This window comes from Onychomys torridus, chromosome 4 (assembly GCF_903995425.1).
Source record: "Onychomys torridus chromosome 4, mOncTor1.1, whole genome shotgun sequence".
NCBI classification, from domain to species: domain Eukaryota; kingdom Metazoa; phylum Chordata; class Mammalia; order Rodentia; family Cricetidae; genus Onychomys; species Onychomys torridus.
Window position 1 is genome coordinate 13,601,035 of NC_050446.1, and position 70,336 is coordinate 13,671,370.

General features: G+C 50.6%; 1 protein-coding gene across 2 annotated transcripts; it reads left to right on the forward strand.

Annotated features, from left to right (window-relative positions):
- The first annotated feature begins 24,786 nt into the window (after positions 1-24,786).
- Nacc2 (NACC family member 2) lies at positions 24,787-57,019 on the forward strand. 2 transcript variants are annotated; one of them, XM_036185673.1, is made up of 6 exons: positions 24,787-25,076; positions 26,344-27,283; positions 52,370-52,534; positions 54,148-54,253; positions 54,780-54,877; positions 55,948-57,019. In XM_036185673.1, the coding sequence occupies exons 2-6, from the start codon at positions 26,404-26,406 to the stop codon at positions 56,457-56,459; spliced, it is 1,761 nt and encodes a 586-aa protein (XP_036041566.1). In that variant the 5' UTR covers positions 24,787-25,076; positions 26,344-26,403; the 3' UTR covers positions 56,460-57,019. The 2 variants fall into 2 exon arrangements, with proteins under 2 accessions (XP_036041566.1, XP_036041567.1); XM_036185674.1 differs by lacking the exon at positions 24,787-25,076 and adding an exon at positions 25,536-25,603.
- The last annotated feature ends 13,317 nt before the right edge of the window (positions 57,020-70,336 follow it).

The window sequence follows — 70,336 nt, forward strand, 5'->3', positions numbered from 1 at the left end:
CTTGCAGGGAGGACACAGGTAAACCCAAGCCTCCTGAGACCAAGCCACTGGCTCAAGGGAACCAAGCAGATGGGTAGAGATACCACTTGGGCTTGGGGGCCCAGGGTCTTCCACCCTGTTTGTACCAGGACAGAGAGACTGACTTGAGTCCTATTCACATACTGTGGGGAGTTCTGCGTCATTGTTTGGTTCTGCTTTAGGGATGAGGTGCTTGGTACTTTAGGATGGGGTATCTTTGGGGAGGAGCTGCTATCCCTGTTCCCATCTTGTAGAAGAGAACATAAGAGGTGGAGTGACCTGTGGTCAGACAGCAGAGCTGCCACAGAGAGCTTGGTCTAGTAATGGCTGTGCCCTGGCATTTTCTTAGGATTCTGCAGATGTCTTGGAGTCTAGTTGCTGTGGACCCCTAGCTGGATCAGGTGGTATAAAGACAACAGGAGCCCAGGATCATCAGTGTGGCTGCTGACCACCTCTGAGTCCTCCTGCCCTTCCGTTCTCTGTCAATGCTCATTACCTGAGTCAGGTACCTTTTGGGTAGATGGAGCTTAGTTTCCTCTTCTATACTGGGTCAGGTGATCCAAGAAGGGTAAATATGGCAGAGCAGGGGTCTGTGTCCTGGCTTGAGGAGTGGGCCGCAGCCCTCATCCTTCTGTGGGTCCAAGGTTTCCTTAAGTCTTCAGGTGCCCCTCACTTGTGGTCCTGACTGAGGCCGAGTGGTACTGATTGTTCTCAGCCCCCAGATGTGCAGAAGAACAGAAACACAGCCTGTGGCCTGTCCCTGGGTCTGCCTTAGCTCTACTTGGGGAGTGGTGTGTATAAATTGGTCCATTAACTCTGCCACTATGTTCCAGCAAGGCCCTCACAGGGGTGGAGGTTTGCAGGCTCTAACCTTTTGTGACTGGCTCTCTTCTCAGCATGCAGTCCTCAGAGTCAGTCCCTGTGGTGGCCAGTGGCAGCTCCAGGCTGAGGCTGCTGTGTTGTGTGGAGGGACCCCTTGGCAGCTACACGCTGCCTCTCAGTACTGCTGTTTCCATTGTTGGTTGGTATGCCCATATGTACACCAGTGTGTAAGTGATCTCACTGATGCCTGCTTTCATTTGTTTATTTTAAATAGTCTTATCTAGTTATTTATATTTATGGTGCTGGAGGTAGACTCCAGGGCCTTACACATGGTAGGTAAGCTCTCTACCACTGCTTACTCAGAGGAAGGGCTGCTGGGTTACAGGGTCATCCTCTGTGCAGAGATGGGGAGAGTCCGCCAGGGAACTTCCTTTTCTTTTCTTTGTTTGGTTTTTCAAGACAGGGTTTCTCTGGGCTAATACCCCTGGCTGTCCTGGAACTCACTCTGTAGACTAGGTTGGCCTTGAATTTACAGAGATTCAACTGTCTCTGCCTCCTGGGATTAAAGGTGTGCACCACCACCGCCCAGCTTTTCTTTTCATTTTTACTTTATGTGTACAAGTGATTCCCCAGCGTGTATGTGTGTGCACTGTGTGCACACAGTGCTCACAGAGGCCAGAAGAGAGCATTAGAGCCGCAGTTGGCATTAAGGATGGTTGTGAGCCACCACGTGGGTGCTGGGAACTAAATCCAAGTCTTTCTCAAGAACAGCAATTGTTCCTTTTTGTTTTGTTTTGTTTTGTTTTTTGAGATGGGGTTTCTCTGTGTACCTTTGCGCCTTTCCTGGAACTCACTTTATAGATCAGGCTGGCCTCGAACTCGCAGAGATCCACCTGGCTCTGCCTCCCGAGTGCTGGGATTAAAGGCGTGCGCCACCACTGCCCAGCTACAGCAATTGTTCTTAACCATGGAGCCATCTCTCCAGCCAGCCCTGCCCAGCAGCCCCAACACCATTGCCTCCCAGCCCTAGAGAGCCAGTGGTTGCTTGAGTTTCCAACAGCCTGAGGGGTGGAGAGTCCTGACTGGCCTCAAGGGCCCCATTTGGCTTGGGATCTCTCCTCTAGATTGTTTCCTGTGTCTTCTTTGGTTCTGGGATATAGGAACACCCTGTTTCTTTTCCCCAGGGCTGTTTACCTCCTTGGTCTCAAGCCCAGGTGTTCATGGGAAAGTTCCCTGTGCCCTTGTGTTAGAGGGTACAGGAGGGGCTGCTGTCCTGGATGTGTCCCAGGGCTGTGCCCTATAACCTCCTGCACACCAGTGGTTTTGCCAGGTCCAGCTGGCCAGCTCTGAGGTGGTTCTGTTTCTTCCCTCTGCCCCTCTGGTGTCTCTGTTGAGTCTCAGGTCCCTTCCTGGCCCACATGACACTACTCCCAAATCAGAGAACTCCACAATTGTATTCTGGGCGAAATTCTTCTGTCTGAAGAGCTGGGCATTAGTGCTCTGGGATGCAGATGAATTCTTAGGACCCTACTTGGCAGTACACTTCCTTTTGTGTTTCTTAGAACCTAGATTGCATTCTGGATGCCTCTAGAGGAGGACACCCCAGGCGAGGGAGCGAGAGGGCCCAGGCTCAAAGAACAGTGGGTGTAGAGAGGCTGCATTGGGCAGGGGAAAATGGGCTCATGGTCCAGTTATTGGGTCTCAACAGAATACAGAGGACCTTCCAGGGTGGTATGTGGTGCTATGCCAGGGTGGGTGTGGCTGATCTTGACAGCCTGTCTTATGGGATCAGCTCAGACTCAGAGGGTTTTCCCAGCTTGGGAGCCCTCATAGCAAGGAATGGTTGTTTGCAGCTGTCTACCAGGGCTCCATCTCCACAGCCGACCACAGTAAGTAGCTTGCAGGTCATTCCCAGAACAATGGGGGCACATGGGGCTGGCTTCTCAATCCACAGTGGGAATATTAGGGATTTCGCTGAGTTTTAGAGACTTCCCTGGATTTTTATCTAGATTGTAGAAACGTCCTGTTCTTGAGCACAGACTAGGCAGTTGGGGGAGGCCTCACTCCCCTCTGCTGGTGCAGCCATTTTCAGGTTTTAATGAACACGTCAATATCTAGCTTGGGCTGGGTTTGGGGCTCCTGAGACCAGTGGAAGGAGATAGAGGGTACCCAGCTCCAGGTGCCTTCAGGCCTGGCCCCACCTTCCTACCCTGAGGGCTAGGTGGCTTTTCTACTCCCTTTTGAGTGGATCTGCACCTCCATGTCCTTCCTACTGGGCCATGGGATTCCCTCAGCTGGAAGTCAGGAGGGCTGGCTGTGAGTCCTGCCTTTAGACTGTACTGTGATAACATCCCTGTCGTCCAGTTGAAAGCTAGGTAGCTGACTGTCCTTCAGTCCCTGCAGAGGACTTCCAGGAACCCTGGATTATTAACTTGGCCTGGATGGCTTCCAGAACTGGCACAGTAGGTTCAGTGGTTGAAGCCTTGTGCTTGAGAAAGTATCCCTTGCTTAGAATCCAAAGGATGGCACTCACTGCTTTCACCAGCACGAGTGGTTGTGTGCCAGCCAGACTAAGAACGAATTCTGCCTTATCCTGGCATACCATGGCACTCTGGGTAGGCACCCTGCTTCTCCCTGGTCTCCTTATTGCCCACTCTAGGGGAACACCCTGCCTTCTGGGCCCTGAGACAGGACCACAAGCTTCCACTCGCCAAGTACGTGCAGTGCACACACACGTCTGAGTGCTTTTTAGGATCCGTGCCTTAAACTAATATAGTGTGTGCTTTTTTCCTAAGTCATGATTGAAGTCAAATTAACATATTTACCTTCAGTGCTCCCGTGGGAACCGTTAGAGAACCTGAGAGGTGCGGCGGCGGTGGCGGCGGCTGCATCGCACTTGTGACAGTGACATGGATGTCAGCTCTCAGGGGACAGGTGCCTGGGCCTCTCCATGGCTTCCTGGCTGCTTGTAGGGTTTCCTGGATGAGGTGAGAGACTGGTCTTTTGTGTACACATGGTCCTGGCTGGGGCTATGAGGTGACTGCTGAGACTGCTTCCCGCTACCCACCGGCCCACTGTGCTAGTGCCTCCTAGGGTCACTTGGCTTGGCCTGCTCAGCCTTGGTTTTGCCTTGTATGTCTGCCCACTAGGGCCCGATTCTGTGTGGTGGTATGAATGAGAATGGCCCCCATGGGCTCATGTTTGTGAATGGTTGGTCCCCAGTTGGTGGAGCTGTTGAGGAGGAATTAGGAGGAGGTGTGGCCTTCTTGGAAGAGGTGTGTCACTGAGGGTGGGCTTTGAGGTTTCAAAAAGTCTATGCCAGGGGTTGGGGATTTAGCTCAGTGGTAGATCGCTTAAGCGCAAGGCCCTGGGTTCAGTCCTCAACTCTCTATGCCTTCCCCACTTAGCCCTCTGCTTCCTACTTATGGAGCATGTAAGCTCTCAAGTACTGCTCCAGTGCCATGCCGGCCTGACAGCTAACATGCTTCCTTCCATGATGGTAATGGACTCACCCTCCAAAACCGTCAGCCTCCAAATTAAACACTTAGTTTTATAAGTTGTCTTGGTCATGGTGTCTTAGTATAGCAATTAAAAAGTAACCAAGTTCCCACCTCCCCACCCTTCCCATGAGTCTTGCATGTCTTGTGCTCTGGCAACTTCAGCCCACTCTAGTCCAAAAGCTCTTTACCCTGGGGTCCTATCTGGGGCCGAGAGCATGGCCCAGCTTCAATTTCCCCTCAAAGAGATAGGGCTACTGCATCTCTCTAGTGCATTTCTAAGTTGTTAAGGCGCTTTGGCCTTTACATCACCTGGATGGACTAGCGTCACTCAGGCTTTGTCTATGTGTGCTGTCCCCTTCACGGGCTCTGAATACCGGGTGTGGGGAGCCTGGCATTTGGAATTCTGGAGTCTCAGGAATGTAGGGTGACAGGTCTGGGTGCAGGACATATTGCAAGATATGGGGCTGCTCCTGGGCCACGCGGGCAAGTGTCTCAGTGGGTGCCTGGTGCCCATCATCACTGTTTTTTTGTGTTGCCAAGGATGGGAGCCAGCATGGGATTCTGGGTTCAACCCCAATGTTAGATTGAGAAGGTGTGAGGCCAGGTATGGTGGTGGTGCAAGTCTATAATCCCAGCACTCAAGAGGAAGACAGATTTCTCTAAGTTTGGGGCCACACTGGTCTATAGCAAGTACCAGGTTACATGGTAAGACCCTGTCTCAAGAAAACAATTTCAAAAGTGTGTATGTGTGTGAGAGAGGGTATTGTTTGTGTGTGAGTGTGCAAATGTTACTGACTTCTGTTTGTTAATATTTGTGAAAGGCTTTTTTGGTGTCTGTATTCAGGAGGAACTCTACTTTCCACTATTTAAAAATTTAAAATTTTATTTATAATCTAAAAATATTTCTCATTGTGTGTTTGGGGGTGGTGCACAGGATGTGGAAGTCGGATGGCTTTGTATAGTCAGTTCTCACCTTCTGCCTTCACATGGGTTCCGGGGACTGAACTCAGTTTACCCACTAAGCCATCTTGCTAGAACTAATTTTCATTTTAATACCAATTTTCATCAGGATAATATTAATTTTATAAAATAATTGGGGGCCAATGTGTAGCTCAGTGGTAGAGTACATGCCTGGAGTGACCCAGTCCCTGGGTTACATCCCCAATACCATGAAAAAATACCTAGTAAACTGGGAAACACCCTGTGTTCTTCGAGGGATCATGTGCAGACTTGTCTGTCAGCACTTAAGTGGTTCATAGGGTTCTCCAGGGAAGCATTTCCTTTGAACTTGAGATTTCTTTCTGAGAATTTCCAAGTTAAAAATTTCAGTTTTCTTATTTTTGTTTGAACATGCTTTTTCACTTTGCGTGGATCATACATAGTAGGGTGTTTTTTGTTGAAGGACTGGTTCATTTAACATGGGTTGTCAAATGTGGGTGGTGTTCTGTGTGTTACCTTCACATTAGGCTCTGGTTTCGAAGGTCTGTGGTAACATCCTTTGTTTTGTTTTTGAGACTGGTAGTCAGTTTTTTGTTTGTTTGTTTGTTTGTTTTTTGAGACAGGGTTTCTCTGTGTAACAGTCCTGGCTGTCCTGGAACCCATTCTGTAGACCAGGCTGGCCTTGAACTCACAGAGATCCACCTGCCTCTGCCTCCCAAGGGCTGGGATTAAAGGCGTGCGCCACCACTGCTCGGCTGTGGCTGGTAGTCAATTTACGCATTCTTCTGAAAATGTCTCTTATTTTTTCTTTGTTTACCCTACTAGAGGGCGTTCGGTTTTACTGATTTAAAACAACAAAACCAAAATAACAACAACAGAAAGAGTGTTTTATTTCACTGACCCCACCCCCGCTCTTTTTCTCTACAGTGTCTTGGAGGCCTGCCGGCTTCTTCATGGCTCTCCTGGCCTTGAATAGACTTACTTTTTGTAGGATCGTGGGCCAGGAGCTTAGGTTTCAGATTTCAGACTTTTGCCCAGTGTGGGTCTTAAGGCTGCTGTGCATCTTCCACTCCATTAAGTGGTGCCCCACACCTTTTGTGTGTTGTCAATTTCTCAGAAGTCTGCTGCTTAGTTCCAAGTGTTGGGAGAATTCTTTGTTGGGTTCCAACTTGATTCCTTGGTGGTTATGGTCAGAAAGTATTACTATAATTCCTCTTCTTCCCTTTCCTTCTGCTACTCCTGTGCTAAGGATGGATCTCAGGGTGTTTATCTGTTCATTCATTCGAGATATGACCTTACTCTGTGGCCTAGACTGAGCATAGAACTCAGTGTCGTCTGGGCTGGCATCAAACTCCTGATTCCATCCTCTGCTTCAGCCTCCTGACTGTTGGGATTATAAGTGTGACCCACCACGCCCGTTGCATTGATGTTTTTTGTTTATCAGTAGTCTATTACTTATTTACTTGTGTGTGTGTGTGTGTGTGTGTGTGTGTGTGTGTGAGAGAGAGAGAGAGAGAGAGAGAGAGAGAGAGAGAGAGAGAGAGAGAGAGAGGAGGAGGTTTCTCTGTGTAACGATCCTGGCTGTCCTGGGATTTGATTCATAGACCAGGGTGGCCTCGAACTCACAGAGATCTGCCTGCTTCTGCTTCTTGAGTGCTGAGATTAAAGGAGTGCCCCACCACTGCCCAGCTTTTACCACTACTGTTAGGGTCTGTGAATGAATCACCCCACAAAAGACCACCACTCACGTATGCAAAAGCAAGAGCATTCATTTCCAAGAGAAAATTCTTGCATGAAGGGGTCAGCCACTCAACAAAATGCCGATGACCTTGAGAAAAACTCTCAGGCTCCTTTTAAGCCCAGCTAGGGGAATTCCAGGGACAGTTAGGTCTTCTCCAGCAAACATGATTGGCTAAGCAAGCAACAGTTACATCAGTTTAAGCTTGATTTGGCTGTGGCATCTTTGGAGGTGTCAGGGTGCACCCAGAGATGTATCAAACAAGAAGAGAAGTGGGTGGGTGTTGCAGGATCTGCCCTTTTCTGATTGGCTGCCTCTAGGGGGGCCGGCTGCCGTCCTGGTCTCACTAGTGAATGCCAAGTGCGGACCTGGGGGCTGTGCCAAAGACTGAGGCCAAGGCAAGTGGGAACAGCCAGCCGGGGTAGGGACCCCAGCTCCGTGCCTGCAGTCACCCCGGGTACCTGCCTCACACGGCTTGGCCCAGCCCTATGTAGCTTCCTGGCTGTTGTTTCTCACTGTCATGGGTCACCGTCTCATGCCCTCCTTGAATACTGGGTCATCTGAAATACTGGAGACGATTCTTCCAGGTCTATGGGCCTATATTGCTGGCTGAGAACCAACAATTGAACGATGGAGATCCTCTCTTTGACAAACCTGACTAATGCATTAACTATGCAAGCCCCACAAGTTAAGGCCAACAATAGGAATACTAAAGGGCCAGCCAGAGCAGACAAGAGTGGTCAACTGGGAGACCAGTTAAACAGCGACTCATACCATCCCTCATTTTGTTGCCTCTTGAGTTTCCTGTCATGCAACCTCTTTCTGAGCAGGGTCCTGAAATCTCAGTGGTTGCCATAAAAACGACACTGTTCCCCTAAGGCCAAGCATAGACCTCCTTGTTGAAAGAATAGTAAGTCCAGCCCTCTTTTATTCTGGAGGACTGCTCAGCTAAGGAGGAGAGGGATTCTTCTAAATGGATGATAGGTTTTTCTAGGGTGGCTATGGCTGCATCTGTGGCCATGCTCAGAGTCCTATCATTCTGGTCTTGGAGAATGAGGGCCGAAGTCTTGGTACCTATGTCCCTGGCTAAACCTAGGCCTAGAAGGGAGGACACTTAAGATGGCTGTAAAAACTTTCCGTTTGGCTCGCCATAGTGGTTCCAGCCGGTGGAGAATTTCTTTTTTGGGGTAATAGGCTATTTTAGGTACCAGTTGTACTAAAACACAGAAACCCTGAGTGTTAATTAAAACTTGAGCATGTACGCAGGGCGTTAAACCTGTAGTCTAAGCCCACCAGGCGTTATCTGGGGCTATTAAGTGTCATGGTGGACTCTGAGTCTCACTGCAGAGACTGACATAATTTGGTGAGGGCTGGCCGATGCAGAGGCCCTTCCCTGTCGCAGACTGTAAGGTGAGCGTCCCTCTACCTGACTGTTGCCATATGTGTGACTGGGTGTTGGAGGAGTTGGCTCAGTTTCCCATTATTGAAAGTCTCTTCAGAATAGGGGGGTTTGCATCTGGGCAAAGCCAGAAAGTTTTAGTGAGACTAGGCTTTGAGGCATTTAAAACCAAATAGATAGGTTTTAAAAGGTTTAAAAGTCCTAGATTGGGGAGTAGGTCCATGGAGGCAGTTTTATGTGTCAAAATGTTTTAGTTTCCCTGGGCTTCTAGGTGGAGGCAGGCATGGGTCTGGTTGGACCCATTACCTTATTGGGGCCCAGGGACTTCCATGGTTGTAGGGGTTGAAAGTCTAATTGTAGGGTAAATAATGCTTGCAGATCAAGGGGTACCATTCTGTCCTTGCCTTAAACCCCAGGTTTTTCCTGACATCCAACTAGAGGCCTTTTTGCCGGCATCAGTGAATCAAATCAATGCTGGGTTGCATGCCCCCTTCCCACCATACTCAGGGCAACAGGCTGGTTCCTATGCCCTTTTTACTCTGAAGTCCCCGGTCTTTGGGGTTTTGGAGACACAATTCTATGAGGCCCAGAAATAGTCACTTGTTCCCCGATAGGTCTTTTTCTGGGCCTTAGTTCTACTATGTCCGGGGCAAACATAAAAATGGATGTAATGTTCTTGAATAAAAGAATCAGTATATAGACATGCCTGGTAAGCCGTTTCGGTGAAAAGTGCCCCCAAGTCAAAGTACAGGTCAGGAAACCAGGTCCCTAATGGGCAGAATGGGAGGTCTGGTTTAGGATCTCCCCCGAGTCTGTGTTGATGACCTTCCAAGCGAGTTAAAGGGCTGATGGGGGTTTTGGCGCCCTGTGGGGGCCTGGTGGGAAAACCCCAGCAGACATGAATAAGGAAACTGAGGATGCACAGGAGCGAGCCCATCACTGAGCTGGGCCAGTGGCCTTCTGGACTCTCAATTTGAGAGGGTCTTGTGGGTGTGCAGCGGCCCTCCAAAGTCCAGGGTTGACTTCCTCTGCAGTGTGGTCCTCAGGGTCAGCACGAGGGTCCACAGGCTTTATGGAGTGGTGTATCCAGCTGGGGAGCCTGTCAACTTTGATGGTTGTGGGTGTCATCAGGATGACAGTGTAGGGTCTCTTCCAACCAGGTTCCAAGGTTTCTTTTTGGTGTCTTTTGGTGATCACCAAGTCCCCTGGCCAGAATCTGTGAGGTATGGGAGGTGGCGCCTCTTCATAGACCACACGCATCTGAGGCCAAAGCTGTTTCTGCACCTGGAACAAGACTTGCAAAGAGGAGAGGAACCTTGGTTCACCAAATTCAGCAGTTCTGCCCTAAGGTGGGGTAGTAAGGGTGGGGAACTGGCTTACATAATCTCAAACGGGGTTAAGCCCAGTGTGTAAGGAGAATCGCCAACCTGAAAAAAGAGTCACCGCCAGTCTCGGGTTGATTTAGTTAAGGTCTCCTTTAGGGTCAGATTCATTCTTTCTGTCTGGCCTGAACTTTGGGGATGATATGTACAGTGAGGTTTCCAATTAGTCCCCATAGCCTTAATTAGTTTCTGTGTTACCTGAGAGATGAACACAGGCCTGTTATCTGAGCCTAAGAACACAGGGAGGCCATACCTTGGGATGATTTCTTCTAGTAGTTTCTTGACCATTATCACAGCCGTTTGTGTTTGGTTGGGAAGCTTTAGCCCATTCTGAAAAGTGTTTATAAAGACTAACATATTTATAGCCATACAGGCCTGGTTTTACCTCTGTAAAGTCAATTTCCCAGTTGGCTCCAGGCTGTGTTCCTCTTTCTCTGCTCCTCATTGATGGTCCTGTGCCCAATTTGGCATTCACCAGGCAGCATGTTGGGCAGTGGGCTACGGCTTCCTCCATGTTTGGTTTCAGGTTGAACACTCTGAGGTGTGCTCCTGGTAAGCCTTGTACTTTTCTTAACCCCAATGGGTACTTTGACGTATCTGCCAGACTACTTGGCTGGCAAAGTCTGAAGGGAGGATAATCTGCTCATCAGGAGTCCTCTTTGTGGGCATTGGTGCAAGTTCAAATCCTCCAAATTTATTCCTTCTTGGAATAGGGGTTTGGCAAGGTTGGGGCTGTTAGTCTAGGCAGGTTGACGGTCAGGGTGGCTGCCACCTGGAGGGCCACTTCTTGAGCAACTGCAGCTGCCCTTTGTTTCCCTTCGAGACAGGGTCCTCTCCTTTCTGATGTCCCAGGCAGCGTGTAATAGCCACTTTTCAGGCAGCTGTATGGCTTGCAGGAGATTCAGGATCTACTGCTTGTTCTTAATAGTCCTTCCTTCTGCCATCAGGAGGCCCCTCCATTTGTTCAGTCCATTCTAGGGAAGTGTCATCCCCAGGGGTCCAGAGCCTTCAGAACCCAGCAGACCCCAAGAACTCTCTTACCTCCCAGAGACTGCTGGGCCTGGGCCGGGGGACCCTTAGAATAATAGTCTTCTTTCCTTGCCTCTGACAGCCATCTTCTTCCCCCCTTGAGTATATACCCCAATAGGTTACCTTGGTTTGGCAGAGACTTCTTTGCAGACACACGGTACCCTAAGTTCCCCAAAGTTCAAAGCAAATCCTTGGTAGCCATCCTGTATACCTCCAGAGTGCTGGCCACAATCAGGAGGAGGTCATCTACATACTCTAACAGACTGGCGTTTGGGTGGGTTTGTCTATACTCACCCAGATCTTCATGGAAGGCTTCATCAAAGATGATGGGGGAGTTCTTGAATCCCTGGGGTAGCTGTGTCCAGTTTAGTTGTCCTTTGAATCCTTTGCTTAGCTTCTCTGGGCATTGGGTACTGTCTGATGCGGTTGGTGTAGTAGCATTGGCATTCAGTTGTACCACCACAGAGGGCCAGTGTTTGGCTAGTGTCGGCCCTCCAATCTTTCCCCAGACTTGGGGAATTTACTGGAGCCATTGTAGCAGGCTCCCCACCTCCCACTTGGGGAGATCTGTGAACAGCTTGTATTCATGTAAGAGGGCCATAGTGAGGACATGTAGGGATTCCTTTTTTTTTTGGTCAGTCACTATGATCCCAGCCTGGTCAGAGTGAATGTGGGCCCCTATTTTGGTCAGCAGACCCCCCATTAGAGTCTGGCAGTAGACCTTCAGTCTTTCCTTACCTTCCTCCATGTTGAAGTCCCAGTTGGGTCTGGTCAGGGGAACCCCCCTGCATTGATGAGGCCTAGATTTGTGGTGGGCCTCCTGTCTGCGCCAGGAACCAATTTCCGAGCCTCTGCCGGAATTTGCTCCCTCTCTTCCACGGTGAGGAGGACCTGGAGCAGCTGGTAAAGAGGACAGAATCTAACAGGTCCATGAGCTTAGCGGGTTTCTCAGAAAATGTAGGATTTTGCAGCTTCCAATTACAGAGGTTGCTAGTGGTGAAAGGCCAGTGGACCAGCTGCTGTCTACACAGCATGCAGAGGAAGGACCATGGAGTCGGCTGTAGCTGCAGCTCCTCCCTCCATGAGTGGGCACGAGTGTGTGTGGCGGGGGAGGGCTCCTGGATTTTTCTCCACACCCCTCCCCTCCCTCCACTCTCAGTCTCCCTCACCCCTGTGCTGCCTGTGGATAGAGTGACAGGGCCGAGAAGAACTCTTCCTCCGGGTCCCTCAAAGGGGAGGGATAGAGTAAAGGGGGTGCTGAAGGTGTCAGTTCCCCTCTCTCCTTTGGTGGCAGATTCTTTTCTGTTGCCACCTCGACAGAAATCGCCTGGGAGGGTGAAAGGAGGGGTTTTAATCATTTAGGGCTTTCTACCATCATCTGCCGAGTGGTGATGCAGGGAACCTGATTGGGGGTCCTGGTGGCTCGTTGACTGTCTTTAACCTGATAAATCGTTAGGAGGTTGAAGGTTCCCTCCTCAGGCCATCCCACATTGAGCTCGGGCCATTCATTCCTGCAAAAGGTAGTAAGCTTTCTTTTCTGAACAAGTCCCAGGTCAGTTGCCTGGGTCTGGAAGTCCTTAAAATGGTTCAGCAAAAGAGTTAGGGGTGGGGGTCAAGGTCGTCTGCACCATCTCTTATAGGAAAAAAAAAGTGATTACAAGACAAAGACACAGAAAGACACCACACCATAAAATGTGCCAGTGTAGTGCACCAAAATCGGGATGATGACCTCTCTCGATATAAGTGACCCCTGTCTGGCAGGAGCGACCTGCTCTGCCCACTTCAATTTCCAATGGGACCCAGTCCCCCTCTTGTGGGCCCGAGACATCTGTGGACCCACCTGGCATGGGTGCCAATAGTGTATCTGCCTGGCTCACCTGAGCCTCCAGGATTGGCTCGAGCCTTACAGAGTCACGTATAACAGACTAACACAGACAGAGAGCACTCACTTACTGGCCAGATTTCTTAAACAAGGTGTTGGGGATGGGAGGAGGACCCTTGATGAGCCCCCAAATGTTAGAGTCCACAAATCACCCCACAAAAGACCACTCACGTATGCAGAAGCAAGAGCATTTATTTCTTGCGAGAAAATTCCTGCATGCAGGGGTCAGCCACTCAACAAAATGGCGATGACCTCAAGAGAAGTTCTCAGGCTCCTTTTAAGGCTGGCTAGGAGAATTTCAGGGATAGTTAGGTTATCTCCAGCAAATACGATTGGCTAAGCAAGCAACAGTTGCATTAGTTTAAACTTGATTGGCTGTGGCATCTTTGGACGGTTCAGGGCACACCCAGAGATATATCAAATGAGAAAGGGGCAGTTTGCAGAATCTGCCCTTTTCTGATTGGCTGCTTCTAGCTTGCCAAGACTGGGCAGGCTAAGGGTCTCGGTAGTGGGCCAGGGAGAAAACGCTGTGGTCCTTTCCTCACCAATGAATGGCAAAGTGTAGGAGCAGGGCTGGGGGCCCATGCCAAAGGCTGGGGTGGAGACAAGTGGGAGCAGCTAGGTAGGATCAGGCCCCCAGCTCCATGCCTACACTCACCTAGGGTACCCTGCCGCATCCCGGGCAAGCCAGCTCTGCACTGCTTCCTTTGTTGCTGTTGGCGCTGCCTCCGGGCACATCTAACTGCTACTACAGCTATTTTGAGGCAGAGTTTTATGTTGCCAGGCTGGTTTCAAACTTGCTACACATTTTGATTTGACCTTGAGTTCCTGTCTTTCCTGCTTCTACCTCCCAAGCACAGGAACTCCAGTGATAAACCACCATGCTTCCATTGATCCCGGGGTCTCGCAACACTGTGTAAGGCTCTGCCACTAGGCTACAGCCCCAGCTCGATTTCAGGTCTTAAGTTTCTTAGTGTTTGGGGTTGAGATGCTTTCTGTCCTGTAGTGTGCTCCAAAGGCTCTGGAACAGTGAAGCTGCAGCAGGGTGGGGTGGTCTGCAAGTGTGGTTTAGATCCCGATAGTTGGTGGTGTTTAGTTCTCTGTGTTGTTGCTGATTTTCTGTTCAGTTTTTATACCAGTTGTCGGAGGGCTGGAGAGGATTCCCGAAGGCATTTGACTCTGCCACTTTCTGCTCCGTGCTTAGAGATGCTGCTGTCTAGTATCCACATGGAGCATAGCTGAATGTTCTTTGTAGGCAGACCCTCGGTTCTTCTCCAGTGTGTTTTGTCATTTGCTTCATTTGTTTTAATTATGAAGTGGCCCCTGCCTTCTTTTGATTATGTTCGTATGATTTATCTTTTTTCCTATCCATTTCTTTTTATACTGCCTATATTATATTTGAAGATTTAAACAATTTTTAATTTGTATAAGTGTCTGTGAGGTGGGTATGTGCCTATGAGTGAGGTGCCGTGGAGGCCAGGGGCATCAGATCCCATTGAGCTGAAGTTACAAACAATTGTGGGCTGTTCCACATGGTGCTAGGAACTCAAACTCAGGTCCTCTGCAAGAGCAATACATGTTCTTAACTGCTGAGCCATCTCTTCAGCACATATGTGAGGAGTTCTTATACATGATGTAGATCTGGTTTTTACTTCGATTTCCTGGCTAGCTAATGATGCTAAGTTTTATGTGCATATTGGACATTTGTACCTATTCTTTGGTGGAAAATCTCTTTAGATGCTTTGCATATTTCATATATTTTAGGTATGAGCCACATCAAAGATGTGAGTAGCAGATATTCCTGAACAGATTTCTCCCTCCTGTGTGTTTGGGGGTGGTTGAGTGGGTGGGTAGTGCGTTCACCTGTGTGTACAGGTGTGTGTCTGTGAAGGCTAGAGGTCTATCTCTAGTGTCTTCTTCAGTCACTAGCATACATTTTTGAGACCGTCTCACTGAACCTAGGCCTCTGTTTTGGCTAGACTGGCTGGCCAGAAAGCCCCTGGGATCCACTTGTCTCCATGCCCCCAAGTGCTAGGTCACAGGCACATGCCACAGTGGCCTGGATTTTGTGATCCACATGATCCTCATGCTTGTGTAGCCAGCACTTCAGCCTCTGAGCCGTCTCCCCAGCCCAGGTCTTTGCTGCACTGAGTTCACGTTTGTCTATGGGGCAAGGTAACGGTCATCCTCGCATGTGTGTTATCCCCGTGTTCCAGAGCCATATTTTGAAGAGAAAGTTCTTTCTCCGTTGAAAGGTCTTGGCATCTTTATGAAATCATTGGCTTTCCACATGTGAAGTCATTTAAAGACTCTTCTCTTCCATTGATCTCCACCTGTCTTTTGTCAGCACCACACAGTCTAACTACTATAGCTTAGAGTATGAGTATGTATTGTTTGTGTTAGACAGGGTCTCACTGTACATCTCTGGCTGTCCTGGAACTCATTGTGTAGACCAGGCTGATCTCCAACCCACCTCCCTCTGCTGGGACTAAAGGCATGCACTACCATGCCCAGGCATAAGATAGTAGATATCAAAAACAGTTCAGTCTGTCAGCCAGTGAGGTCCTGTCTGTCTGTTTTGTTTTGAGGCAGTCTCCTGCAGTCCATACTGGCCTCTTGTGGCTGAGGATGACTTTGAACTCTGACTCACCTGCCTCTGCCTCCCAAGTGCTAGGTTTAAAAGTGTGTACACATCATGCCTGACTTGAAGTTCTTAGTCTTGGTAATAAAAGAATTTTAAAAGCTGGGTGGTGGTGGCACACGCCTTTAATCCTAGCACTCGGGAGACAGAGGCAGGTGGATCTGTGAATTCGAGGCCAGCCTGGTCTACACAGTGAGTTCCAGGACAGCCAGGGCTATACAGAGACCCTGTCTCCAAAAACAAACAAACAAATTAAAATGGACTAAGAAGGAAGCTGGAGGACAACTCTGAGAGAAGACAATGAGGCAGACAAGCTGTGATCTTAGCAGCTGCCTGAAGAAGTGAGGGAGAAAGGAGGAAGTCATGCTTTTTAAGTTAGGGTCTGAGGTAGCTGCAGGTTCAGCAATGGAGTTTGGGGCTTTATGGTGGGGGGGTAGGTGGTTAATGTCCCCCAAGGAAGAAATTCTGGAAATAGCTGTGCAGGTAAACAGCAAGCCAGAGAGGCTTTCCCTGGACAAGGCTCATCCCTGGATGGTCCCTAGGGTTTTTGTTTTGTGATAGGGTCTCATGAATTAGCCAGGTTTGCTTTGAATTTGTAATCTCCCTTTTCTCTCCTGGTGGTCCGAGGTTATGGGTGAGGGGGGCCTGGTCAGCCCCAATGTTTTTGTAGTATTAACACCGGGGATTGATGTTGCATGGTTCAGGTTCCATTGTTTGTCCTAAGCCCTGCAGACCCGTCTTATCATCAGAGGAGACTGCCTGGACCTAGGATGCAGGTGTGGCGTGGCTTTCTGTGATCACCACCTACCAGCCCAGACCTGTCCCTTCCTCCCCTTCTCCTGCCTAGGAGGATGTGTGCTTGCCTCTCCGTCTCAAGCCAGGAAGGACCCTATGGCTCCAGTGAGTGAGAAGGGCCGGCTAGCCTTGCCTCTTGTGTGGGTAGGAGTATAATGCCCATGTTGTCCTTTCTGTTTTGCCCTGATTTGCACCTGTTAGACCTGGTAGGGCTGAGCATTTGGTGGTAGACCAGGCTGACCTCGAACTCACAAAGATCCACCTGCTTCTGCCTCCCGAGTGCTTTAATTAAAGGTGTGCACCACCACACCCAGCTTGGGACCACATAACCCAGGTCTTTTCACAACCCAGCAGATGTTTGTCCTGGTAGACTGGGCCATTCCTGGTGTCAGCTCACACCCACTCAGGTTAGGCAGTCAACTTTCTGAACACCAGCCCCCCCCCCCCCCAATAAGGGCATCATCCACAGCCTTCCCAAAGGGCTTTTGTTGTTTACTAGAGTAGGATGTGACTGGGGGGGGGGGCGGAGGGGGTTCCTGAATCTCATTAGCAGGGATGGACAGGTCTTGGGACCTTGAGCCTCGTGGAGTGGAGAGAGACACCTCACTTTCTAGAAAGAGTAGCTGCTACTGCTGTTTGCTGTTGGAATTCCCTGTCTGGGAACTTCTGTGAGCTGGGTATTTAGGTTTTTCATATCAGCAATTACCTTTTATGGGCTGGTGTATAGCAGCCTGGGCACTTGGATGTTTTCTGTAGTCCCTGAGCCCAGTGCAAGTCCCCAGTCCTCCTTATGGGACTCAAAGGGTGCTATGCACGAGTTCAGCAGACGGGTTTCTCGGTTAAGACTCCGCTGTGGAACATGAACACGGCTCTGTGTAGCCTTAATTTGCCCCCCAGGATTCCTACTGCATTATCCATATTTCCTTTAATTTGTGGGATTTCTAGTAAATGGGCTTAAAAATAGTTCTGGGCCTACTGCCAGGGCAGATGCGGGCGGCAGTCGTTTCACCAACAGTGAGTGGGGTAACCCTTGTGTCTTTTGGGCTTGTGCCTCCAGCAGGTCCTCCAAGTTGGCCTTCCCAGTGCACTCCTAGGGAAGGGTGCAGCATCCCATTCCTGGGTAGGAAGTCAGGCTGAGTCTTGACTAAGGGCCCTAAGTCTGGCTGGGGAAGTGTGAAATACACACACACACACAACACACACACACACACACACACACACACACACACACACACACACACACACACACACCATACTCTGGACCCCCTGCACAGAGGCCCAACCTGCTGGCTGAGAACCAGTTCTGTCTGATTGGGTTGGTGGCTGGGACTGCTGACTCCTGGTGCTTTGCTGAAAGACATGTTTCTTATTCAGTATCTACCAGGTTCCAGCAAATCTCTGTACTAGTATCTCTGAGCTACACTCAAATGACAAGTAAGGTCAGGGGGCACCTGAACTGTGTGCTCAAGCCTAGCTCCCAAGCCTGATATCTGCAGGCCACTCCTCTCTGCTCTGTCGAGATGCAAGGCTTTTGTACAGGCCCATGTTCCGGGTCTTCTGTGGCACAGACTTGGCATGTGCTGCTTGAGGCAGGCCTGCCCGGACCGGTGTCTAGGACTAAGAGTGGCTGCTGCCCCTCATCCAGCCCCTGGCCTCTCTCTCACTCAGCACTTCTGGCCCCTGTGTGGCTGTAGCCTGGTGGCCAGAAGTGCCCTAAGCACATCTTCTGTTCTCAGCACAGGGAGCTGGCCCTTGTCTGGGGCCTTGGTCCAACCCGATCATCCTGGGAATGGCTAAGCACTGCAAACTGTCTTGGTCCAGGGCCCCCTGGGAGACCCTTGACAGGGTCCCAGCAGTACCACTGCCCTTAGAGATCTGTTTTAGTGCCACTCAGGTTAGTGCTACATGCAGTAGTATGGATTCCCAGGTAAGCTCGCATTCACTGGTCTCTGGCCCAGAACTTTTTTCCTGTAGGTCTCCACACTCTTCCCTAAAGGTAGGGGAATTGCACCTCATCTACCTGTGCAAGGCTGGAACTTTGAAGGGACAGTGCTGTCATTTGGGGTGGGGATGGGTACAAACCCTGGAACTCTTCATTGGCTTAGTACTCTACCTAGCACATCTGTTACATTTCCTGGTCCTTCAGTCAGGAAGGGTGCATCTGATTGTCCCCAGAGATCAACTCCCAGACAGGACTGTAGAAAGCTCTGACGGGTGTGTCCAGCCACTTAAATGTGGTGTTCAGGGCCAACGGCATCCCCCAGGAGCCTTTCTTCTGCCCGGTGCCTGCTGCTCTCAGTGAGAAGTGGGGGCTGGGCATTTGTTGTGGGTAGGAACTGTGTTGGGCCTGATAAGGGAGGAAGTGGAAAGATGCCTGTGGTCCTATTTTTGGGACACACCCAGGTGAGGTTGACTCCCCCAAGGTTAAACTTGGGTCCTTTGGGCCTCTGTCACTAGCAGCTACATGGAGATGGGGGGCTCCTAGGCTGTGTTCTCCCAGCCGATTTAGTGCTTCTGTGTGTCTCTGATTTACATTAGCTTTTTAAGCATAATTAGAAATGCAGGGGATCTTTGTGTCTTACCTCGCCTCTGACTATTTATGGCATGATATGCAGATGAGGAGATCTATGAATATTAAAAATGGGGTGTGCTGGGAAGTGGCTGTCTGTACTGATTGGGTGACCCACAGCCCAGCATGCATCTGTGCCACCCCCTGCCCAGCTCCCTCACAGTTCCTGAGATCCAGATGACCCTCCCCTGGTGCCCTAGTGGGGGAGGGTCAAGGTCACAGGCTGCTATGGGACCTCTGGCAGGCCCACCAGTGAAAAGGGCAGCAGAGACAGCTGCCCCTGCTGTGGGCTGTGGTGTACCCCTGGTGGGCAGGGGCAGGGAGTCTGCTTTTCAGGGAGGGCCGAGGGGGCAGGTGCATGCGGAGCTGGCACTGGCCTTTTAAGTTATTAAACTATGCCCGAGGGAGACACTCCTCAAGCTCACGTTATTTAAATTACAAATACGAGTAGGGAAGATGGTCGGCTCTTCTCAAAACACTGCTGAAGTCTTTGGAAACCTTCTGGAACCAGCCTGTGGCTCACGAGAGTTTTGCAGTTGGTCTGCAGGGCTGGGAAGCCAGGGGTCAGGTACAACAGGGAGGGTGTTGGGCTTGTGAGGGGGCATTCCTGGTGCACTGCACCCCCATCTCTGATTTACCTGTTCTGCAAGACATGCAGTGTTTTGCTTGCCCCAGCTGCTATCATGTAAAAGCCCTAGTGCTTAGCAGAGTGGTTCTCAACCTTCCTAATGCCATGCACGGCCCTTTAATACAGTTCCTCATGCTGTGCTGGCCCCCAACCATAGGGTTTTTTCGTTGCTACTTCATGTCTGTAATTCTGCTATTGTTATGAATCATAATGTAAATATCTGATATGCAGGATATCTGCTATGTGACCCCAAAGGGGTTGTGACCCACAGGTTGAGAACCACTGGCTTAGAAGGACAGACTGATTGGGGCAGATGGTTACACCTTAGGTGAGTTGTGGATGGTAGAAGGTGTTGCCTGATTGTGCTGTTCCTGTGTGGACATAAGGTTCTGCTGGGCCACGCTAACCCTCAAGGGCCAGAGCTGTCAGATGCAAGACTGACCATCAGGAGGAGTAGCAGCACAGCCTGTCATTGTGATCCCTGGGCATGGGTGGTTATACTCCATGGACGATGACAAAACACACACACACACACACACACACACACACACACACACACACACACACACACGCAGGTTTTGTCCTCTCTCTAAGGATCGTTAAAGAGCAGCAAGGGGGAAAAGATTGACAAGCCAATTTTTGGATTGGCTAGCCTCCCTTATCCTTCTGGGGGGAAAAAAGGAAAGAAATGAAAAGGAAAAAGCTTGCAGGCAAACACTGGGTTGTGCAGTTAAAACAGGCTTTTATGGCGCATGCTGGCCCAGGCCTGTGGTCTGGGGTGGAGGCTGGCTGCTCATGGCTTGTGGAAGGAAGAGCCTCATCTAAAGGGGCTGATGTGGTTCCTCCCTGCTTCTCCAGGGGAACCTATCATGTTGGGGAACTGCCTCTTCTTCTGGGACCTAGAGCTGGGGAGGTCCCTGTGCCTCCTCTCTTTCTCCAAGTACGGAGGCTGAGATATATTCTCCTCTTGTAGCAGAACCCTAGGGAACCTTATGCAGTGCTAAGGTATCCAAGAGGAGTCAGTTGAGCAGGTCCAGACCTCACCTTCTTGCTCTTGTCATTTGATGACCCAAGATTGCTCTGGCTCCAGATGTCAAAAGCAGGAAGCCAGGGAATTTGATAATTAGGTGTGCAGGACTCAGACCCTGGATCTGCAGCTCCCAGGTTTGTGATCACGGTCTTCTCATGTGTACCATCTAGAGCGGTTCAGATGGGCAAGCAAGCAGCATTGCACTTAGCATGAGCACTGTGGGGAGGGGCGTTGGCAGCCCCTGCTTCTGCTCGCCTTGTGTCAGATGCCGAAGAGTCCATTAGCAGCAAGGCCCAGGGCAGCCCAGCTCTGCCTGATGGCATTTTAAAAGTTTGATGCAAACCTCAGGGCCAACCTGGTGCCTCACCCAGCTCTTGGAGACCTGAGCACTCCTGAGCCAGCAGCCAGGGCCCTGGGAGGGTTAACCCAGGGCTCTGGTGCACCACCCCATCCCCCGCTGTTTTCGGGCGATGGCATGCCTAGTCAGCTGTTGGGAAGGAAGCAGATCCCTAGCCTACACTGTGACAAGAAAGAGTTTCTTTGCTGTCTTCACTGAGCTCCTGCCAGGCTGTGTTCCTGGAACCCACATGCTCCTGCCTATGTCCCCCGGCAGCCTCCATCTGCAGTCCCTCCTGGGGTTGATGCCGCTTACAAACTGACTGGGATGATGAGAATGCTTGAGGAGGGCCCCGTCCCAGTGCCTTCTTCATCCTTGGCAACTGTGTGGTGGTACCTGTGTGTTTGTTGAGGTCCAGAGCTCTTATTAAATTGACAGAATTAAATCTGCAAAATAATTTCATTTCTCTCTCCTTCCTTTGCTTGCTGGTAGTCATTGTGCAGACACCAAGCACCATCTTTCCAGGGCTGTGCCACTGTCTAGCAAGTTCCTAGAGTCCTTGGTGGGATGGAAGAGTTTCTGCCAGATTCAAGACAGGACTCACAGGCCCTGGAGCTGCAACTAGTTTGGGGGCGTTGGGAAGCTTGGCCTCTGCTTATTGGTGAGCCTGTCCTGTCCCTGGAGATACCCTTGGAGTAGTTTTGTGCCTTCCAGATATCTTGTGCCTTTGCTTCCCAGAGGTGTAGCTCTTTTTTTTTTTTTTTTTTTTTTTTTTTTTTTTGGAGCTGAGGATCGAACCCAGGGCCTTGCGCTTGCTAGGCAAGTGTTCTACCACTGAGCTAAATCCCCAACCCCAGAGGTGTGGTTCTAAGACCTGGGTATCCCTGGAGTGCTGTGTGGCTGAAATCTGTGTTCTCATTTGAATCCTTCCTGGGAAGCGAATCCCTTCTGCTTGGGAACTGAACTGCCTGGCCCCTGAGTGCAAGTGTATCTGGATGTAGCTTTAGAACTGGCACCTCTGTCCCCAATATTCCCCTCATCGGTTTGCATTCCACATCTACCTGTTGGCTTTGGTGCGTTCAAGGGACTGTTAGGACCCTAGCCTCCCTTGGGGAATTGTCTACAAGACCTCTCTCATCTCCTGTTCTGGAGATGTCTGGGAACTCCCAGGAGCCTCCACTGTGTGGGGCAAGGGTACCAAAGGTGAGATTAGCAGTGGGAATCGTACTTGGCTTTGGGATGTTTTCATGGGTTTCCCAGAGCAGGGTCCATCCTGAAGGGGGTTATGAAGAGACCGTTTTCTCAGTGTGGATGCTGTGAGGATGGATGGCTAAGCAAAGGCAGAGACTGCCGGTTTACTACTTGACTCTAGAAAGTTCCATAAGCAAACGAAGATAGCAGAGCTCACCTTGGAGAGCAGCCCTGCTGGGCAAGGAGGGAAACAGGGAAATTGAGTTACAGAGATTGCAGAGCACAGCTGGACACCACTACATAGGGTTAGTGTGGAGAGCTGTGAGGAGGCCTTGGTGTCTGTCAGGCTCTGTCCTTCCCACCGAGCCACCCTTCGGCTCCCTTATCCCCTAGCTGCATCTCCAGGGTCAACCCTGGCCAGTCTTACTTTCACGGCCCTGGAGCGTAAGCCAAGCCTTTACTTGATTCTTTTCTCCTAAAGTTCAGCTTTGTTTTTTGCCCCAGCCAAGGCTTCTAAGAAAGCAACCTAAAACCAGCTCCCGTCCGGTTCTTGCAGGCTGGGTGCGGGCATCTGCCTTGCCAGCACAGGTGGCCTGAGGACAAGGTAGCAAATGAACCAGTTGTCCTCAGTCCTAGGGGACCAAGCCAGCCTCGTCACCTTCTGGGAGAATAATGGCCCCCTTTCTGCCTGAGCTGGACTGGCCCAGGTCCTGGGCACCAGCCCCTGAGGGATGGACACAAATGCCCCACCTGCTCAGGTCAGAGCAAATCATAGACATCATCAGTCTACACAGTAGCAGGCCCAAGCTGCAGGCACGACAGATTCTGTCTGGTTCTGTGCTCTGTAACGTCCCCAGAGTCCACCCTGACCCCCAGCACACAACTGACACCTGAGACTGCAGGTCATAGGAAATGGCTGATGCTGGCAGGACAGAATTTCCACTTGGCCCACAAGCTGGGGCCCACTCTGCTGGAAGCGGCTGGTCCCAGGAGCTTTACTTGGCCCTCTGATTCTTTGTACCTTGTTACTGATCAGCTTAGCCCTGGGTATTGGGACCCTACTGGAGCTGGGTCATACTGCAGCTTTGCTGGCTTCTGTCCCCCTGGCCAGACTTGAGGAGAGCCTCTGGTTGGTTGGGGTTGCCTGTGGTAGAAGCTGTGGTTTTCTGAGAGGAAAGCTTCTCTGTGGTGGGTGCTGTAGATCTGGAAATGGAGCCTTTTTGTCTCTTATGTGCTGTGTGTCTCTGAGTAGCACAGTCCCTCTCTAGCCAGGCCCAGCAGTCAGCCAGTGGCCTGTTCAGCCTAGAACACACCTAGTCCTGCCCAAGATGGGCTAGTGAGACCTACCTGTTAGATTTCTGCAAGAAAGCAGCCACTAGGTAGGAAAATGGAGGGTTTGTTCTGGATAGGGTACAGCCCAGAGGTGACCCTGCAAAGCCCTGGGTCTCCTGGCCTTGGAGAATAGCCCTCAGCAGCCCTGAGCACTAGTTTATAGCCTCCAAGTCCCAGTGAGCCTCATGGCCATCCCGAGGGTCCCCATTACCTCCTTTAGGAGGCAAAGAAGATTAGGACAAAGGCTTGGAGGGCTTTGCAGGCTAGGCTTAGCTGGCAGCCTCCACACCTAGATTTCCTCCCGTCCCTGTTCAGCGGCTTTTTGTCTGGAGCCCATAGTGTGTAAATAGGGAGGCGCCAGATGGCTCTTTTTTTGTTCTCTTGGTGCCTTGGAGGGTACACTGGGAATGAGGGACCATTAATGTTACCACCTCCTTCCAGTCTGTGTCACCTTGATAGTACTGCTGCTCAGTAGACATCACCATTGCCAGCCTTGACCCTGTCCAGCCTTGCAGGTAGAAAATACATATATATATATATATATATATATATATATATATATATATATATATATACACACACACACACACACACACACACACATATATATATATATATATATATATATATATATATATATATATAAAATAAATTTTTTTTTTTCCTGGAAGCACAGTTAGTGACAGGCAAGGGAAACTGGTGTAGGCTGTCTAATAGCTCTCCCTAAGGCCCTTGCAATTAAGCAAATGGTGTAGGTCTGGAAGGAGATGCCTACCCTTTGTATAAGCAGAGCATGGCTGCTCCTTCCTAGAAAAAGACCTCATAAAGGGCATGGGAGACACCTTAGACAGGCCTCCACAGCTGGTCTTCATTTCCAAGAAGTGTTTCAGGGAGGCCAAAGGAGCAGTCAACTCTGCAGGGGTCTTAAAGAATCAGTCAGGGATAAGAAGATGGGGTGGGGACCTACAGGGCCTGCTGTTATGGAGCCTGTGATCCATCAGGGTACCCAGGTACTTGGCTCTGAGGCCCTGAGGAGCAGTGGGGGAGAAGGCACTGGGGTTCTGCCCTTTCCCGGTCTCTGACTCTTTAGGACCCTCTGGCGTCCTCTTTCCTGCTCCCCCTCTCCTGGCTGTGCTCGAACCCCTTCCCCACCCTGGTGCTGCCATCCATCCTCTCCCTAGCCGCTTTGCCCTGCCTCCTGCCCAGCCTCTGCTACCCAGGAAGAGTTAAGCTACACGCTCTGCCAGCTCTGCAGACTGTTTGGAATAGTTTAAATGCTTTGACACTGGGTCTGTACAGGATGGCAGAGAGGCAGTTTACTGGGTAATTCATATGCAAAACTGCACTATAAATTTCCAAGCTGTCTCAGTTGCCGTGGCACCACGAAGCATTTCTCCACGTACAGTACAGTATTTCTGCCATCTTTGTTTGCATTGCAGTGAGTCATCAAAAGTCTGTCTTGCACCAACACCCGGAGCCGTGCATTCCTCTGGCACCAACGCGCCACTGTTTTTAAAGCTGGGGCTGGGAGCTGGCATTTACTTCAGCTCCCAAATCAAAGGCGGCTATTCATTCCCGAGAGCTGCCTGGATGTTCGTCTGCATCCGGCTGCTTCATTGAGATGCTGCGCGCTGCCCGGGAGAGCCGGCCTGGGTGCAGCTGAGCTGCGGCCGCCGAGCCCAGCGCCCAGCTCTCTGCCACCCCCACCCCTCCTGCAGGGCTCCTCACACCCTCCCCACCTCAGGGTTCCTTGCTGCATTCCCCGAGCAGCTGGCGGGCCGGCGTGCGGGAGCCTGCTGCCAGGCTGAGCGGGCAGTGTCTGCCGCCGGCCACAGCCGCTAAAGGTAGGTCTTTCCTTTCCGGTTAGTGCCTGCGGGCCAGCCCAGCAACTTCTCTGCAGCGGGGGCACTGCGGGACGCCCCGGCGCTGCGCCCACCTGCCCAACTCCTGGCGCAGGGTGGCTCCGCCCTCCTCTCCAGCCACCCGGCGCCTCTGCGGCCGCCCGCACTTTCCTCCGCGGGACACAGCGGCCCTTTGTGCGGCTCTGCAGAGTTGGGCCAGGGCCTGCGCCTTCTCCGGCCACCCCCACCCGCCGCCGGCAGAGTCCTGTGCTGATAAACAGTGGCAGCCTGCCCCCACCCCTGCCCCCTGGCGGGTTTAGTCCTGAGACCCTTCTAGTTACCTGGGCTGGGACCAAGCCAGCAGGGATTGGCCAGTTTTGGAAGTGGGGCGGAGGGAGGGCGCACAGGCTGCTCTGCGACAGGCGCCAACTCCTTTTGCATCCCTGAGGGCGCTCAGGACCTGGGTCCGGGTTTGGGAGCTGCCAGGAAGCACGGAGTGCACCCATAGCCCTTCCACCCGGCAGATAGAGGTCTGTCCCCAAGGGAAGAGTGGAAGAAGGAGCCCACAGAGTTCTCCCGGCCTTCGTCCACCTTCCTAATGCTCCTCGTCCCTCCTTGTCTCGTCCGTCAGACGAAGCTTGAAGCTGAGCAAGGGATATCGGAGGGGGGGCAGCTGCTCTGCAGTTCTCAGAGTGCCCTCCGCAGGCTGCTCAGCAGGCAAAGAGAGTAAACAAGCCTGAAACTAAAGCCCTCCCTGCTCCGGGACGTCCTTCCCAGGGAAGGCTGCAGAGTGAGGGGCTTCTTGGCTCAGGGAACTTTTTCCCTCTAGAGAGGAGTCCCTGAGATCACTCACGGGCTCCGTCCTTAACCCCTCACATCCCAACCAGTAGGTGACTTGTCTGTCCAGTTCACTCCTGTCTTGTTCTCTGGAGGCTTCAGGCCTCTCTGTCCAGTGTCCTTTGCAGAGATGGGAGAGTGAAGCCCTGCCCTCAGAAATGTTGGGAGCAGTTCATGGGTGCTGTGGATGGGGTAGGTGACAGAGGTCTTCTTGCCTGTGTAGGGGCTCAGGATCATTGTGTTGTGCTTCCAAGCCAGGATCTGGATTCTGAGCACCCCACCCCCTAATCCCTTCTTGAGGGGTGGGTGTTCTAGCTAGGGAGAGTGCCTGAGCAAGGCACTGTCCTTTACCTTGTCAGAGACTGGGAGCTGGTTACTAAATGGGGTGGGGACATCTGGCAGTTAATTAACCACAGTGTGTTCCCCCCAACAGATGTGCCTCTTCCAGTCTGTCCCACGCTAAGTCTGAAGCCCACCCACCACGGCACCCGCCATGTCTCAGATGCTGCACATCGAGATCCCCAACTTTGGGAACACAGTGCTTGGCTGTCTGAATGAACAGCGCCTGCTGGGCCTCTACTGTGATGTGTCCATTGTGGTCAAGGGCCAGGCCTTCAAGGCCCACCGTGCAGTCCTGGCCGCCAGCAGCCTCTATTTCCGAGACCTCTTTAGTGGTAATAGCAAGAGTGCATTTGAGCTGCCAGGCACTGTGCCGCCTGCCTGCTTCCAGCAGATTCTGTCCTTCTGCTACACAGGCAAGCTCACCATGGCGGCCAGTGAGCAGCTCGTGGTCATGTACACAGCAGGCTTCCTGCAGATCCAGCACATCGTTGAGCGGGGCACAGACCTTATGTTCAAGGTGAGCTCACCCCACTGTGACTCGCAGACCGCCATGATCGAGGATGCCAGCTCAGAGCCCCAAAGTCCCTGCAACCAGCTGCAACCGGCCACTGCTGCCTATGTCGCATCCCCTTCTGTGCCCATCCCACTTCTGACCCGTGTAAAGCATGAAGCTATGGAGATGCCACCTGCCACTGGCCCGGGCCTGGCTTCTAAGCGCCCCCTGGAGACGGGCCCTCGAGATGGTGTGGCAGTAGCTACAGGTACTGCAGGGACGCCTGGCACAGCCCCTCTGAAGCTGCCTCGAGTCTCCTACTACGGAGTGCCGAGCCTGGCCACTCTTATCCCCAGCATCCAGCAGGTACCCTATCCCCAGGGGGAGCGGACCAGTCCTGGGGCCAGCAGCCTGCCCACCACAGACAGCCCCACCTCCTACCACAACGAGGAGGATGAGGAAGATGACGAGGCCTATGATACCATGGTGGAGGAGCAGTATGGCCAGATGTACATTAAGGCCACAGGAAACTATGCAGGTAACACGTAGCAGGGCCTGGCACTATGCCACCCTTGCAAACAGCCTACAGAGGGCATGTTGCATAGAGGGCCTGTATGATGATTGCAGCCTGGTGTAGAAGGGCACTATGCTGGGGCTGGAAAAGTTAGGCCGAAGCTCGGACCCTTTGCATTAGATGATAGACACTAGTCTGCCAGAGTTGCAGCGTCGTGTGCAGTTTCTGCCTGGCATTGAACACATGAAAGAGCTGAAGGTCTTTGGCCCAGGAGTCCCCTTAGGTTTATTGAGTCTTACACTCTTGTAGAAGTACTTCAGAATGGGGCTCTGGCCCTCCTGGGTCTGTGTAGATAGCTTCTGTTTCCTTTTCATGGGGAGGACTGGTAGCTGGTTTTCTCCTGATAACAAGATATGTGCTAGCCACTGAATTGGTCAGGGAGGGCAGGCCCACTCCAGGGAACCCACCAATGTGCAGGAAATCACCAATCTGTAGGGTCTTTCACCTCTCTGACCGTCAGTTAGGAGGCCAGGGAAGGACCAAAGACCCTTTGTTCCCCAACCCCAGGGCTTGGAGGTTTCTCTAGTGTAGGGGCTGTTACTCCTTTTGACACTGTATTGACGGCTGGACACAACTCTGCAATGGGGTCAAGGCAGAATCAGTGTGGGCCGAGGGCAGGGGATGCTCACTGGGATTCCACAGAGCCAGGAAAGGATCCAATCTCTACTCATCCCTCAGGACCATCCTTGCACAGCCCCTGCCTCCCTAGGGTGACCCTGGCTATGGACTGTTGGGGGAGTGGAACATAGCAAAATGTATCCGGTATCCTGTGTGTTGAACCTGCTGTTCCACGCTCAGCCAGTCAGACTCCATCCGTAACCTTGCACAGACAGCCCAGTTGCTTCAACAGGTTTTCTGAGGAGCCAGTTGGACAGTGCCCTTGGAAGGTTTTGCAGAGCTGGCATGTGTAGGGTGGGAACAGGAGGCTGGGCAGCTCTCAGCCATCCTTCATCAGGCCAGTCCAACACTTCAGCTCTCTTGGTTCACAGATAGTTCCCAGTTTTAAGGGCTGTGGGGCAGGGACCTCACCCAGGCTGTTTTGTGGGGCCTTGGGTGTCAGGAGGGAATCATGCATGACCCATTTTGTAGTAATGGGGTGTACTGGAAGACAGACAGGCTGCGGTATTGGCCCTGCTGTCAGCCCCTGTGCACGGTCTAGGTTTCCTTGTGTCTTTCTCTTTAGCAGGCCTGTAAGTGGGGCAGAGAAGGGGGTGTATAATTTCTTGGTTAAAATCTAGGTTATTGGTGATGACGTTGCTACCCTGGGCGTGCTTGGGAAGGGAGCCATGGGATGAGCAGGTAGGGAAGACCTGACCCCTGATCATGGAGCTGCAGGCTCCCTGGGTCTGGCTTTGTCTGGGGATAGCCTCATGCCCACCACCTGGGGCTGATTGCCCATTGCTCCTTGTTTAGGTAAGATGCCTAAATCTGATGGGCTCTGGACTGTTCTCAGGTGCTCCTACAAAGAGTCATGATGACTTCAGTTTCCCAAGAGAGGGGCTAGCCAGTGCTACTCAGGAACCCACAGTCTGCTGTCCATTGTGTGCCCTATACTGTGATGGTGCTGTCCACTGTGAGCCCTGTGTGTAATGGCTGCTAGGACCCCCTTGCCACCCTGTTCTTTAGGACCTGTTCCCAGTATGCGTTGCTGTACTGCTCAGAACAGTACCCTCTCTAAAACCAGGCATGATGATCCACGCTGTAATTCTAGCACTAGGAGGTGGAGGCAGGAGGTTCAGAACTTCAAGGTTATTGGCTGCATAGGGAGTTGGAGGCCAGCCTGGGACACATTAGACCCTGTCTTAACTTCCTCCCTAAATAATGCGTCACCCTCGTAACCCAGCCCCGCTGTGCCTTGAGCCATTTTTGTCCCCTCCCTCTGACTCCTGTTCTGATCTTAGTTGTCTGGGCATTGCTGTAAGAAGTGAGGCCACTGAGAAGCTCTGTGACAGGACAGCTCCACCCTCTGAGGCTTACTGTCTCAGTTCACACAGCAGGATACCCATCTCTGCTTCCTGCCCACCCCACTTATCTCAACCTACACAGGGTGGCCCTTCTCGTGCCCAAGACTTATGTAGCAGGGCAGCGGGTACAGGAACCTGCTCCCGGCTCCTGCTGTCCTGGCAATGGGCACTTGGGATATTCATGCTGTCATAGAGGGAGAACGAAAGAGGACAGGCAGAAGATGTCCAATGTCACTCCCCTTGGGCTGCTGGTAAGCCCTCTCCAGAAGTAAAGCACACACACGGGTACACTCTGGAGCTCCCCAAGCTAGAGAGATTGTCACCTGTCTGCCTCAGTGTGTCAGTGGCCAGCGCTTCAAGAGCAGGAGACTGATGCACCAGTCCTGGATCCCACATAGCCAAGGATGCAGACAGAGCCACAGCCCAAGCCACTTCCCCCTCCTCCCTCCCCCGACCTATCCTTCCCTGACACAGGAAGCTTATCTGAGCTCTCAGGGCTCCAGGCTGGTCATGTTGTCTACACACACACAGTGAGCCCGAGAGCGAGAGGCCACCTTAGTCACAGCAGCAGGCCCAGTGGGGCAGCGTGGGATCTGGTGTGGGGAGACCAAGGACCCTGGTTGTGCTCAGGTTCTACTCCCAAGGCCTTCTGTTCATAGCTTCCAGGGGGCAGATCTGACTCCCCCGACTCCTTTAGAGGTAGGCATGCTGCTGCTTCACTTTCTGGGGACCACGAATAGTTACTGAGCTGTGGTGGGGTCAAGGTCATGCAAATTAAGGAGATTCCCATGATGGGGCAGGATGAGGATTAGGGTAGTTAGACAAGAGAGCATGGCAGTGACTAGCACCAGCAGGCATCCTTGTCCTGTCTCATGGGAATTCCTGACCCAGGCCACCGAGCTCCCCATGCTCTGCCTTCCCCTAACCCTTCAGTAGGCATTGGTGGCAAGGCCAGCTCCTCTCTGCCCTGGAAAATGCTTAGTTGTTGCTGCCAGCTGCTGCTCTCTAGAAGTCTGAGACAAAGCCCTGCCTGGTGTTTATGCCATCTCCCTTCTGAGGGCACCCACTCCTGGGTTCTGCCCATTCTCCTGACTCTATTCCTTGAGACAGGAGAATTGGTATCCATCTCTGTGGGCCGCCATGTGAGGGCTGCCTAAATTGAGGGGAAGTTGGGGCTGCTCACAGAGCCCTCACCCACTGTCTCCACTATCCCCACTCCTTGACATGGATGGACAAAATTGGGAGCTGTCCCGGCACATAGTGGCATGATTATCCTGACTCTGCCCACTGAAATCAGGAGACCCACAAGGTGGTGCTTGGTGTTTGAAAGGGGAGCAGTGGCAGATTGCTACCATAGGTCTGTGTGGAACACAGTGAGACCCGTGTGGTCATTTGGGGCTTCAACCATCCCGTACCTGAGCTAGCTGGGCTGCCCAGACCTGCACAGAGCCAATGTGGTGAGGAGGACTCCTGTTTGGTAGTCTTGCTTACTGTCTCCCAATTTTCCTAGCATGATACAGTTTATGGAAAGACTCTCCTGCATGGCTAGCTGGCATAGTTCCTCTTAGAGAGTGTCCCAGCCACAGCTCCCCAAGAGAAGGGAGAGGGGCTGGATTAGGGTGTTAAGACTGCAGATGCCCCACTGATCACTCTTGGCCTGGACAGGGACATATAGTCCATTGAGGGACCCAACAGGGGTGCTTTTATACCTGGTTTGGGCAGGGTGGAGACAAAGAAAAGTCAGTGTAAGTAGGGGCCCTGCTGCTTGCTGCAGGAGGATCTCCTTCCCATTTAAAGGGCAATACCTTGCAGTTGGGGCTAAGTGAAGGCGGTGCTGGCCCATATGACTGTCCCAGTAAGATGGCTGCCCTGAGGTTTCTTGGACACCCACCTTGGTGGCCTCCTCGGTTGTCCTAGCCCTGGCTTTGGCAGGGTTCTTCCCAACAGCTTCCTTGGTTGAATCCTTGAATCCTGAACTTCCTGCTTAGGCGATTGTCTGGTTTTGTTGAGACAAGGTCTCACTGTGTAGCCCTGGCTGCCTATGCCTCCTGTTTCAGCCTCCCAAGTATTGAGGTTATAGATATAAACTATCATGTTCATCACCTTAAGCCAGCTTTTTTCCCCCAAGATTTATTTATTTTTCTTAATAACTTATTTATTTTTTATTTTATGTGCATTGGTGTTTTGCCTGCGCGTATGTCTGTGTGAGGGTGTTGGATCCCCTGGAACAGACAGTTGTGAGCTGCCATGTGGGTGCTAGGAATTGAACCTGGGTCCTCTGGATGAGCAGTCAGTCCTCTTAACCACTGAGGAATCTTAGCCTCTTTTTATTTTTTAAAATTATGTGTCTCTGTGTGGGCATGTGCACATTAGCATGAAGAAACCAGAGGCATCCAGTCACCATGGAGCTAGAGTGACAGGCAGTTGTGAATGGCCTGAAATGAGTGTTGGGAATTACACATTCTTAACCTCTGAGCATCTCTTCTGCCAATTGAGCCAGTTTTGAGGTGTGGCTTTCACACATGCGTTTGAATTCAGTGGTGGCACACTGCTCCCCTGGAGCACAGCTCTGTCCCCTGGAATCTCGTCCCTCTGCCCGTGTCCCTGGGTGTACTCTTGGCTGTCTTGATGAGTTGTTGTTCTCCATGTGGGTGGGCTGGGCTCTCATCAGTGTGCTGCCAGTCTCATGTCCCTGTCGCTCTTTCCGCCTCCTTTTTAATGTTTAGATTTATTTTGTGTGTATGAGTGTTTTGCTTGTGTGTATGTGTGTATACCAGTGCATGCCTGGTACCCACAGAAATCAGAAGAGTGTATTGGATGCCCTAGAAGTAGAGTTAAGGATGGTTGTGAGCCACCATGTGGGTGCTGGGAGTTGAACCTGGGTCTTCTGCAAGAGCAGCCAGTGCTCTTAACCAAAGAACCATTTCCCCAGCCCTTTATCGGGGCTTTTTTTGTTTTTTGTTTTTGTTTTTTTGTTTGTTTGTTTGTTTTGTTTTGGGTTTCTCTGTAGCTTTGGAGGCTGTCCTGGAACTCGCTTTGTAGACCAGGCTGGCCTCGAACTCACAGAGATCCACCTGCCTCTGCCTCCTGAGTGCTGAGATTATAGGCCTGCGCCACCACCGCCCGGCCCTGGTTCCCTTTTGTGTGAGATGTAAGGTAAGCAGAGAGTTTGTTTTTTTCCATATGGATGTTGGAATTGTACTGAATTCACACCTTTGAGAGGGCTTGTTCTGGAGTTCTGTTTCTGCCAAATCCCCTGCTGGAGAGTAACTGTAGTTTTAAATAAGTCCCCATGTCAGGTGTGAAGCCCTTTGTGTTTTCCTATTCAAAACTATTTTGCTATCCTATCCTTTATTGGTGTCTGTAGGGCTCAGGAGGGCAGAATGGGCAGGACCCCCCTCTGTGACAAGAGCTTCTGATCCCTGTCCTGCACCCTGTTGCTCTGCCCCTCTGTGGCCTCTGGTTCCCAGTCAGTTCATACACAGCAGATTTGCTTAGGTAGAGCCTGTGGGCTGTGGCCATCACTCCTGAAATTGTTGCAGCTCAATGGTTTGGGGTCATTCCCAATCATGCAGCCATCACCGCAAACAAGTAGAAGATGGTTCTCCTCCAAAAACCCTATACCATGTAACGGTCACCTTATTTTATTTCAGACCCAGAGCCTTCTAGTGTCAAGACTTTAGTGACGCCAGCTTCCTACATTTGACATCAAGAGTCATTAGTACTAAAGGACAGAGAGAGACTTCATTTTTTTTCTCGAGGATTAAGATTCCACTCTAAGGATGTACCGTGCTTTTCCTGAAGGTTTCGAATGAGTTCATGGATGTTTAATGTTAGTTCACAGAAGCTGTGAGCAGGAAGTGTGTGCAGCAGCCCAAGGAGGCTGTGTTCTCCTGTGTTGGGCTACGGACCTGAAGTGTGGTTTAATTCTCTGCTTTTGTGAGTACCCTTCCAGTCTTTTTAGAAACAAAGCCGGTCTTGTATGTTGGCCTTACGCCTACCACCTTGTGCTCCAAGTCCCAGGCCGTACAGAGGTTCTCTGGAATGTCACATACCCCTGCCTGCTGTGCTGGGACAGCATTTCGCTGCCTCTTTTCCAACCTTAAGGATCTCTTCACTTCTGGGTCTCCATGCTAGAGGGGGTGGTAAGAGTACACATAGGTTTTGAGAACAAAACCTTCGCCTTTGCCCCAAGGCAGGTTAGCTGAGGGTATGTAAGGCGGCCTTGCCTCCTTCCCTGATGGAGTTTCCTCCCGTGATGATTTCTGTTAGTGGCTGTTCCCATGTTGACCCATCCTTGCGTTCTTGGTTGGCATTAACTGCCTTATTGTAACACAATACAGTGACTACACTGTCCTAAGGTCTGGTTTGCCAGCTTTTCTGGAGAAAGTTCACATGTGTCCCCGAAAGCTGCTGATCTGTTTCTTTTATCTATTTGTCTGTTTGTCTGTTTGATTGTCTGAGACAAGGTCTCTTAGCCCTGCCTGACCTCCAACTCACCGTCTAGACCGAACTGGCCTCGGACTGAAGAGCTGGGACTTAAGTTGTGTCTCACCTGGCCTCACTCAGAAGCTGGGAAATGCTGGCCTTACACTGCTTTTCTCCATTGTTTTTAAAATTGTGTTTCTTTTTTTAATTTTATTTTTTATTCTTTGAGACAGGATTTCACTTTGTAGCTCTGGCTGTCCTGGAACTCCCTATATAGACCAGGTTGGCCTTGAACTCACAGAGCTCTCCTGCCTCTGCTTCCCAAGACTTTTTTTCTAAGATTTACTTATTTATTCATTCATTTATTTACACACATACACACACACACACACACACACACACACACACACACACACACACATATATAGGTTTTTTTTTTTTTTTTGAGACAGGGTCTCTCTGTGTAACAGGCCTCGCTCTCCTGGAACTCTCATTGTAGACTAGGCTGGCCTCAAACTCACAGAGATCCATCTGCCTCTGCCTCCCAAATGCTGGGATTAAAGGTGTGCGCCACCACCGCCTGACAATTTATTTTTAAGTTGTGTGTACTTGAATGTACTTTGGTGGGCGGAGATGTTATATCCCCTGGAGTTGGAGTTAGAGGTAGCTGTGATCCGGTAAGTGACGTGGGTGCTGGGAACTAGACTCAGATATTCTAAAAGAGCAATAAGCACTCTTTTTTAAAAAAATATAATTTATTTACTTTTATTTTATTTTATTTGCATTGGTGTTTTGCTGCATGTATGACTGTGTGAGGATGTCAAATCTTGAGTTACAGTTATGAGCTTCCATGTGGGTGCTGGGACTTGAACCCAGGTCCTCTGGAAGAGCAGTCAGTGCTCTTAACCACTGAGCCATCTCTCCAGCCCCCTCCTTTATTTTTTTTTTTTGAGAGAGCTCATATAAGTTTGATGGCACTTCCTGCTTAATGTGTGGGTAGGATTGTGTCACTGGTGAGCCCACTCAAGCCTGGCGTTCGTTGCTCTTAATTGTGGGAAGGCTTTACATTTCCAATTTGTTTTAATTGCCAGTGTATTACCAATTACAATATCCTTTAATTACCAATATGACTTTAGATATAAAACCATTCAGATTTTGTCCCTTTCATCTTGTTCCTGTCATGCTAATTTGTGTATTTCATGGACTTTATCCATCTCCAACGTCTAATTTGGTGTTAACAGCTCCACTCCAGCCTCCTTCCCGTTTTCATTTCTCCTCCTCCTCCTCCCCCTAGGAAGGGAACCCAAGGCCTCGCTCACACTAAGCACGTGCTCCACCCCTGGACGACACACCTGTAGCTCCGGTTGTCTTAGTTACTAACACACTGTTAGCTCATCTCCCACTATTAACTCCCCTGGCTGAAGCACACTTCTTGTAGATGGTGGATGGGCTGGGTGTACATTTTTAGTTTAATTCTGTCTGACACCGGGCCTTGTGTTGCGGTAGGTGTTGGGTTCAGCCTGCCATCGTGCTGCGGCTGCTTGCTCTTGTTCCTTCTGGTGCTCCCCGCCTATCTCCCCCCCAGACATTCCCTGGCATTCCTTTGCTGTCTGCTGTTGGCTCTGGCTGTTGCTACAGCTCTGAGCTGGCACCTGTGTCTTGTAGTACACTGCTGTCCTGCCCAGCTCACCTCCTCCCTGCATTCTCCTGTTGGCCACTGTGGTCACACTGCCTTTCTCTGTGCAGCGAATCTTGAAATGGGTTATTATTTTTACCTTAAATGGCTGGTTATGATTTGTCCTTCCTCTCTTTAGTAACTTTTGGCATTATATGAGTAAAAGCTACTCTCTGGAATAGAGTTCTCTGAGGCTAAGCAAATTGATAGATACCAGGAGTTCTAGGAGCCGCTCCCCAGCGGAGTCTCACAGTGGAGATGCAGGCCGGTATCCTTTCTCATCCAGCTCTCTTGGCCCCTCAAAGGCATCTCTTTAATTTTGTCTCTTGGCAACCACAATCTGTTTTATGTCATATAAATGGGAACCCTAAGCATCCTGTACCTTTAGAGCATTACACAGCTGAGGTTCAGTCAAGTGGGGTGTATTAGTGGTTCAGCTTGTGCCGTAGAGTCATACCTGTTTGAGGTTTGGTCACATGGTGTATGTAAAGGTTTGTTCTTTCTATGGCTAAGCGTGTCTCCTTGTATTGCAGTTAGTCCTTAGGTCGTGTGTACACTGCCCCGTAGTGGCATTAGGATTTTAGTGATGACAAGTCAGTCTGGGAGAGGTGAGTGGACATAGCTTTGTTTTTGTCTAGGCGCCCCTTCTCGTCCTAATCCTTGAGAAAGATTAGAGTTTCCATCTGGCATTACTTTCTTTTTGCTGGAGGATTGGTCTCAATGGCTGTCAGCATTCAGCCAGTGATGAATTCTGAAAAATTAGAAATTATCTTTAGATTACCTTTCATGGTGGGCCCCACTTGTAATCCTTGGTAGGAGGATCTCTGTGAGTTTGAGGCCAGCCTGATCTATCTACATAGTGAGTTCCAGAATAGCCAGGCTATGTAGAGAGACCCTGTCTCAAATAAAATGAAAACCATACCTCACTGAGGTGTAATTTACACAGTCTTTACATGTGTTTTCTGTACAGTTTGTTGTAGCCCTTAGTTTCGAAGGCTGCTTTTGCTGGAAGTGATATCCTAGGTTGGTCAAACCTGCTTGTGGTAGTGTTTATCCAAATGCCCACCTGTCTTTCTAGACTACCTTCTGCATCTCCCCTGCACTCCAGTGACAGCCATGGTGGTACCATAGGCCCTGTTTGTTAATTGACTATTTAGCTCTTTTCTCTTCTCTAGACTGTAGGTAAGATGAGTTACTCCTGCCCATGGAGCTTCCTTTCTGCAGCTCCGTCTTGTCCTCTGGAATAGCTCCCTCATTTGTTAATAGCGCTCCTGTCATGCTTAACCTAAGTAAGCAGTTAAACCCGTGTCTGCCAATGTCAGCATCTTGTCACTCCTGGCTCTGCTCTCATTGGTTGATTTTTCTTCTTTCTGTGGTTCTCCAGATCTTTTAATTTGTTTGTTTGTTTGAGACAGGGTTTCTCTGTGTAGCCCTGACTGTCCTGGAACTCATTCTGTAGACCAGGCTGGCCTTGAACTCACAGAGATCCGCCTGCCTCTGCCTCCCCAGTGCTGGAATTAAAGGCATGCGCCACTGCTGCTGGCTACATCTTTTAATTTTTAAGTAGATGCTAGACATTGTAGGTGTTGAGCGTCTGCAATATGCTGTCTCTTTAGTGGTGTCACATTTTTAATAGTCAAACATAGCTTCAGACATCCTCATATTTAAATACTTTGTCCCCCCCCCCCCCTTTTTTGTTTTTGTTGAGATAGAGTGTTACTCCAGGTTGTCCTAGAACTCACTTATATAGCTTAGGCCTTCCAGCCTTTCAAGTGCTACATAATAGGCATGAGCCACTGTGCCCAGCTTGTTCACCATGTAGCCTTGACTGGCCTGGAACTTGCAGAGATCTGCTTGCTTCTACTGGGATGGAAGGCATGCACCACCATATTTTGCTAACCTAGCAACTTTATCAGACATTTCTTGTTTATATTCTTGTTGATTGGTGGTTGTTGTTGTTTTTTCCTCCTTCGGAGACAGGGTTTCCCTGTGTAGCTTTGCGCCTTTCCTGGAACTCACTTGGTAGCCCAGGCTGGCCGCAAACACACAGAGACCCGCCTGGCTCTGCCTCCCAAGTGGTTGGTTTGGGGTCTCTTGTAGCTCAGGCTGGCCTCAAACTTCCTATACATGCAAGGATGTCCTTGAACTCCTGAACACCCCCCTCCCCCTCACCTCCTAAGTGGTTGGGATTTCAGGCATAGGCCACCATTCCCAGCTTTTCAGACATGTTATGTTATAAACCTGTCTTCGACTTCTCCCCTCCCTCCCTCTGTCCCTCTGTCCTTCCGTCCTTCCCTTCCCTCCCCTCCCTTTTCTCCCTCTCCTTTCTTCTTTGTTTCCAGTGTTAGGAACCCAGGGTCTCACACATGCTAAGCAAGCACGTTGCAATTGAGCTGCACCCACAAAATGTAATTTTGATATAAAGTTAGTTAAAATGTCATGCTTTTATGTGCTATTTGAAGAACTGTTTCCCATCTTAAGGTTAATATGATGTCCTGTCGTGTTTGTAAAGAATGAAAGCTCTTTAACTTGAAGTTGTTTCAAACTCACCTAAAAGTTATAAGATGAGTTCTGAGCTGCATGCTTCTGCCCTTGCAGCCACTGTTTGCCACACGGGCCCCTTCATTCCTCTCACTGCAGACACCATTGCCTCGGCAGTACACCCTCACACAGTCACCCTGTTCATCGAGTCTCTGTCCTCCTCTCTGTGGTCTGGTCTAGGCATTTGCAGCCCCCAGGCCCCCAGGCCATTCGCTTCAGTCCAGGCTGGCTTCACAGTCTGTCTACCAGGCACTGTTAGCCTGGGAGAGGAGGTCAGTTCCTTTGGAAGCCATCCTCCGGGATGGGGCCAGGGCCTGTCTGCAGTTTCGCAGAGCCCTGCTCTCTGTGCCTTCACATCTGTCCAGGTGAAGCCACTGTCCCCCCCTCGAGGGCACAGCAGCTGCCCGTGTGTAGGCAGCCTCCCTTGCTGTGGTGGTGCTGGGCACGGCTTGCTTTCCTTGTCGCTGGAGTGACTGCTAGCACCACCCAGCCTACAGCTAGCAGCCTGTACCATAGTTTCCCACTGACACAGCCTGTGCTGACTTGTTCTCTTCCTTCCTCTGTGCCTGTGGTTTATTTATCATATACATACCTAATTTGGGGGGCGGGGTGTATTTTTGAGACAGGGTTTCTCTGGGTAGCCCTGGCTGTCCTAGAAGCTCTGTAGACCAGGCTGGCCTGGAGATCATCCTGTCTCTGCCTTCTAAGTGAGTGCTGGGACTAAAGGTGTGCACCGCCATGCCAGACTATTTACCATATTTTTTTTCTTTTTTGAGCTGGGGATCGAACCCAGGGCCTTGCACTTGCTAGGCAAGCGTTCTACCACTGAGCTAAATCCCCCAAACCCTCCCCCACCTTTTTTTTTTGAGACAGAGTTTCTCTGTGTAGCTTTGGAGCCTGTCTTGGAACTCATTCTGTAGATAGACCAGGCTGGCCTTGAACTCACAGACATCCGCCTGCCTCTGCCTCCTGAGTGCCGGGATTAAAGGCGGGAGCCATCACTGCCCGGCCTTACCATATTTTTTAAAAAAGCATTTTCTTACTGCCTTATTCAGCAAGAACATTCCAGGTTCATTTGACCCCTCCTGATGGTGACCCCAGAATTAGTTGTTTGTAACTTTCAGTGGAGACCGAGTTTCCTTCCTTCCCCCTTCCCTTCCTCCCTCTCTCCTTTTCTCTCTTCTTCTCTCCCTCTCCTCCTCCCTTCTTCCCTTTTCCTTTCTTCCCCTATTCTCTTCCTCTCTCCCCTTCCTCCCTTCTTTTCTTGTAACTCTTAAGTGGTGTCCCACTGAGCCATGCTCCAGGGGTGTGTAGGAATGAAGATCTTGAGGCTGGGTTTATCCACTACTGTTGAGCTTGCTCAACAGTGTTCTCTTTGTCTGCCTGTCATATGTCTGTCCGTCTCTCGTTCTAGCCATCAGACCAGCCTGGGAATATACTGAGACCCTGGGGGAGGGGTGAGAGATGAACAGCAAACTCAGGAATTAGAGCTGTTGTCTCTAAAGCCTTCTGTCTGTCTGTCTGTCTGTCTGTCACATCCTCCTCTAATGATAGGATTTACTCTCTTTCCTGGAACTCACTGTGTAGACCAGGCTGACCTCAAATGTCCTCAAATGTACAGAAACCCATCTGCCTCTGTCTCCTGAGTGCTGGAATTGAAGTTACCTCTTTTTTTTTTTTTTTTTTCTTCTTCTTCTTGAGACAGGGTTTCTCTGTGTAGCCTTGGCTGTCCTGGAACTCACTCTGTAGACCAGGCTGGCCTCGAACTCATAGAAATCTGGCCTGCCTCTGTCCCCAAGTGCTGAGATTTAAGGTGTGTGTCACCACCTCCCGGCTCCAAGTTACCTCTTAAAGGCACACTCATGTCTGAGTGTGGCCTGGCCCTGGATTCTGGGTTTGTACTTTACCTGCCACTTTGTCACTTGTTATTGAGAGGGACATTTTACACACCCCCATGCCAGTATCTGTGAACTGTAAACACTTAGTTCAAGCTTTGCTGCCCCATTGATTTGTTTATCCCGAGGCCCGTGTACCGCTTCCTTTCTCTGCTAAATCGTTCAGGCTGTTTGTTCCCTTCACCCTTGACCTTGGCCTGACCTTGGCCTCATTTTCAAGTACTGTTGAATATCAGGGTGCCAACTGCCTCTCACAAGAGCAACCTGGATGCTGAGGTCTCATGGACGCCTTCAGTCCAGCTATGGCCACCTGATGTCCTGGGTTTCCTCATAATGCTCTGCGATCCTCCATTACATTGATTCCTGGAAATCCGTTTCTTGTCTTAATTACATGATGTTGAAGTTTCTCTGTAGTTGTGTGTTGCTCTTGAAAATATATAGAAACAAATTGGGTGACACATTTTCTGATTTGCTCGACTGGATTACCTGCAGTTTCCTTTGGGTTGTCTGTGTGTAATCATGTCCTCCACTAACCCTGACTCATTCCCTCCCCCTCCCCCTCCCTCTTCCTTCCTCTCCTTCCAACCCAGGGCCCCAGGAATGTCAGGCAAGTACTCCATCACTGAGCCACCCACAAATTTACTTGTTTATATATTTAGACAAGTATTCAGTATGTATCCCTGGCTAGCCTTGAACTTGCGATCCTTCTGCCTCAGCCTCCCAAATATGGCAATTACAGGTGCATGGTACCACATTTAGCTTGCTCTTGTCCTTTTTGCTTCTTTCCATCATTTTTTTCTTTCTTTTTAACAGTATAGCCTTGAACTCACAATGGAGCTGAGGTTGACCTTGAACTTCTGCTTCTCCTCCACCTAAGTGCCTGCGTTTCAGGCATGCACCATCACACCTGATTGATATGGTGATGGAGACTGAGCTCAGGGCTCTGTGCATGCTGGGCAAGCCCTCCACCAATTGAGCCCCAGCTCCAGCCCATGAGTTCATGACTGATGTTAACCTCTGTGTTCCTTTTCTTGCCTTGTGGCATTATCTAGGACTTGTTGTATCCTTCTTGTTCCCCAATTCAGGGAAAGCTTTGGCTACCTCAGCCTCACTTGTGCAGGCCACTCTAGGCTTGCTGTGATATGGTTTTATTGTTTTGTTTTTTATCAAATTAAGGATATTTCTCTTTTTTCCCCTTGACTAAGATTTTTTCCCCCCATAAATAAGCTGAAATTTGACAAAAGCTTTTTGGTTTTTTCCCTAACCATAACCGAGGTAGTAGCTTATAGAAGGGAGGGTTTGTTTGGACTTAGAGTTCCAGAGGGAGACTATTATAGCAGGGGTTCGGGGTGAGGCATGGCAGCAGGTGGCCCTGGGACAGGAAATGGAGAGTTCACATCCTCAACCACAAGCATGAAGAGGCCAAACTGGAAGTAGGGCAAACCTACAAACCCTTAAAGCCTGCCCCGTGATGTGCTCCCTCCAACCAGACCACCAGCCGAAGACTGGTGCTGGAACACTTGAGTCCACGGGGAACATTCCCATTCAGACCATCACACTGCTTAATGCTGGGTGCAGTGGGCATCCTCACCATGTGTGGACATCCTAGAGGGCACACTGCAAAGTGAAGGTTGAGACTATGTCACTGAGTAGTGTGATCTTAAGGGATTGCTGGCCTGTGTTCAGCTTTCACAGATGAGGCATCTTCATACAGAACACACCTGTGTGTGAGTTTCCTCTTGTGCTTTCTTAATTTTTTAAAAAAATATATACTTTATTTTTATTTTATGTGCATTGGTGTTTTGCCAGCAGGTATGTCTGTGTGTGGGTATCAGATCTCTGGAACTGGAGTCACAGACAGTTATGAGCTGTCATGTCGGTGCTGGGAATTGGACCTAGGTCCTCTAGAAGAGCAATCAGTGCGCTTAACCACTGATCCATCCCCTCAGCCCGTGTTTTATTAGTTTTATTTACTTTTTGTTGCTATTGTTATTTTTGAGACAAGGTTTTATTATGTAGATCCTGGGTATCCTGGAACTTGCTGTGTAAACCAGGTTGGCCTAGAACTCACAGGGGTTTGCCTGCTTCTACTCCAAGTGCTGAGATTAAAGACATGTAATACTATACCTTGCCTTGTACTGTTAATTTTAGAAGAACTTCGTATTCCTGGGATGAAGTCACCCTAACTGTGAGGTAGCATCCTTCCATATCCTCAGGATCTGACTTGCTAGTTTCATCTTTCAGAAAGAACCTTTTAAGGAGTCTTTTTCTGCCCCACCAGTCAGTTCCCACATAATGACATGAAGACTTAATATTAATTATGAAAGCTTGACCTTAGGCTTGTTTCTAACTAGCTCTTATAACTTAAATTAACCCATTTATATTAATCTATGTTCTTCCATGTGGCCCATGGCTGTTACCTTTCCTCCTGCACATCTTGCTTGTTCTGCACTTCCTGGCATCCCCTATGTTCCTAGATTCCTCCTCCTCTTCCTTTTTCTCCCCAGAAATCCCGCCTATCCTCTTCTGTCTAGCTCTTGGCCATTTCGCTCTTTGTTACACCAATCAGAAGGCACCTTAGGCAGAAACACATCTTTACAGTGTGAACAAATGTTCTGTAACAGGGCCGCAGGCATGAGAGCTCAGTGGGGATGAATGGCCAGCAACCGCTGGAGCAAGGAAGTTGATAGTCACATCTGAGCCCACAGCCCCAAAGATATGTTAAAAGTGACCCTGCCTTCAGCTGTCTCCAGCTGTGGAACTGAGACACAGCCATAGCGTGCGGCTCCTGGATCCCAGAATGTAGAGATCCAAAAGCAAGGCATACAGGTAGGTTGAGCCAGCAGCCTGGTGTCATGGTTTGAATGAGAAATGTTCCCTAGGCCATATTTTCTATGTGTGTGCCCCCCTAGAACTAGCTCTATATATAGACCAGGCTGGCCTTGAACTCACAGAGATCTGCCTGCTTCTGCCTCCCAAGTGCTGGGTTTAAAGCCGCAGCCCACTACTGCCAGGCATAAGTTGCATCTTTTAATAGACTTTCCAGCTACATCTATGTTCACTTTTACTGGCATGAAGTTCCACATACTCTCAAGAGCTTAATGTCTGACAGGCCCGTTACTGTGTCTGCCCCACACTATGCAAAGACCGTGGGTGGCCATCAGCTCAGATTTTATGCTATTCATCTCTTCTATATCTCTCCCCTGCACAGGATCTGCTTTTTGCCTAACTTTTTTGTATTAGTGTCACATATATATATATTAGAGTGTATGGGTGTGTGTGTGTGTGTGCATGTGACGACATGGCTCATGTATAGAGATGAGAAAATAATTCGTAGAAGTTGGTTCTCTCCTGGGGATCAAACTTGGGGCATCCAGCTTAGCAATAGGCACCTTTACCCACTGAGCCATCTCACGGGCCCTACATGGGTTTGTTGGTTTATTTATGTTTAAGATAGGATGGATCTCACTGCGTAGCTTTAACTTATTTGAAGTTCACTATGTAAATCAGGCTGGCCTGAAACTCAAAAAGACCTATTTGCCTGTTGAGATTAAAGGCATGCACTTCTATGCCTTGCTTGCTATATTAATATGTTTTAATATCAGTTTACAAAACCAAAAATTAGGGGCTAGAGAGATGGCTCAATGTTTAAGCACATGGCTGCTCTTCTAGAGGAACCAGGTTCAATTCCCAGAACCCACATGATGGCTCACCATCATCAATAATTCTAAGGGTACAGGCATACACATGGTGAACTATCATAGATGTGGGCAAAATACCCATACACATAAAACAATTTAAAAAATTTAAACTCCAAAATAAGTAATAAAATAAAACTAGCTCCATTCTGTTAGGCCTGTGAGCCATGCTGCTTTGGGGTGGAGCCTGGTGCTCCCACACTACCCTGAATGCCAGGTGGGGCTCCACATGATGCCAGGTCCTTACCACAACATATTTTGATGTGCCCTATTGTCTTTATTATAATCCCCATAAATATCTTTTCTGATGTATGACCCCTCCTCACCCCCCACCCCCACCCTTCCAGGGCTCTTGGGTTTATGGTATTGCTTGATTTCCAAGCAAGTTCAGAATTAGGCTCATCTTAGCAAACTGAATCCTGTGTGGTCCTGGAGTGCACTCAGACCTTCTCCTCTCTCTGGAGTTTGTGGAGACTTGCTTGCTGCTGCCCTACTTAGTCCCAAATGTGCTGAGAGGAGGTTACATGGGCTGCCTTATAAGCTGCACCCAGGCTCAAGGCAGAGCTGGGAGTTCTTCCAGGTTGGCCTGGTCTTGGGCAGGCACAGAGACAGTGAGTGACTCTTGAGTTCCTGCTGCTGTCTTGCTGGCTGTCCTGGGTGCATGTTAATCCCAGGCTTGTTTTCCTGTTGTGAAATAGACCTGCTAAGCTGGGCAGCCTTTTTACTGCCTCCTGGTCTGATACTTGCTTAGTTCCTGGCTCTCCTCTATGTGCTGTGTACCTGAACTGCTTTTCTGCCTCCTGCTTTCAACCTGCCTTTATCTTGTGACAGGTTTCACTGTGTTGCACAATGCCATCCTTTCCCCTCCCTCCTGGGTCACTGGAACCCAGAGTGCCAGTCAGTACCCCAGCTCCTAGGTTTCAGTCATTGGAGTACATGGCCCATTCATTTCCTGTATCAACCTTCTTGTTAGGGTTTAATCCATACTGACCCTGACCCTTCCTGGGCCTTCCTTTTTTTTTTTTTTTTTCTCCTCCTCTTTTGCATTAATCAAGTTTCCTGTTTTCTGTGAATAAGGCCTGGAAGTTTTTATGCTGTCCTTTTAAGAGCAGATGATCTCAGCAGCCTTGCATTAGGAGTTTACAGACTTGGGGCATTTACCACCCACCTTGCATCACAAAGCGTTTCTGCCCAGGAGCCTCCCACACCTGTTGCTCTGTGGCTGCTCTGGCGTGTTTAATTCTGTGAGCAGTTTAAACTCCATTCAGCGTGTTGTTTTAGAAGTAGCTTTCTCGAGCCTCCCTGTGCATTTATCTTTATAGTACCCTCCATATCCCCCCCCACACACACACACACTGCCTCCCAGACCTGCCTGGGGCCACTCTCCTCCCAGGGGGCTGTGTTCCAGCCACTGCTGGCTCCCTGGCACGGGTCTTGAGCACAGCAACCTTCTTTCCTTCTTCTGCTGGAGCATCATTGCCACCAGTGCCAGGCTGCTGCCAAGCTCCAGGTCCTCCATATGTCTCCGATTCTGTTTTCTGTCTTTTTCTTTTAAAGGTTAAAATTGTTTATTTTATATGTATGAGTGTTTTGCCTGCGTGTATGTCTGTGTACCGTGTGTATGCAGTGCCCATGGGGGCAAAAAGAGAGTTCCCCTGGAAATGGAGTTACAGAGGATTGTGGGCTGCCATGTGGATATGGAAATTGAACCAGTGTCCTCTTAGTGAGCAGCTCTTGACCACTGAGCCATCTCTCCAGCCCTGTTCTCTGTCACACTTTTGTCCCGGTCCCCCCCCCAGCTGAGGACCGAACCTTGCACTTGGCTAGGCAAGCACTCTACCACTGAGCTAAATCCCCAACCCCGTTTCTTTCTTCTTTTTCGTCCTACATCTGGGTATTTCGTATTGAATTATTTTCTAGTTCACAAATCTTACTGCTCTGTGAAATTCTTCCCCAAATCATCCTTCTGGATTCGTGATTTTAGTTACTGCCATCTTTAATTCCTTAGCAACTCTGGTTTTCTTTGAGGTTCCCAGTTCTATTCCTTGCTCCCTACCATGTTCACAGCAGATATCTTACATCTGCTAATTGTCAGATCTAAATGTCTTTTTGTAAATTTATTTGTTTCTTTCTTTTTTTCTTTTTTCTTTTCTTTTCTTTTTTTTTTTTTTTTTGAGACAGGGTTTCTCTGTGTAGCTTTGGAGCTGTCCTGGAACTCGCTTTGTAGACCAGGCTGGCCTCGAACTCACAGAGATACAGAGATCCACCTACCTTTGCCTCCCAAGTGCTGGTCTTAAAGCTGTGCGCCACCACCGCCCGGCTCTTTTCTTTTCTTTCTTTCTCTCTCTCTCTCTCTTTTTTTTATCATTTGGTCTGTGTCTAATACTTTTGCTGCTATTTGCTGTTCTTCCTGGTATTGTTTTCTCAATAGCTAGGCATTACTTAAAAACATTTTAGAAGCCTGAACAACTACTCCAAGGAGGGCCTGGGCACTGGTCCTCCCAGGCTGCGGTGAGAGACCCTGGGTGGGCCAGCACAGGCTGTGTTCGGAGCCCCAAGCTCAGCCATGGCTGTTCTGGGTTGTAGCCGGAAGCCAGAAATGCCCTGGCAAGGCTCTGAGATCTAGTCCGCTTCCCAGGAAAGAAACCACCACGCTGTGTCTTGGCTGTTGTTTTTTTGGAGTCTTGTTCTACATACTTACTATTTAGTATTCTACAGAGACAACCAGGGATAGTGTAGAACGGTGCTCAGAATGCCATCCCTGAGTCCTGTGCCTCCCCATGTCTCCCTGCCCTGTCCTAAGTGCCCCCACTATTCTCTGTCCTTTCTGTGGGGTCTCAGTCTCTAATCCTGTTGATTCTGGTCACTGAAGGCCCCTCTCCCTTTTTTTTAAAAAACACAGTTCTGGCTGTTTTTCTCCTGGTGACTGGAGCTGAAGCAAGGTCTCTGGGGTGGATTTCTTGCTTGCTGCTCTGTTCCCTGGGGGCACCCATAGGTACCACATTCTAGGTGTTTTTCCAAGCCCAAGGTGTATGTGTGTATATGTGCGTAAGTGTGAGATATTAGCTAAGCCCTGTCCTGGCTTTGACTCATTAAGTGTCCTGGGGTTACCTCCGCACACACAGAAATCTTTACTTTGATCTGCGCCCTACGTGTGACCATGGCCTGTTCTCTCTGCGCCACTTGACAAGGAAGCCACATCCTGTCTTGTGTGAGGGTAGCATTGTGTGTCTCTGGGATGCCATTGGACAAAGTGGAAACATTCATGGAAGGAGAGAGAGCAAGGAGGAGGCTTGGCCAGAGTGGCAGTGAGGACATCTACCAGGCAAGGAGGAGGCTTGGCCAGAGTGGCAGTGAGGACATCTACCAGGCAAGGAGGAGGCTTGGCCAGAGTGGCAGTGAGGACATCTACCAGGGTAGCCAGAGAGAGGGTGAGGTGTGGTGGGGCATCCATCTGGACTCAAGTGCCAGAGACTCTTGGGGATAAAACACCTCACCCATTAGGGCTGGAAGCTTGGCTTTCAGGAGGAACACTGGCCAGGACCATGGGTATGAAGGCTATACTAGCCTTATTAGGCTGCCCAGCCAAGAAACATGGCAGGTTTGTGTGTGTGTGTGTGTGTGTGTGTGTGTGTGTGTGTGTGTGTGTGTCCGCCGTGTTCCACTTCACTAGCCAAGGCCTTGTGTCTGGTCCTAGGTCCTGACTTCAGAGAACAGGATGGTGGTTTGTTGTGGTTTCGGTTTCATTTCTTGACTGAATGTTGAGCAAGCACATTACCAGTGCAGATTCTCATCTGTAAATCCTTCTACATGTCTGCCCAGTTCTGAAAGTGAGGCTCAGTTGTTTTGTTTTGTTCTTAAAGATTTATCTATTTATGCATATGGATACTTTGATCTGCATGTACATCTGCACACCAGAAGGGGGCATTGGAATCCATGGGACTACAGTTACAGCCAGTTGTGATCCTCCATGTGGTTGCTGGGAATTGAACATGGGACCTCTAGAAGAGCAGCCAGTGCTCCTAACGCTGAACCATCTCTCCATAGCTTTTTTGTTGTTTTTAAAAGTTGAGCTTTGATGGCGTTTTCTTTTTTCTTTCCATCTGTAGCCACCCTGTTTTGTTACTCCTTCACAGAAGTTTTTGTTTGTTTGTTTGTTTTTCATTTTGAAGAACTGTCAGTTCTGGTTGTTTTAAGGATTTGTGCTGTGAGGATCCTGTCGGAACTCTTATCCAAACCCCAGAACAGGTCTTTCCTACTGTTTGCTTCCCAAAGTCTCCTGAGTCACTTCTGCATGAGGGATGAGGATCCAAATCAGAGTGGCCCTGGCCTTGGTTTGGGGCGACTGGAAAAGGGCCTGAAAGTCAGCCAGCTCTGCGCACTGGCTCACACCAGTGTGTGTCAGCAGAGTATGCGCTTGTGCAGATCATCTGTGGCAGCTCTGGGACGAGCTTGTCTGTTTGTCTGTACCATGTGGTCTTGATGACTGCAGCACTGCAGGGACTCTTCCGGTGTGAGTTGGCATTTTTCTCTCGTCATGGGCTCATTTTTTTCTACTCAAACACAGTTAAGAACTAGGGTTCGTTTTCTGATTCTGTATTTTGAGGGGGTATTGTGTACGTCTAGACTGAAGTAGGTGGGAATCCCCTTCCCCAGGCCTCTGGGCAGCTCTGACCTGAGTGGCCACTCATCCACAGGCAGCTGTTTGTATCTGCTTGGGATTTCTTAAGGGGGTTCCCAGCAGTGGGGAACAGGGTAGGAGAGGCTGGGGAGAGAGAGGGAGCTCCTCCTGGACAGTCTCCTGGGGGCAGATCCCATGGGAGAGAAACAGGCTGTGGCATCTGCCCTCCCTCTCTCCTGTTCTCCCTTGCCTTCTTTTGTAGGCCTCATCCCAGCTAAACAGCTCTACCACTAAGCTACACCCAAAATGCTTATTTTCTTTGTTTTTGTTGGTGTTTTGTTTATTTGGTTTGTTTTTAAGACAGGGTCTCATGAGGCTGACTTCAAATTTGCTATGTAGCTGAGGATAACCTTGAACCCTTGATCTTCCTGACTTTACCAAGTGCTAATAAGATGATAGGTATGAGCCACCATGCCCAGCCTCCTCCTCCTCCTCCTCCTTCCTCCTTTTACATGTGCTTATACCTATAGGATAAGGTAATGTTCTGCAGTCATCTTCAGTGGGCTTTTCAGTGACATTAAGCATATTCGCAGTGTCCAGCCATCACTAACATCCTGTCCATAGAAACTGCCCGAGATCTTCCCAAACTGACAGATTCCCCACTCAATTGCCTCTTGGTTCCACATGGCTTGACACCTGGGAACTTCACGGAAGTGAAATTCTGCAGGTTTGACCTTCTGTGCTTGGCTCATCCCACTCAGCGCTGAGCCCTTCCTTGGGAATTGGGTCCCTGTACCTCTACTGGGGCTGAGGCTTAACTGACTTCCTAGGTGATCATGTTAAGAACCCTGGAATGTAACCCACATATCATGTGACTCCCGGTATCCAGTTTGCTTCCATGGTGTAACCTAAAGGGGATGGGTTCCTGATCCTGGGGAGAGGAGCAGTGCCCAAGTATCTAGGGGCACCACTGTAACAGATCTTTCTGCTATGACCAGGAAGTCACTGCGCTTCAGCGAGTGGTTAGTCAGCTCTTCATCAAGATAGCTAACTACGCCACACATGCTCTCTCCTTGGATGCTCAGCCCTAGAAACCAGAGCCTTGTCACCTGGTCTGGGGAATGTGAAAGTGACATTGATACCACTGGGACCAGTCCTGGATGATAGGAGAGTCTCCTGGTACCTGAGACCAGGATGCAGGGAACTTCATGTAATCATAGGATCTGTCCTCAGCTCACAGTCCTCTCTGGGGGGGGGGGGGGGGGGGGGCAGGGACAATGGACTCCCAGCACACCTGGAACAAGTACCAGCCCTGACTCAGGGCCCATTGAGGTCTACTGGGAATGAATGTCCAATCTCCTCTGGGAGTGAGTCTCTGGAGTTTCCCTTAACACCTAGCTGCATCTTAACACTGTAACCTGAGTGGTGACCGAAGCCACCCCATGGGGACCCAGGGAAGGGACAGAGGCACCCGAAGGAGTTCAGAGTACCTTTGCTGATGAGCTAAGGCTCAGTTTAGGGTATTTTTAGAGATGGCAGCATCCAGCACTTGGCAGGGCAGAAATAGAAGAGGTTTTTTGGGGCTCTGGGCTGACAGTCTCTGGCTCTTGGGGAGCCAGGCTGGGGAGGGGTGTGCATGTGGAGCGCAAACAACTTCTGCTGTTGAGAAAAACATCTCAAGAGAGCGCTGGCTGCGGATGGAGAATTATTTCTGTTGGTGAACACTCTTTATGTAAATGCCACGCACAGCGCACAGCGTTGGCGCTGCTCGTTTGCATGTGTAATCACAGCAGGCGGGGCGGGGGGGGGGGGGGCGGATAATTATGTTTTAAAATACCATCCGGATTGTTTGATGTGTTCCCTCAGTCTCTGGGTAATTCCGGGCTGTAACGATCGATTCTCCGCTGGTTGGGAAATGCCACCTGGCCAGCCTGCCTGACCACCAGTTGGTACCAGGCAGGGGTCTGCATCTCAGCCGCTTCCATTTTTTCTGTCTTCTGTCCTCATTGACTGTCTGCCGACTCGGGCGGAGACTTCCTCAGACGCAGGTGGGGTTGTGCTATCCTGAGCTGCAGCAAAAAGTAGTGAGTCTGAAGCAGCCTGGAGACCCTGCTCTGAGACTCCAGGCTCTGGGGACAAGGCTGAGCTACGGAGAACCCCTCCTGCATTCTTATGTAGTGATTCACCATTCCTGAGGGTGTGGGTGGTCACTTCAGAACCCAGATGTTAGCCCTTGGGGATGGGTGCCCCTACATCTCCCTCAGGAGCAGGGCCTCAAATGACTTTCAGATCCTTCCTGTGTAGGACTCTCCCTTGCCATTTGCCCTCATGCGCCCCCTCCCTCCCCCCCTTCCCCCTCCCCCCAGCACAGTGGCCCCTGCTGAGAAGTGCTGAGAATCCCTACTGTGTGGTCCCTATTGTGAGGAGGGACAGGAAGCTAGCCCATCTGGAGCAGAAGTGCACCTGTGCCTGATCTTGGAGCTGCCTCAGGGCAAGATCTAAGTCTGCGCCATGGCCACCTGCGTTGAGCCTGCCAGGCTCTAAGCCTGCGGGGCCAACAGGCTGGCTCTAGCTGTCCTAAAGCCAAGTCCTACCTGCACCACAGACCCAGATACAAACAGATATGAACACATACAGACACTCAGACACACAAGTACACATGCATAAATGCACACAGACACACCATACACATACATCCACAAACACACAGCAGGGGACAGCTGGCTGGGAACAGGTGGCCTTCTCAGGACCTAATCTGTGTGCTGGGAACACAGAGAGGGATGATACCTGTGGCCTCTGTCTGAGCAGGGTGACTGTGTGTGTTACTGTCAGTCTCTGAGGCCTATGGGAGCATGCATCAAGGATTAGCTGAAAGGCTAGCCCAAGTGCAAGGCCTCCTGGGAAAAGGGGCTGGAGGGGCAGTGGGGGAACGGAGGGACTGAGACAAGACTGTGCAGGAATTGGGTTAGGACCACAGGTCCTCCATTGTCCTGTAGTGCATAGAGTGCTCAGCAAGTAGTCCTTATTAAGAAGCCTTGGGCCAGCTGGGCGGTGGTGGCGCATGCCTTTAATCTCAGCGTTTGGAAGGCAGAGCCAGGCGGATCTCTGTGAGTTCGAGGCCAACCTGGGCTACAGAGTGAGTTCCAGGAAAGCTACACAGAGATACCCCGTCTGGGGAGAGGGGGGGCTTGGGTCAAGCCCTCTGTGCCTTGTAAGAGACTTGTTCTTCCTGCCTGTTGGATGCTGATGCTGGCTACCTGGTGTCCTGCACTCTGGAGCACACTCATACCCGTGGACCGTCTCTGTGGACTGGTATCATGGGGTGCAGCCTCAGGGTTGCAGGGACAGAGGAGCTCCTGGGCCCAACTGCCTGTTCCAGAAGTGGTTTGCCAGAACATCCCCAGACAACAGGGATGCTGGACTGCCTGGCTTTGCTGCTGGCAAATATTTAGGCGCACTTCCTTGTGCTAGACCAGAACAGTCCAAGGGGCCGTATCTCCGAACGTGCTAAGATAGCCATCCCCTCACCTGCCAAACAGGACTGGTCGTATCTGGTTACCTCTTACATGAAGCCACTTTGAGGAGAGTCTGGGCCTCGTGCTGTTTCCCTGCCTGTCTTCCGTGAGTTTTCCTGACAGCAGGGCTGGCAGCTTCACACTCTGAAAGGTGTAGGCTGCTGAGTTCAAACTCCATCTGCAGCTGTCAGGTCTCTGGGCAGGCTGCTTCCAGCTTGTGCCCTCCGGCCTGCCCGCCAGCCCTCCTTCCCACCTAACCCATAACCCATTGGGTGGACACTTCTGGGAACCACCTCTCACCTTGGGCAGCCTGTTGCCAGGCCTAGGTAGGCATTCCTTTTTTTTTTTTTTTTCCACAGCTGAGGATCGAACCCAGGGCCTTGCGCTTGCTAGGCAAGCACTCTACCACTGAGCTAAATCCCCAACCCCGGTAGGCATTCCTTACTGTTCCTTACTGGCTGTCTTCCCATGCTATCAGGCTGTCATTGCAGGACATTCTTCATGCTATCAGGCATCTTTGCAGGACAGGGCTGGATGTGGAGGTGGGCACACTGCATGTACAGTGTGGAGGGCTACCTGCCATGGGTTCAGGTGAGCCCCAGACTGATGTGGAATGTTTCTAACCTGGGCCTTGGGGAATGTGGTAGGCAAGCGCAGAGCAGCCCAGGTTCATCCACAGATTCCTACCTAATTGGGTTAGTTCTTTACCTTAGTGCAAGAGAAGCCAGAGCCGGTGCCCTTGGAGAGCCGCTCCTGTGTTCTCATCCGTCGAGACCTGGTGGCACTGCCTGCCAGCCTCATCAGCCAGATTGGGTACCGCTGCCACCCAAAGCTCTATTCGGAGGGTGATCCTGGAGAGAAACTGGAGCTTGTAGCAGGTGAGGCGGCCCTACCCATCATCATCACTGTATGCAAATGTCCTATCCATTATTTTTCAGAGCTATGAACAATGCACTCATCACCAATCAGTCAAAAAGAAAGAAAAAAAGAACATCTTAAATTTCTTTTTAGAAGAATGTGTCATTAAGAGGAGTTATTCAATTGAATTAATTTAGCATTTTAATTGAGTCCCCTGAGCTGGCCAGGCTCCTGATTGGCAGGGGCCATATCCATCATGCATTTTAATTTAGGTCACAGAAAGAACCAAGTCACATAGTTTACCAGTGTCCCTCCTGCCCCACTGTCCAGGTAGTGTCCAAATGATAGCTCACAGTCCAGAGTGGAATCATCCCTTTAGTGTTGGGGTGTTGCATGCTGTAAGGCAATATTCAACAAGATCCAAGTGGGTGGCACCCCATGGGCCCCCACACTGTTTGCTTTAATTGCCTTTTTGTTTGCTTGTTTGAAACAAGAAGTCTATGTAGACCAGGCTGCCTTCGACTCATAGAGATTTTTTGCCTCTGTCTCCGGAGTGATGGGATTAAAGGTGTGAGCTACCATGTCTGGTCTTTGTTCTTTTTGTTTGTTTGGGAAGCCCCAAGCAAGATGGATTGGTTCCTCAGCCCAGCATCTAAGCCCTGCCTCCCTGAGGCACCCTCTCCTCTTTCTACCTGATACCCCTTGCTGCCACATTCCTGACAGCATCTCCACTCTCTCAGTAGGGCAGGAACTCCAGATTCTGTTCAGTTGTCCCCGCCTCCTGGAGACCACTGCCTTAGAGACTTCATTACCATCTCTCTGGTAGGCAGCAGGAGTGGAGCTTCCAGGGTGGTATGGGTGGAGCTGCTCCAGCCAAGTCCTGGGACAGGCTAGAATCTCTGGGAGCTAGAGATAGTCTCTCAGACTGCTGTGATGCCCTTTAAGAGGGTAGAATTCTTCCTTAAGCAAGAGCAAGTTTCCGTCCTCGCCTAGGCCCTTCTTTCTGCTAAGACCTAATAGATAAGGCTGATCTAGGAACTAGGTGTAGTGTGCACACCTGTAGCCAAGTGCTTGGAAGGCTGAGGCAGGGGCATTGAGAATTACAGGCAAGTCTAGACTAAATAGTAGGAGCTTGTCTTGAAGTAAAAAAGGTTTAACTCATGCTTCATCAGAAACAAGATAAGCAGCCAGACGTGGTGGAGCGCGCCTTTAGTCCCAGCACTCGGGAGGCAGAGCCAGGCGGATCTCTGTGAGTTCCAGGCCAACCTGGTCTACAGAATGAGTCCCAGAACAGCCAGAGCTGTTACACAGAGAACCCCCCCCCCCGGGGGGGGGGAGCTGGAGTTTAGGAGACATTGAAGGTATGGGGTTTGTCATGGCATCCCCCAACCCTACTGGGTTTCCATTGAAGATAGAGTATGAAAGGGAATGGCCTTAGCATCCTTTAGCCCTGGTGTTTTCCAGTAGGTGAGAACTGAGATTGCTCTTCTCCTAGAGGTCCCTCTTCACCTTCCACCCCTCTCCAGGCTCGCCTGTAGTCTCTTGTGACCCTGGCATCTCCTTAGAGGGCATGAGCCCAGGTTTGGTTTATAAGGCTAGAGACCTCATACGTTGCTGTTTGCTGGCTTTTTAGGCTCCGGGGTCTACATCACACGTGGCCAGCTCATGAACTGCCACCTGTGTGCAGGGGTAAAGCACAAGGTCCTGCTGCGGAGGCTCCTGGCCACCTTCTTTGACAGGTAGGTGGGTAGGGGGTGGCAGAAGATTCTAGAGTATCCGCTAGCTGTAAGCTGTCTGCTCATCAGAGGTTTCAGTGTTTACAGCCCTCCACTTTTTCCTAACACTACTGTGGACATTTGGCCTGGAGAGGCCCTGAAAAGGCTCCAGAAAAATGGCGCATCCTCTTATGTATGCCAGGGCTCAGTCTAGCGAAAGACTGGCTCTGTCCCCTCCCCAAAGGAAGCGAAAAGCCATGGGTATACAACCATGTGCATGGAAAAGCAACTCCCTCAGGTGGCTCGGGTTCCCATGGACAGTCCCAGGGCTAATCACTCAGGTTGCCCACTCAATTAGGAGCGCTAGCTCAGAGAAAGACTGGGCCTTCTCCCCGCCTTGGACATGATTCAGAAGACGTGCATCTTTGTTCAGGGGAGACACAGGGTAGGTGTGGTGGTTTGGGCTCTTTCACCTGTGTGTGGGTGAGGAGTCGAGTTACTTAGGTCACTTCTGGACCAACCCTGCCTCCTTTCCTCACCCCTCTTCCAGGAACACACTGGCCAATAGCTGTGGCACTGGCATACGCTCATCTACCAGTGACCCAAGCCGAAAGCCACTGGACAGCCGAGTCCTGAACGCTGTGAAACGTGAGTGGGTGGTGTGGGGTCACCTGGTCTGGAAAACTGTGGGAATCCCATCTGGAATTGAGATCCCAACCTGAGGCAGGCTAGGTTGGGCCCCAGGGTTATTCTGGGCCATGGGCTCCTGTCCTGAGTGCTTGCTTTGGCCTGCAGCACTGGGACCCGGAGAGAAAAGAGCAGCAAGCAGAACTCGTCTCGAGGTGTTAACGTCCTTGGTAGGTTTCCAAGTGTGATGAATTCAGCTGCGAAACTATTTTAATATGTGAAATAGATCTAATTTTCCTTTTTGAACAAAACCCCTTATTTACATGTTGAGGTTATTTTGAGCCTTTGCCATCTGTTCGGCCGGCTTCTGCCTCCCGCTCCTGCATGGAGGGGCGGAGCCCAGTCCATCTCTGTGGCAAGCCACCACCCAGCCCTGTACCCTCAGATGCAGAAGAAGCTGTACCACCCAACACACACAGAGACTGGCCCAGAGCACAGACGCCTGTGGAAGAAACGTCTTGTTGTCTTGCTTAGAAATTCCCTTTGTGATACTAATTCTGTTTTATAGAAGAGGGTCTTAGCAGTAGGTAATTACAGTCCTGCAGAGTGGAGCAGCAGTAGGTCCGGGAGATGCTGGGAGGTAGTGGAGCTGGCTCGTAGGGACCTTCCTGTTCCTGCTCTGTGGGCACCCGGGCCTGACCTTGGTCTCCAGCTCCTGGCAGGAAAGGAAGAGGGCACCCACCCTCCTTTTGGTTTGCTGTGTCAGAAGCCAGGGAGGGTGTTGGCAAACCAACTCCTCATGTGGGGAGGACCACCTACCTGTCCCAGTGTGCAGGTGGAGGTGGGAAGGCTAGAGAAGTGGGCACCCAAACTGACTAACCTTACTGCCATAGACGCCATGTGAAGGGTCACATGGGTGTCCTGGGCCGAGGAGAGAGAAATCAACTTCTGGACTGATAGCTCAAACCAAGGGATCTCAGTGGGAACCAAGACTGCAGACAGCGCAGCCCTGGGCACCTTGCTTCTGTGGACACTTGGGCAGCAGTGGGGGAGAGGCTGCTCTCACACCTTCCTTCTACCTCTCACTGCAGTGTACTGTCAGAACTTCGCCCCCAGCTTCAAGGAGAGTGAGATGAACGTGATCGCTGCAGACATGTGTACCAACGCTCGCCGTGTCCGCAAGCGCTGGCTGCCCAAGATCAAGTCCATGCTGCCCGAGGGTGTGGAGATGTACCGTACCGTCATGGGCGCCTCGGCTGCCAGCCTGCCCCTGGACCCCGAGTTCCCACCTGCTGCTTCACAGGTGTTCGAGCAGCGCATCTATGCCGAGCGGCGAAGTGACGCGGCCACCATTGTGGCTCTGAGAACTGATGCTGTGAATGTCGATCTGAGCACCTCGGCCAACCCTGCCTTCGAGGCTAGTGAGGAGGTGGATGGGGCAGGCTCGGTTATCCAGGAGGTGGCTGCCCCTGAGCCGCTGCCTGCTGATGGCCAGAGCCCCCCTCAGGCCTTTGAGCAGGGCAACACCAGCTCCAGCAGGCCTCAGACACCAGTGGCCACAGCAGCAAGAAGGCCAGAGGGCACCTATGCAGGGACCTTGTAAGGGGCCAGCAGGGCCGCCTCACAAGGGACCAAGTACTAAAGCTGCTTGCATGCGTTACTAATACAAACAAATGTGATCAAGCCACTTACCTACTGAACCGCTACTGCTGCCTGACAGAAATGTGATTTTTATTCTGCCTGTATTTAAAATGGATGAAGGAAACAAATACATTCATTATACTGTAAACATGTAGGCCACCGGCCACGCTCTGGGAGGAAGGTCCCAGGGCAACTTTTTGATATTCCTCAACTCAGTCTCCCATGGTAGTGCTCCCCTCCCCCTTCTTGGGGAGGTAGAAGAGGCCACCAGGTCCCTGGTGTCCGGCCCTGACCCTGACTCATCTACCCTTCTATTCCTCCTGCTCTGAAAGCGGAAGCTGGGGCAGCAGTGGCCTGTGGGTGGCAGGGCAGATATGACACTCCATTTCTTACCCATAAGGACCCCAGCGGGGCAGTGCTGGGCCCCCGGAGGCCAGATTTCTCTTGTATTCCTTCCTCCCAAGAAGCCACCCGTGTGCGTGTGCGTGTGTGTGTGTGTAAGAGAGAATGAGAGTGTGTGTGTGTGTGTGTGTGTGTGTGTGTGTGTGCAAGAGAGAGAATGAGAGTGTGTGTGTGTGTGTGTGTGTGTGTGTGTGTGTGTGTGTGTGTGCATATGCATGTGTGTGCACAGAGACCAGTGATGGCCCTCAGCAGTGGCTGTGGCTGGTCACCCAGGGTTAGGGGAAGGACGAGGTGTTCTCCCCCCATACCCATGTCCTCACTCTGCTCCACCCAGACCCCCAGCGGCTGGCCTGCTGACCCCCCAGGGTCTCCATGCCCCTGGCCATGGCTGGCCTCACTACCCTCTGCCTCCCCAGCCACTCTGGGATTTTGCTTTTTTGCTGTTTTTGTTTAGTTCAGATCTATTTTGTTTGTGGTTTGGAAACTTTCAGACCCAACAGAGCAAAAAAGTCAGTGAGGGACTAATGTCCCTGCACCTAGCCTACTACAGATGTGGGCGAATACATGCCCACGGACCCCCTCTTGGCCTCCCAGGAGGCAGAGGGGGACCAGGAAAGAACTGCTAGCCATGTACAGTCAGGCTCAGCACCTTATCACTCACTCTGAAGACCTGTGTAGTTGGCTGCAAGCACAGGCCTGGGCTGGGGTGATAGGCAGGTATAGATCTCATTGTGGACCAGAAAGTTAGAACATCGTGAAGGGGGTGCCTGAAGGAGGGCCTTCGAGGACAGCTGGCTGGCTTTCAGCTGGTGTTTAATCATTTTTAAGGGTGGGCATGCTCCTGAGACCACTTACCCGAGTCTCTCTTCTTCGACTCTTGTCCAGGGACTGCCTGCTCATCTGCAAAGCCTAGCAGCTCCTGAAGTGCCCAAGGACACCCATGATTCCAAACTTGAAAGGTCTAATGTTCCCTATCCCTCTATACATCTTGAATTTGCTGCCCTATGATCCACCCCCACCCCCACCCCCGTGTACCAACAGGCTGGGTAATCTCTCCCCATCTGGAGGGCCATGGTAGGAGGGAGAGCCTGAGGTGCAATTTAGACTCCTTCTGTGTTGTCCCCTAGCCCCACCCCCTTTATTTTTGCTGGCACTTCCTTGCCTTGGAGTGGCCTCACAGGAGCCCTCATACTGTGTGACTCTAGTACGCGTCTTCCCCCTCTTCTGAAAGACCTGTGGTTTGGGAAAGGGAAAGGGGCATCATGGCAGGCACTGTGGGAACTGACCTGAGCCCCTCTCCCTGCTCCTTGGTAACCCAAGGCCTGCATTCCTGGGGTAAGTACAGAGGCTAGCTAATATCCAGCTCTGGAACTAGCCACCCAGAGATGGATCTCTCACCTCTCCCATTCCCATCTTAGGTAGGTTGCAGCCCCAGCTAGCTGTTCAGTGACTTGGACCAAACCCTCCTGGTGCTGGGAGAAGACCATAGAACTGTGGAGGGTATGGCAGGACTGGGGGGCGGGGCACTGCGCCCTTCCCCTCTGGAATATTCCTTCATCTGCTTTCCCAACCTAAATTTGCACTTTAATTTGACCGTCCCTGGGGACCTTTGGGAGACAGACCCACCTGTTTTGGCTGGTGGCAAAAGGGCTCTCTCTCATCCCTCCACTCCAAGATGGGCATGGTCCCCCCCTGGGCCAGCATAGGGAGGGTGCCGCTGGCCACTGGAGGAGATGGTGGCCGCACAGAATGCCTGACCACTGCTCGGGCTAGCACAATGTCCTCAACCTCTGTCCCTTAATGTGTATAATTGCCATCTGTTTTGTTCTGGGTAAGGAAGGCAAGAGCTGTAGGTAAAACTTCAATAATATTAATTAAATGTGAATGGATTCTGAGCTCTCCCTGCGCCCCAGGTGGGCCAGGCAGAGCGTTTTGCACTAATGTGTCCCGTGGTGGACTTGGTGGGGAGCGTTTGCAGACATGCATGGCCAATGACTGTACTTGCTTGGGGGGGGCACTCCCTCTGCATCTGAATGTACTGCTAGGCAGGCGGGTGGCAGGCCTGGGCTCCGAGGGGCCTTCCAGAGTGCCTTAGCATCTTTTGATTATTTTTTTCCGAGGAAAACCAATTTAAAAAACCGGACTCCCCCTCCTTTGTTTACAAGATGACTGATTCCAGAACCGGGGCTGTCTCGTCCTGCCACGTGACCCTGACTTGTCCAGACCCTGTAGGTGAGACCCTCTCAGTATTCGTCGGATGTCTGCACCCCTGTTCCTAGCTCGACAACTAGCAATATGCATATACTATGTAGAGTCTACTGTAGAAACTATTGCTACATCAGCATCTTTGCCATGACGACAGTTGGGACTGGATTGTGCTGGAGCTGCCGGGGCAGGGCTGGATCCAGCCACTACTGCTCTTCTGCCCTCTCAGAGCAAACAACCATCCCTGAGGCAGCCGGACGGACAGACGGACGGACGGACGAGTACAGCACGTCCAGGGCAAGGGACCAGAGACAGGGCTGATACTGTGAGCTTGGAGGGGCTGCCTGCCTGCCTGGCTGTCTCAGTACTTGAATTCTGTCTTGTTTTCTATACCAGTTGCTTCAGCTAGTGTCTGATTTGCTGTCTTACTTTGCCCTTGAATGTGGATGCAGCGGTGTGTGAAAGGCAATCGAGGCGAGACCCTGAGTGAGGGTCCTGCACGGTGTGACTGCAGGTCTGGGCCTCCAGGAAAACTGGCTGTGTGGCATTTGTTTAGAACCGAGAGGAAGGTGGAAGGAAGGGCCTCTGAGGGACTGGCAAGCTGGCAGGGCCTGTCCCCTCCAGGGGACTGTGGGGTGCCTGGTGCTACCTGATTCAACAGCAGGAACCTCCTAAGCCCAGTGCTACCCTGTCCTGGCCCGCCCGCCCTGCCCCATTGTGCCCTGCTTGGGTTCCCCCAAAGTGGTGATTTGTAGCTGAAGTGGGAAGAGCAGGTGGCCCACCAACCAGCTGAAAACTCGAGAGACCCTGTTAGAATCTGCTTGCTATGGACCCCGAATCAGAATGGTGAGCATGTGACATCTCAGCTTTAACCACTGCTTCGAATGGTGCTGCTGCTCTGTGGTTCTGCATGACGTCAGCCAGCCCAGGCTGTGCTGCTGGAAGAGGGGGCTTGGTACAGAGTGTTTCAAGAATGGCAAAGGTGTTTGCTTTTGTTTGTTTTGTTTTTCTAGAAAAGGAAAAGGATGCGCGATCTAAAGCATTCTGATCGAGTAGCCTCTGCTTGCGTCCCAACAGTTGCCTCGTTGCAAGCATTTTGCACACGATTGTGATTTTTATGTCAAAAGAAGCCAAAATTTGCAATACTATTTTTAGCAGACAAAAAGACAAAGTATAAAATGTATAAATATTTTTGACTTGAACGTTCTGGGTGGCTCTGGGTGCAAGGAGAACATTCGTCCCTTCGGTGGGTTGTTTAGAGAAAAGGACCCAAGAGAGAGGGTTGTTTTGAAGGCACTGTCTAGGGGTTAAAGTAGTGTCATAACTCATGACTGTTAGAAAATAAGTTAATAAAAATCAGTTGCTCCCCTACCTCTCAGGAGGGCTTCACAGAACCACTGAGCTAGAGCAGACGCCACATCTTGGCTTTCTTTTGTTTTGGGGAGGAGGAGGCCTTTACTTTGTCCCTCCAGCACCCTCCTCGCTCTTTCTGTGCTGTGACCCGTAGTGACAAGACTGTTACTTTGTAGCCATGGCTGACAACATTGTATCAATAACTAAACCACCGCAATGTGGGCAAGCTGACCAGGGAAACCCGAGAGCTGTGAGCCTGTGCTCAGAGCTGTTTCAGAGGTGGAAGTCCATGACAAACAAAAAGATGTCATCATTAATTGTAAAGCGCTTTGTAAACTTCACATTTACAGAATAATAAAGTCAATTCAAACCCAGCTTTCCAAGACTTTTCTTGACCAGTGGGATTGGGGTGAGGGTACTGGGGAGAAGTCTGGAAGAGATTTGGCTGTGGAAGAACGTGGGGCTACCTGACCCCTAAAGTCCCTGTTTGAGAGATTACAAGAGTGTGACACTGAGTCATGGTTTTATTCACTTTATTGTCAACAAAGTGGTTCTTCACTTAGCCCATTTGTCCTCTTCAGATGTGTGGCTCCCTATGTCCCCTCCCCTTGGCCAGGCCTGCCCCCAAGTGGGCAGAGGGGCAACTACATGTGGGTGGAGCTTACTCAGGCTGAGCTGGGGTTCTAGGGTTAGGCCTGGCAGCTGTTATCCCCTGTTCCTCACGGCCTTATCTTCAACTACTTGCTGGGCTCAGCCTGGGCTCTGGGGGGGTGAGCAGGCATCAGCTTTAACATGAACTCTGAAGAACGTCTAGAAGCACCCTCCGGGGTCTTACCTTGAACCCTGGCTATGTGTATCCCACCCTAAAAGATGACCACCCCCAAACCCCAGACCTGCATGGCAGACTCCAGGCTTTTACAGCCTGTCCTGTGAGGGTTTCCCCAGGGCCACTTCTGGTCACGTGACAGGAGCCCATCCTAGTCTCTGGCTCCATGTCAGGCTTCACCACCACCTGCTCTGTGGAGTTTGGGGTAGATTCTCTAGCTCACCTGTTTTTTTGTTTTTGTTTTTTGTTTGTTTGTTTGTTTTGTTTGCTTGTTTTGTCTCATCAGGAGCTGATGAGACTGTGCCATGTGTATGTCCCCAGAAGAAGGTGTCCCCGAGCCCTGTCCAATACAGCACTATCACTCTTTTCTTAAGGATGGACAGTAGAGCTGGGCATGGTGGCGCATGCCTTTAATCCCAGCACTCAGGAGGCAGAGCCAGGAGGATCTCCATGAGTGCAAAAAAAAAAAAGGATGGACAGTGTTCCAGAGGGTCTGAGGTAGAGTCATCCAGAGGCATCTTCTGTGAGAGCTACAATACCACACCCTGTCCCTATCAAAATACCCAAGGGACAAGGTCACAAGTATGAGAGGTGAGCTCTGAGCCTCCTTCACATCCTGCTGCCAGGCCTAGCTTAGACTGGAGTCAGTGGGTACAAGCCCACCTTCTGGGAGGGAACTGTCAGAGACACTTTCCCCTCTGGCTCCAAAATCCCCACCTCTGTTTCCACTACCACCACCTAATCTTCATCCACTTGGGCTGGTGGGTTCTTAGCCATTCACCCTAGCTATCAAGGAACTGGAAGGGGCTATTGGCTACATACCCAGAACCCCCACCCAGAAGCGGTGCCAAGGCCTCCAGCAGCTAGGATAAATAAGGGCCAGATGACCTCATGGGGGTCAGGGAGTATTGGTGTGAGACAGGTTTTGTCTTCTGGGGAACTTAGGAATTGGCCACTCAGCATGTGCCAAGTGCCAGAATCATCCTGGCTTTCTGAGAAAACTGTCAAGTCGCCACCAGGGATACATTCTCTGACTTGCCCCTGCCATGACTCTGTGACCTTGAAGCCTCTGACAAAGTCTAGCTATGCTCAGAAAATCTGAGTCAGCATCTTGCATCTGAGCACAGTCCCTTCCATCCCTTTGTCCTGTGTTGAGGAGGAAGATGCTGCATCAGCAAGCCCCTGCCTTTGTCCAGCTTTTATGATCTAGCAGGAAGTTGCTGCTGGCCCAGGGAGGCCTGCAGAGGATGGGCATGGGGGCACTTGGTAGACTCATTTACGCCACACACTCCTGCTTTGCTTACAGGAGGACCGGCCCCCTCCCTGCTAGTCTAAGAAGGGCCTGAATGTGGTTTGGACAGAGCTGGCCCCACCAACGTGGAAGTGTTCTGTTTCGACCATCTCAGCTCTGCCTGTGGAAGGTCATGGGCCACTTGTCAAGGGACCCGCACAAAGGAGAGGAAAGCAAACAGGACTGTGCAGCAGTTGAAAGGCAGGGCCTCTTTCCCTTTCATCCAGTTAGGACACAGGAGCTTCAGAGCTGGGGCAGAGTCCTGCAGCAGCGGCAGGGCAGGCCTGCCTTGTCCACGCTGCCCTGAAGATCTACCCCAAAGGTCACCTGGGTCCCTGCAAGCTTTTGTAGGAGGGCTAGGGGAGGAGGTAGATTCAAGGAGCTAGAGCTGGCAGCAGGGAGGCATGGAGAGACTGCCTCTGCCCTACAGAAGTCCAGAACTACCCTATTGCTCTTGGACCTTTACCACCTCTCCTGGGGGTGGGGGTGGGGCTAGAGCTAGGAGGGAATCAAAGAGACCGGGCCCAGAAGGATATGCAGCAGGCTCCTTGCCGGGTAGGAGGGACTCAGTGACCAGGTGACTTGGGGGTTGGGGAATTCAGTCAGAGCCAGCAAGGTCACTGAGCCAGACCCCCCTTGGACATCCCTGAGCCAGTCTTCCCGGATCCTTAAGTGATAGATGGACAGAAGAAAGACAGAATTCCAGCAAAGCACCCTGCCTCCTCAGGGACCAGGGCAGCCGTCTGGGTGAGGTAGGGGCAGAGCAGGGTGAGGCGCAGGGAGGCAGGATTTCTATGTGGGGTGACTCCAGTGGGTGTGTGGTTCTATCCTGGGATGCTATCTCAGGAACAGAAATGATTTCAGGAGGGCCAGTCAGTGGGTAAATGGGCTGGTGCCAAGCCTGATGCCCTAAGTTTGATCCCTGGGCCCCACACAGTGGAAGTAGAGAGCTGACTCCTGCAGGTTAGCCTCTGACTCTCCCCTTTCCCCCATACACTATACCATTCTCTCCCTCTCTCCCCCAAGAAATGTAATTAAAAAATATATCACCCCAAGAGTAGAAGTCACCCCAGAAGCAGCCAGCCATGGCCCTCTGGTCTTTTTTATTAGCATATATGAATTACATATGAGAATGAGTTTCATGACATTTTTCCTACATGTACATAATGTATTCTGATTCACCCTGTCACCCTCTCGTTTCTTCATACTCCCAAGGATACCCTTCCTCTTTACAACTAGTTCCCTCTACTCTACGCCTTTTGTGTGTATGTAACCCACTGAGTTTCACTGGGGTTGCTTACAGAGACATAGGTGAGGAAGCAGGAGAGATGGCGCAGCAGTTAAGAGCACTGGCTGCTTTTCCAGAGGACCTGCATTTGGTTCCCAGCTCCCAATTGTCAGCTCACTTCCATTTAGTTTCCAGAGGATCCAGTGCCCTCTTTTGGCCTCTGCATGCACTGCACACATGCGGTACACAAACATGCATGCAGACAAAGCATTCATACATGCAAAATAAAAATAAAAGTTAAAAAATAAAACAAAACAATGGAGACATGGGTGAAGGGCTATTTATAGGAGCATAGGTAATTTATGAGTGGCTACACCACTGAAAATAATGCCCCCTACCTCCCTGTACCCCCCTCCCCTTACCCCGTATCCATTAAAGAAAAAAGCGCCCAAAAGCTCAGCTTGGAATTCTTGGCACACGAACCCAGCGTACGGAGGACATGTCATCACCCCTCACCCACAGGGTATTTAAGCTCCCTGCTTTAGTTTGGGCATGTGGCTTCTGCCTCAATCCCTGGGACTGGAGAACTCACCTGGTAGTTGCTTCACTCAAAATAAACCCGTTATTTTACCTTTTCAATTTGGTTTAATCTGGCTTATTGTGTCAGCAGAGAAACCTACTATAGAAATACAAAAAACAAAAACAAACAAACAAACAAACAAAAAACCAACTTATTACTTTCTATGACAGAATGTTGACAGGCCTCATACTCATGTGCATACAGCACATGCATGCTCACACATACATACACAAGGGTGTGTGTGGGGGAATACCCTTCAGGGATTTAGGGCCTTCCCTCAATCCGGGTCTTTTTGTTTGTTTTTGTTTAGATTTATTTATTATGTATACAGAAGAGGGCACCATATCTCATTACAGATGGTTGTGAGCCACCATGTGGTTGCTAGGAATTGAACTCAGAACCTCTGGAAGAACAGTCGGTGCTCTTAACCTCTGAGCCATCTCTCCAGCCCTTTTTTTTTTAAGATTTATTTTATTTATTACATATACAGCCTTGCCTTGTTGGCCTCTTACTCTGGGATACAAATAGGGGACAGATCTCTCCCAAGGAAGCACCTGTGATCCCCAGCTGGGAAGGGCAGTCACAGGGACCTTCACTGAGAGCTTAACTTTGGCCACCTGGATGGCCAACAATCTGCAGCTCTTTGAAGGTGGGGGTCCTAGTCCCTGATTGTCAGTTCTTAACAGGCCAGGGTTTCTTTTCCCCTGTGACTTTCACAAAGGAACTGATGTTGGGACTAGGAGGTGTTGGGGGATCCAGACTTTCCATATAAGCCTTTCTATGTAGTTTGCTTGGGGACTGGGGCTCCCACTCTGGGGTTGGTGTCTTTCTCTGGCACCTGCCTCTGTGGGTCCACCTCTGCATTCCCTTGCAGGCCAGCCCAGCATGGACAGGACACACACACACACACACACACACACACACACACACACACACACTGCAACACAAGGGAATTTCTCTAATCTTTCACCAAGGAGAGAAAGAATACGTCGTGTGTCCCATTCCTTGGGGATGGAGGGGACATGGAGGTGGACAGTGATGAGAGCCAGTACATCACTAGTTGAGCCATGGACACCTATCAAAGGAGTAAGGCGTTCAGAAGACCCTTTCTTGAAATTGGCAGATCTGAGTCAGGTAGCCTGGCTCATGATAATCTGGAAATGCCTCCATATAGGAGGAGTTCTTGCTGGGCCTCAGGCAAACCTAGGCAGAAGGAACTTTGGTGGATCGGAGTTCCCAGGGAGCAGCCAGGGTGTGGCCCTGAAGAGCCGTTGTTGCGTGAACTCTTAAGGTATCATTCCAACAGCAAAGAAGGGCCCGGTGTCCACCCACGTTGAGGGTGAGTCAGTCCATACAATAGAACACCACTTAGCCAGGAAGTCTGCCACCTGCCACCACAGGGATGCACCCCGAAAATGCTGGGAAGTGAGTCAGTCATGGGAGGACAGGTCCTATGGGACTTCACTGAACTGATGTCCCCAGAGTCCTCTGATCCATAGAGACAGATGGCAGGAGGTTGGTGTCAGTGTCTGAGTTGGCTGAGAAGTCAGTGTTAGTGGGGACTTAGGATCTGTTTAGGAAGATGAGAGTTCTCTAGATGGATGGTGGCAGCGGCTGCACAGATGTGTGGCTGCATGATACACCAAACTTAAAAGTGGTGAAAATGGGGGCTGTGGAGCTGCCTCAGGAAGGCACTTGCAGTGTAAGCATGAGGACCAGAATCTGGATCTCCAGAAGCCATATCAAGCTGGACATGGTAGCACACATCTTACTCCCACTGCTTCTATGGCAAAGTGGAAGTTAAAGACAGAATTCTCAGAAGCTTATAGGTCGCTAGCCTGGTGTACTGAGCAATGAGCAAGAGACCCTGTCTCAAATAAGGTGGAAGACAAGGACTGACACCCGAGATTGTCCTCTGTCTTACACATGTACACTTGCACATGCATGCATACACACATGCACACACACACTATGGCACATACATCTCCACATTCATATGCCATTCTATTCTACTTAAACATGCATTGCGGGCCAGGCAGTGGTGGCGCACATCTTTAATCCCAGCACTCAGGAGGCAGAAGCAGGTGGATCTCTCTGAGTTCAAGACCAGCCTGGCCTACAGAGCAAGTTCTAGGACAGCCAGGGCTACATGGAGAGACCCGGTCTCAAAAAAAAAAAAAAAAAAAAAAAAAAAAAAAAAAAAAAAAAAAATCAAATATGCATTGCTTAATGATGAAATAAATTCTAAGAAATGTATCATTGGGAACAAAATGTATCATGGTGGGAACACAAGTCAAGAGTCTAAGGCATTGTAATCTCACCAGTCAGAGCCTCAGATGTAGCCAATCATTGATAAGATGTTCTCAACTAATGGCTGCACACATGTATTTCAAGAGTGAAAGAGACAGAAAGGAACCCCCTCATTGCAGCTGGGAGGACTAGGTGGATGAGTGCATACAGAGCACATAGTTGTTGGTCACCTCAGCACCCCAGGTGGTGGGGTCAACCCAGTTTCTAGCCCTTCAGCTTACTCTCAAAGTGAACAATGCTCCTAGGCTGCAGAGGGAGACACTTCCCTAGGTATCAGCGGAGCTCACTTAGTGTTTTCACAAACAGGAGAAAGTTACATATCCCAGTGGCCTGGGGACAGCCCCAAAGACACCATAGAACAGCAGAGGAGCTAGCCCTACATTAGAGTAGGCAGTGTCTGTCCAGATGGCCAAGACACTTATTGCTTCAAACACCAATCAGGAAGACAGACAGGGCAAGACACAGAGTAGCTGTGGATATTCCAGGTCCTTCCCTTTCTAGAACCCTGCATGTCTTAGAAGCAAGTGGAGAGAGCTAACTCCTGTTCCACTCCAGGGCAGTGAGCCCCACGTGCTGGAGACCCTGCTTAGTCCTTTCCTCCCCCTGCCCTGCTTGGCCGATGTCCTTAGAACCCTGTCTTTTCCCCTATGGGGCCTTTCTTCTGCCTCTCTTCCTGCTAAGCTTTGCTTACCAAGCAGCCCCACCCCTTCTTGGTGGGAAATGAGTGCGGTCGAGGCACATTAACTCTTCATGAGCTTATGTGCCTCTGTGCCTCAGTTTCCCTAGGTTGTGTGGGAAAGGTCACTTTCTCTGCCTGCGCTTGTTAAAGTGTCGTTGTGGCTCTGTAGGTCTATGTGGGCCAGGTGGTGACTCAGCACTCAGGGGATGACCCAGAGACAGAAAAGTCTTGGTCAGGGCCATGCTGTGTAGTACATATTAGTCTCCTGGCATAGAGAGAGTAGCCCCTGCTTTTCTGGTGGATTTGACTTTGTCCTGCATGTGGAGAGTAGGTGGGCTGAGGGTATAGATGATACCATGTATGGAGGCAGAGCCCTGGGATCATGGCCACTCTTGCATCTGCCTTTGTTAATCCACACTGCCTGCCGGTCTTCATAATCCACCACTGTGTACCATCATGTGCTCACTGAACCCAGGAGTAGAGCGGAAGTGAACAAACAGCCCACGTCTGCTTAGCTCTTTCGCTGGACTCACAAGAGCCCTGGGAGGAAAGATCTCACTGTTACTGGAGTCCTCTGTGGTCACCTGTTCTGTCCTCTCACCAGCATGAGGGGTTAGGGTCCCTTCACTTGATCTGTATTGACAGGGAAAAAATCTGCAGCCACTGGCTTGGGAGATGGTTCAGCACTTTCCATTAAGGCTAACTGCCGACCTGAGTGGGATACTCCAGATTCACATAGTAGGAGAGAACTGACTCCCACAAGTTGTTCTCTGACGTCTACATGTGAACCACGGCACACGCGCACACACACACACACACACACACACACACATACACCACCACCACCACCACCACCACACCAAATCACATAGGTTCCACTTCAGCACTCTCTCCACCCACACAAATCAGTCTGATGTACATGGTTTTGTTTTGTTTTTTTCTTTCTTTCTTTTTCTCTAGTATTGGGGATGGGACCCAAGGCCTCATCCATGCTGGACAAGGTCTCTATTAAGTTACACCTCTATCCCCCATTTGTTTTCTAAAAAGTCTCCATTTACTGGCCAACCGGCAGGTCCACAGGCTACTTACCACTCTACATTTGTTAAGCACTCTGGTTTTAATGTCTGGTTTCTAATTGGGCATTCATCTCTGTCCTCACACACTCACAGAGTCCCTTGTTAATAGGGTGGGCCTGTCCCAAAGGTCTCTGTGACTTCTGCTTTGCTGTAGGGTGGGCGCTGGCCAATGTTGCCCTTTTCCATCTAGGGAACATGGCCTGCACTTTTCTCCAAGTTTCGGATGTGGTCATACCTGGCCCGGGATTGGGTCTGGAGGATATGCTGGGCCCCGGAGTCGGCCCTGACCAGTTCTGACCATGCAGCAGTTTGCTTCTGAGTCTGGGAAGGATGCTGGAGGTAGTACTGCTTTTCATGCGTTAGTTATGTGCCTTAAAAACCACTTCTTGCCGGGCGGTGGTGGCACACGCCTGTAATCCCAGCACTTGGGAGGCAGAGGCAGGTGGATCTCTGTGAGTTTGAGACCAGCCTGGTCTACAGAGCTAGTCCAGGACAGGCTCCAAAGCTACAGAGAAACCCTGTCTCGAAAAACCAAAAAAAAAAAAACAAAAAAACAAAAAACAAAAAAACAACCCCCCCCCCACTTCTTTCTTTCTTTTATTTTAATTAATTAGTCAAGACAGAGTTTTACTATGTAGCCCTGCCTGGGTTAGAACCCACTACATGGACCAGGCTGGCTTCAAACTCACAGAGATCCATCTATGTCTGCCTCAGAAGTGCTGGAATTAAAGGTATGCATCACCACTCCTGAAACCATTTCTAATAGACTCAGAGTGGCTGTGAGAAAGTAGGGGGAACAGGGAGACCAGCTTGTCCTGGGGGTTGTTCCAAACCTGTTTTAATGTCACAGCAGGTGAGTCACCAGTATAGGAGGGTGAACCATCTGCTCTGAGGACAGGCTGGTTACAACCACAATGCCTCTAGCCTTGGTTTGTTGGATCAGGATCTTGAAGCTGCGACCACTGACAAGTCACAGCCAGGCTCAACAAGAATGGCCTGGGAGGACCTGGCTTCTGGCTGGGGTCTCATCTAACCTGTGAGCTGTAACCTCAAGATAGCCTGCCACCAGGTACACTGATACATAAAAGCAGCGGGCCTAGTGTCCTGGCCATTTTTATGTCAACTTCACACAAGCTAGCATCGTCTGAAAGGAGGAGACCTCAACCGAGAAAAAGCCTCCATAAAATCCAGCTGTAGGACATTTTCTTAGAGACTGATGGGGGAGGGCCAGCGCACTGTGGGTGGTGCCATCCCCAAGCTGGCGGTCCTGGGTTCTATAAGGAGGCTGAGCAAGCCAGTAAGCAGCACCCTTCATGGCTTCTGCATCAGCTCCTGTCCCCAGGTTCCTGCCCTGTTTGAGTTCCTGTCCTGACTTCCTTTGATGATGAACAGCATTGTGGAAGCATAAGGCAAACAAGCCCTTTCCTCCCCAAGTTTCTTTGGTCATGGTGTTCCATCGCAGCAATGGTAACTAGGACACCCAGGCACCACATCTCTTCTTCGTCAGTCCAGTGGCTGTTCTGCTCCGGTAAAGCCAGGATTCTGGAGCTAGAGAAAAGAAGGGCATGGGACCAGTGGCCTGTGTGTGGCTGGTGGTGGGTCCAGAGGTCTTGGACAAGCTCCTCATTTCCTCTGAGTGCCAGGCCCCATGCTCCCAGGGGAGTGGGAGCTTTAAGGGTCAAATTTTATGACCCCTGAGGCCCCCTGAAGGCTCAGGGAATAGAGGGCTGAAGTCCATCATTCGGCTTATAAGGGCAATTCCCAAGAGAACCTGGGTAGTCCTAGGAGGTCACCTGAGTCACCTGGATCCAACCTCTTACAATAAGGTCTCTTCTGTTGCCACACACCTCACCACATGGATGCTGCCACTGAAGCCCGGAAAGGGTGGC

Excerpts from the sequence above, each read along its gene's own strand:
- Nacc2 (XM_036185673.1), top strand. The coding sequence starts at position 26,404 with ATGTCTCAGATGCTGCACATCGAGATCCCCAACTTTGGGAACACAGTG. Across the intron at positions 54,254-54,779 it reads CTGGCCACCTTCTTTGACAG|GAACACACTGGCCAATAGCT; the intron begins GTAGGTGGGTAG and ends CCCCTCTTCCAG. Across the intron at positions 54,878-55,947 it reads AGTCCTGAACGCTGTGAAAC|TGTACTGTCAGAACTTCGCC; the intron begins GTGAGTGGGTGG and ends CTCTCACTGCAG.